The sequence below is a fragment of the Gossypium arboreum genome, chromosome 11 (assembly GCF_025698485.1).
Source record: "Gossypium arboreum isolate Shixiya-1 chromosome 11, ASM2569848v2, whole genome shotgun sequence".
Lineage (NCBI taxonomy): Eukaryota > Viridiplantae > Streptophyta > Magnoliopsida > Malvales > Malvaceae > Gossypium > Gossypium arboreum.
The window spans coordinates 13,514,919-13,587,007 of record NC_069080.1 but is presented as its reverse complement, the minus strand read 5'-3'; the positions used below and the strand labels follow the sequence as shown (position 1 = coordinate 13,587,007).

The 72,089-nt window shown below is 32.8% G+C and overlaps 6 protein-coding genes and 2 long non-coding RNA genes across 15 annotated transcripts in view; 3 read left to right on the top strand and 5 right to left on the bottom strand.

The window, feature by feature from the left end:
- Nucleotides 1-199, top strand: part of LOC108470896 (transcription factor LRL2) — a 3,891-nt gene extending 3,692 nt beyond the window's left edge. For both annotated transcript variants that reach the window (XM_017772412.2, XM_017772411.2), the window contains exon 8: nucleotides 1-199. This exon is cut by the window's left edge and continues 333 nt beyond it. The gene's annotated coding sequence lies outside the window, so the exon portion shown is untranslated.
- LOC108470895 (uncharacterized) overlaps nucleotides 1-3,961 on the bottom strand; it is a 4,072-nt gene extending 111 nt beyond the window's left edge. The window contains exons 1-9 of one of the 4 annotated variants that reach the window (XM_017772406.2): nucleotides 3,253-3,961; nucleotides 3,009-3,070; nucleotides 2,753-2,807; nucleotides 2,509-2,610; nucleotides 2,235-2,321; nucleotides 1,485-1,601; nucleotides 1,190-1,282; nucleotides 908-938; nucleotides 1-466 (exon numbers count right to left, since the gene is read on the bottom strand). The exon at nucleotides 1-466 is cut by the window's left edge and continues 111 nt beyond it. In XM_017772406.2, coding sequence (XP_017627895.1) covers nucleotides 246-466; nucleotides 908-938; nucleotides 1,190-1,282; nucleotides 1,485-1,601; nucleotides 2,235-2,321; nucleotides 2,509-2,610; nucleotides 2,753-2,807; nucleotides 3,009-3,070; nucleotides 3,253-3,357 — 873 coding nt within the window. In that variant the 5' untranslated portion in view covers nucleotides 3,358-3,961 and the 3' untranslated portion in view covers nucleotides 1-245. The remainder of the gene's footprint in view (nucleotides 467-907; nucleotides 939-1,189; nucleotides 1,283-1,484; nucleotides 1,602-2,234; nucleotides 2,322-2,508; nucleotides 2,611-2,752; nucleotides 2,808-3,008; nucleotides 3,071-3,252) is intronic. The other 3 variants (XM_017772407.2, XM_017772408.2, XM_053022383.1) reach the window with 3 other exon arrangements.
- A 3,294-nt stretch (nucleotides 3,962-7,255) lies between these two features.
- Nucleotides 7,256-13,660, top strand: LOC128284233 (uncharacterized). 2 transcript variants are annotated; one of them, XR_008274611.1, is made up of 4 exons: nucleotides 7,256-7,348; nucleotides 8,362-8,435; nucleotides 12,862-12,929; nucleotides 13,619-13,660. It is a non-coding gene; the product is annotated as an uncharacterized LOC128284233 (long non-coding RNA). The 2 variants fall into 2 exon arrangements; XR_008274610.1 differs by lacking the exon at nucleotides 13,619-13,660 and having other exon boundaries at nucleotides 7,270-7,348; nucleotides 12,862-13,151.
- A 14,107-nt stretch (nucleotides 13,661-27,767) lies between these two features.
- LOC108472909 (adenylate isopentenyltransferase 3, chloroplastic-like) lies at nucleotides 27,768-29,769 on the top strand. Its single transcript, XM_017774470.2, has 2 exons — nucleotides 27,768-28,023; nucleotides 28,139-29,769. The coding sequence occupies exon 2, from the start codon at nucleotides 28,148-28,150 to the stop codon at nucleotides 29,111-29,113; it is 966 nt and encodes a 321-aa protein (XP_017629959.1). The 5' UTR covers nucleotides 27,768-28,023; nucleotides 28,139-28,147; the 3' UTR covers nucleotides 29,114-29,769.
- A 16,874-nt stretch (nucleotides 29,770-46,643) lies between these two features.
- LOC128283439 (uncharacterized) lies at nucleotides 46,644-47,542 on the bottom strand. Its single transcript, XM_053020846.1, has one exon. The coding sequence runs from the start codon at nucleotides 47,290-47,292 to the stop codon at nucleotides 46,849-46,851; it is 444 nt and encodes a 147-aa protein (XP_052876806.1). The 5' UTR covers nucleotides 47,293-47,542; the 3' UTR covers nucleotides 46,644-46,848.
- A 182-nt stretch (nucleotides 47,543-47,724) lies between these two features.
- Nucleotides 47,725-48,630, bottom strand: LOC128283440 (uncharacterized). Its single transcript, XR_008273783.1, has 2 exons — nucleotides 48,099-48,630; nucleotides 47,725-47,985 (listed from the first exon to the last, which is right to left on the bottom strand). It is a non-coding gene; the product is annotated as an uncharacterized LOC128283440 (long non-coding RNA).
- A 2,710-nt stretch (nucleotides 48,631-51,340) lies between these two features.
- LOC128283834 (small polypeptide DEVIL 9) lies at nucleotides 51,341-51,955 on the bottom strand. The gene is made up of 2 exons (XM_053021228.1): nucleotides 51,946-51,955; nucleotides 51,341-51,828 (listed from the first exon to the last, which is right to left on the bottom strand). Exons 1-2 carry the CDS (start codon nucleotides 51,953-51,955, stop codon nucleotides 51,473-51,475), a joined length of 366 nt encoding a protein of 121 aa, XP_052877188.1. The 3' UTR covers nucleotides 51,341-51,472.
- Nucleotides 51,956-53,614: 1,659 nt separating this feature from the next.
- Nucleotides 53,615-65,127, bottom strand: LOC108473515 (protein HUA2-LIKE 2-like). Of its 3 annotated transcripts, none has more exons than XM_017775121.2 (12): nucleotides 64,690-65,127; nucleotides 63,780-63,856; nucleotides 57,482-59,431; nucleotides 56,656-57,118; nucleotides 56,285-56,393; nucleotides 56,085-56,197; nucleotides 55,820-56,007; nucleotides 55,254-55,734; nucleotides 54,708-55,140; nucleotides 54,444-54,605; nucleotides 54,178-54,231; nucleotides 53,615-54,100 (listed from the first exon to the last, which is right to left on the bottom strand). In XM_017775121.2, the coding sequence occupies exons 1-11, from the start codon at nucleotides 64,810-64,812 to the stop codon at nucleotides 54,206-54,208; spliced, it is 4,125 nt and encodes a 1,374-aa protein (XP_017630610.2). In that variant the 5' UTR covers nucleotides 64,813-65,127; the 3' UTR covers nucleotides 53,615-54,100; nucleotides 54,178-54,205. The 3 variants fall into 3 exon arrangements, with proteins under 3 accessions (XP_017630610.2, XP_017630611.2, XP_052876805.1); XM_017775122.2 differs by having other exon boundaries at nucleotides 53,615-54,003; XM_053020845.1 differs by lacking the exons at nucleotides 53,615-54,100; nucleotides 54,178-54,231; nucleotides 54,444-54,605 and having other exon boundaries at nucleotides 54,997-55,135.
- Nucleotides 65,128-72,089: the final 6,962 nt, after the last annotated feature.

Genomic DNA, 72,089 nt, shown 5'->3' with positions numbered 1-72,089 from the left:
CTAGTGTTTTAAGCTTTAGGTGAATGCACTTTTGAAATCTCTTAGCTGTGAGCTTGTTACTGTGAACAACCATTTGCTACCTATTTCTTTAAGTTTTAAAGCTACTTTCGGCTTTGGGTGGCCCTGGATCCAAAAAAAGAAAATCCAAAATCCATCACGAAAAGATCTTACTCCTCTTGAAGGCCTTTGCCTTTTTCCTTTTTAAGAGGGGGGGCAGGGGCGGATGATAGATGAAGTAAAAGAAGTTAGGAACGAGTCGACATAGAAGACTCTTGTCTCTGGTTTCTCTCCCTGGATGAGTCAACCGTAATTAAGAGAGGCTTCTCAGCATCCATGGGAGTGTGAGACACTGGCACTATCGGGAGCATTGCTGGGGCAAAGAATCTCTCCGTTTTAGCATTGGTGACAGCCAGTGCTTTCTCCAAAGTAGCCTTGGCACCTTTAGTAATCCAAATTAGCAGAATTGCTGTGAAATAAAGAAGCAACAACAAAGCAAAATTATGTCAAAAACACGATCCATCATCCTGATAAATTTCTTACCTATGCTAAATGCTGTTAGGTTTGTGGAAACTTTGATAAACAGAAAAATTGCTTTCACATGTAAGAATACAACTTTTCAGCCTTTGTCCTTTTTCTGAGTTCAGTATAAATCTAATCCTCGCTCCAATATATCCCTTCTCCAAGCTTTAAGTAAGAACTAGTTTGCATAACCTGACTGAAAATCATGTTATATGGTCCCCTGCTCGTTTCTTAACCTTAAAAACTAGCAAGTAAGTACAATTAGATTGGACCTTGGACCATGAGTTGGACCAAGCTACTACACAGGTTTACAGAAGTTAGCTTCAGATATGTGCTTTATCATCCAACAATAATTCTTGGTTAGCCTAAAAGGGCAATAGGCGCTTACCGGATGCACAAAAGCCGATTGCCATAAGAACCTGTATTTGGAGGCAAAGATCAGTTCAAGAGATAAGGAAATTAAGCAATATCCGAGGAAGAATCAGAAACCTCTAATCCAATAGAAATCATTATTTTACGGGAAAGAAGACTATTCAAATCCTTCACTAACAATAACCAAGATAGAAATACTTCAACATTGTGAAATCCCATATCCTGTAATAGCTGCTAAATGCATGTTAAGGATCAAATATCCTTTAAAAAGTTAACATAAACGGGTCATAATACTTACTTGGTGAATTGTAGAAATCTCATTCCATCCTTGTGTGACATCTGAAAGGTCCTTTATTGTAGTCCCGATATATGCCAGGCCGAATATGGAAGGCTGTAATAAGAAGAAAGCAAGAGACTTAACAACTTCAATAAAAGTTCAACCAAAAAAGAACTAAATGAAGAAATCTCAAAGCAAGGACAAGAAAATAGTAACTTGTTTGCCAAACAAGTACTAAAGGTTATAAAAAGAACAGGATCTTGCATGATCAATCATCTCCGATAAATGAAACAGGAGATAGTTAGGGAGTAACTACCATCATTCCTAACCAAGATGCCAACACGTACACGCTGAGATTAACTGGAGTCACGGAAAGTAAGTAATTCAACAAGCTGAACGGCAATAAAGGAACAAGCCGAAGCAGAAAAACCATCTGTTGGGACCAAAAAGACGAAGAAAATTAACCAAAGCAGAGAGTTCCATGATACAATAGAAAATGTAGACTGATCTACAAAATTTCAAAAATATATGTGTAGTAAATAAAAAATCCAATGTTCAATGCATTTTTGGAAGCTTATAAATAGAATTATCAAGCAAACTTAGTTCCTGGAATTCATTATACGGTATTGGACCGTACGGTACTACAAGTCCCATTTTCTTAAAGAACTATTTAGTGACATGAAGCATATATATATAGAGTTGTCAAGCCAAAGAAGGGGATTCCAACGCATTTCTCAAAATTTCTAACTATAAAACCTACAGCATTCAAGAAATATGAATTGCAGGAAGCGACCATCAACTGGAATACTCCATTTCACATGACGAGGCATAAAGAAACACATCCACACAGTTAAACATAAAGCTCCTGAAATGATTGGATCCTGTGCCATTGAATTTGAAATTCATCATTGTCATTTAAGTAGTTCATATGATAGCCTTATTGTGTATATCCTAAGAAGATGAAAATAAATTAAAACATACAACAAGAAGCGGACGCAACATATTCACCAAGCTGTAATAGTTACAAGCAGGTACAATAGGCTAAGAAAAGACACAAAACTCTTGCCTTAAAACTAGATATCTCGATTGCATTAGCAATAGCCTGGAACTTTGGGTAATTCCTTAGTTTGGAGATCAAATATGATTTTCCTATCTGCCAGAAAAGCAAATGCAAGGCTTAAAAAACTTATTCTTGCCCGAGAGAGAGAAAAAAACTAAGAAATATTCAATCAATGAGTAGCACTACTTGATCAAAATCTGACTTTAGTTTTATCAAGAACATATTGTGCATGCTTATATTAAGAAATGATCCACATCACACAGTAGCTCAATAGACTCACTGTTCGGCCAAGGACGAATGCAGCGGTAGCCCCTAGGGTAGCACCAATTGAATCAGCCATAAACCCCACTGACAGCCCAAACAGATAACCTCCCCCTAGCTGCTAACCAACAAAAGAACGAATTTGTCTCTTTCATAGAAAGCATACGAGTGCTAGTATTACTTATATCGAAACAGCTGAATGAGGTTTCAAAACCAATAATATAATTATTTTAATCTAAATGCAAAATGCAATGAGAACCCACGGTAAGAATCGAAGCAGGAACGACAAGGATCGTGAGAGGAATATACGATAAGGCCCTGCAATACCAAGAAAGATATGTTTGATGCACACAGGTTGAAGTTGAATAAACATAAAAAAAAAAGGGACATTTCAACTTATGTTCAACATAGCTTGAACATTAGAATAAATCAGAAGAAAAATCAACAATGTACACATCAATGCAGCAAAACTGAATGATTTAAGATTCAGCCAATCATTAATAAACAGTGCTAACTTACAGCACAAATGGACCCCATTGCCCAAGATCTTCCTTAACCCAGAACAGGAAACCCTTCACCATCTGCATCATCAATCCTTTCAATTAACGAAGTTGCAGAGATGCAATCATGCAAATATGAAATAAAACACAATAAAAGGAAGTTTTAAATATCGAATTGTTTAATTGAGTAAAATATGTATAAAACAAAATTTAAAGAAGGCGGATTATGGAAAAAAATAAAAATAAAAAAAATAAGGAAATGCCTTTTCGATGGGAAGGGAAAGGAGGACGGAAGAGGTGGCGACGAGGAAAAGGAGAGAAAATACGATTCTAAAAGCCGAAACCCAGGTAAAGAAAACATCCGCCATGTCGGGAAACGAGAACAGCCTTTGCCTCCAGGGGCTCCAGCGGTTCTCGTTTCAATGATGGTGGTCTTTGGCAAAGCGACGACGACCGTGCCCTCAATTCCACGATCTTTTTACCAGAATAACTAACCCAATTTTTTTTTTTTTTTATTTCTCAAGGTATCAACCCAAAATTTCTTTTTAACAGAAAGGTACCCATATTTATTTAAATTTAGATAATTGTTGCTACAATCAAGTAAAGCTCTTGCATATATATAGCATACATATTTAATGTGCTTTTGTCTTTCTGCTTCTCTTTTATTGAGTTCGATCATCCAAGGTCCAGGAACGAGACAATCTGTTTGTCGTTGTTCACATTCATGTTTGGTTGTAAGTTTAGCTTATATCTTTTGGGACATACTAACTTTTGGAATTTAGAAAAAAGAAGCATCCAAGATTTAGCTTAAATCGATTTTGACTGTTATCGCTGTGTATTTTGCATGAACTTCAAAGGTTGAATGGATGCATGGCATCTGATTCTAAAATGGGCTTTCAGTGGTTTTCTGGGTTTCTTCTCTTAATTTTGAATTGGATATGAGCCCTGAGGAGGTTCTCGGATTGTGCTATTTGGATCAAAACCTATTGGAACCCACCCATTTGTTTGAAAAGTCAAAATGGGTGGGCACCGAAAGTAGAAAGTAATATTGGTTGGCAAGTTGGGTTAAAAGTTGGCATGGGATAATTGCAATTTTGGTCCCTAATTGTATAGGGACATTGCAAGTTGATCCTTGAACCTCAACTATAAATAGGCCTAACCATTTCTTACTTTCTTCATCCCATAATTGCCATTCTCTATTTAAGGGCATTATTCTCTCTCTCTATTTGTAAATTTCACTTGTAATTTTTGAAGTGAAATATATTTGGTAGTCTTGAGGACGTAGGCAAAATTCTTGAACCTCGTTAAAATTCGGTGTTCTTTATTATTTGTTTTGCATATTTTGTGAATGTGATTGTAGTGATTTATTGTGCTATTAAATTACGATAGAGGATATTCTGGCTAGGAAAGACTTGGTATTTAAGTGATCTTCGTGATCTACCTCTCTTTCCTGGGAATTGAACTTAGTGTGATTTTTCAGTACAATAATTTTACTCTTTCACAGCAACTTCCGCACAACAATTGGTACCAGAGCCAGATTCGTACTTGGGGAATACGACCGTTTATGGTACTATTCACGTATGCGGCACTATTCACGTATATGGTATTATTCACGTATACGACACTATTCACGATATCTGGTATTGTTCACGATATCTGATGGTTGGGATTGAGGAGAAAATGGCGCAAAGATCGTCATCGCAAGGACTCTTGTGACAAATGCAAAATTTGAAGTAGAGAAATTTGACGGTACTAATAATTTTGATGCGTGGCAATGTGAGATCTGGATGTCTTATGTCGCAAGAGCTAGATATAGCCCTTGAAGAAAAACGACAAGATGGATGACAAGGAGTGGGCCAAGATCAATAGACAGTGTGTGGTACAATCCGCCTATGTTTGGCCAAAAGCGAATACTCTGTCATGAGGGAGACATCAAGAAGAAGTTATGGGACACACTGGAAGAAAAGTTTCTAACGAAAAGTCTTGAAAATAGGCTTTATATGAAAAAGAAACTTTATCGATTCACGTATGCACCGGTATGTCGATGAATGACCATGTGAACTCATTCAATAAAATTTTAGCAGACTTGCTAAATTTGGATGAGAAATTTGAAGATGAAGACAAGGCATTATTGTTGTTGAATTCCTTCCGATGAATATGATCATCTTACCACCACATTGCTTCATGGGAAGGACACGATCACATTTGATGCGATCAGTAGTCGTTGTATAGATCGAGACTCGAAAGATAGATAAAAGAGATCACGAGATACAACCGCGAAGTCTTAACGATGAAGAGGTCGTTCACACAGCAGCAAATCTGGTAGAAGGGGAAAGTCCAAAGAGAGACCCGCCAAAGATGAATGTGCCTTTTGCCATGAAAAAGGGCATTGGAAAAAGAATGTCCTAAGCTACAAAAGGGCAAGGCTATTTCTAATGCATGTGTAGCGGAGCATGATGAGGAGTCAGACTTTAGCTTGGTTGGCATGGCAATGGCATGTCAAATGGATGAGTGGATTTTGGATTCAGGATGTACTTACCATATGTGTCCTAATAAGAACTGGTTTTCTAGTCTTAAAGAGCTAGAAGGTGGAATTGTTCTCATGGGCAATGATAGTGCTTGTAAGACAATGGGAGTGGGTACAGTCCAATTGAAGAATCACGACGGCTCAATCCAAGTCTTGACAGATGTTCGCTACGCACCTAGCTCGAAGAAAATCTCATCTCATTAGGGGCCCTAGAATCTAAAGGGCTCACAATCACTTTGAGAGATGGATTACTAAAAGTAGTAGCTGGGCAACTGACGGTGATGAAAGGCACAAGAAGAAATAACTTGTACTTTTTAAATGGAAGTACAGTTATTGGATCAACATCAACAGTTTCTACAAAATATGTAGATTCAAAGGCTACCAGATTATGGCATATGCGATTGGGACATGCTGGTGAAAAAGCTTTGCGACATTGGCGAAGCAAGGCTTGTTGAAAGGTGCAAATTCTTGCAAAATGGAATTACGTGAACATTGTGTTCGGGCAAGCGAAGAGGGTAAAATTTGGTCCAGAATTCACAATCTGAAAGGAATTCGGACTACGTTCACGATGATGTGTGGGGACCTACCAAAGTAGCTTCTTTGGGAGGTATGCACTATTTTGTTACTTTTGTTGATGATTATTCAAGAAAAGTATGAGTGTATCTAATGAAAAGAAAAGTGAAGTTTTGGATGCATTTCGAAATGGAAGAAGATGGTGGAGACTCGGACCGGTCGAAAGGTCAAACGACTTCGATCGGATAATGGTCTTGAGTACAAAACGATCCATTTCTACAAGTATGCCAAGATGAGGGCATTGTGCGACACTTCACTGTTCGGGATACACCAGCAGAATGGGGTGGCGAACGCATGAATCGAACTATCTTGGAGAAATTTCGATGTATGTTGTCCAATCTTGGATTGGGCAAAGAATTTTGGGTGAGGCGATTACATATGCGTGCCATCTAATTAACCGTTTGCCATCACCGCAATAAATGGAAAAACTCCTATGGAGATGTGGACTGTAAATCACTCTCGATTATGATTCTTTACATGTATTTGGTTCCACTGCATATTATCATGTAAAGAATCTAAGTTAGACCAAAGAGCAAAGAAAGCATTATTCTTGGGTATAACGATGGAGTAAAAGGATACCGTCTCGGTGTCTGATACAAGGAAAATTGTTTTCATAGAGATGTGACTTTTGATGAATCAACCATGTTGAAGTACAAGGATTCACAAAGGATGACAAAACCAGAGTACTTTGCAGCGGTGGAGCTTGAAAAGGTCAACGATGATCCAGCTAATATTGAAGGGACAAATGATGAAGAGGTTCTGTAACGACCCAAAATCCGTGGGCACCAGAAAAGTGTGTTATCGGGCCTCCGTCTTAGTGAAATAAGTTCGAAAATAATTATTAAAAAAATATTTATGAGTCTAGTAGTGTGTTTAATTAGGTTTTAATTAAGTAAATTTAGCTTAATTTAGAGTAATTAGTAAAAAGGATTAAATTGAATAAATGATGAAAGTTAAATTGTAGATTAAAAGAAAATGAAGAGGACCAAAATGGAAAATAGACCATTTAGTATAGTTGAGGCGGCAAACAAAGAAAAAAATCTAAAGATTTCTCTAGATTATTATTGAATTATAAATTATAAATTATTATTAACTATTATTATTAAATAATATTATATATATATGTATATAAAACAAATGAAGAAAAGAATAAAAAGAAACAAAGAAGAATAAGAAACAGAGAGCATTCAAAAACAGGGAAGAAAAGGGAAAGAAAAGAAAAAGGGAAAATTGAGATTTTGAAGCTTCAAACTTATTTGGTAAGCTAAATTTAGTCCTTTTCTCTTAATTTTGATGTTTTAAAAGCTTTAGAACAAAGTTTTGATGAAATTAAGTTGATATTTTGAAAGTTATTAGATTTCTAAATATTGTTCATGTTGAATAAAAAGATGAATTAGGGTTAAATTGATAGGAATTCAAGTTAGAAATGAAATAAGGATTGAATTGCAAAGTAAACTATAAGTTTTGTGTTTTAGGGACTAAATTGAGGAAAATTCGGAATTAAGAAAATATGTTGAAAATTTAATAGTTAAATTTGAGTTTAAATGAAATTTGAATAGGAATAAGGTGTGAATTGGTGTTATAAATTTGGTTATTAACATTTTACATCAAAACAGTTTTGGGAAGTAGCAATGGTCTGACTTTGAAAATTCACTAAAAATTGTATAAATTGAACTAGAGGATGAAAAAAATATGTAATTAAAACTTATTGAGTCTAGTTTCTTATAGTATAAATAGTGTAAGCAATGAATTGATGAATCAAGAGATATTTGAAATTTTGTAAGACTGGTTCGGGGTGATTTCGAGATGCCCTGTTTTAAATTTGGAAAATCATTAAAATTGTAAAAAATTATTATGGAGTGTAATTTATATATGTGAACTCCTTAGTGAATCTAGTTTCAAAATAAATAAACAAGAACCTTGTTCGAGTTCTGTACAATGAGATAATTTATTTTTAGTAGAGAGAGGTCAGAACTGTCAAATGAAATAACAGGGGAGTATTTAACGAATAAACTGTACTAAATGACTAGACCAAAAATTCTGGAAATTTTATGGTTAGAAGATATATGAGTCTAGTTTTAAGGAAAATTTACGGATATTAATTTGGAGTTTCGTAGCTCAAGATATAAATAATTTAGTAATAATGATTCAAGTAGACAGATTAATGGTGAAATTATATATATACATTAAAAATGGTTAAATTTGCATGTTTAGGCCCATGAATTAAATTGAATCATGTTGTATTGATGATTATAAATTATTATTTTCGTAGCCAACAAAGAACCTGAAGCATCAGCATCGAAAGGAAAGGAGAAAGTCATCGAGGACTAAAACGGGAGAATTACGGTGTGTATTACTATAATTTGAATTTTAATTATTATTGATTGTTGAATTTTTTATTGTTATGTATGGTAAGTAAGACTTGAGGTAAGTATGTGAAATTGATATGAATATTGAGTGAAAATGAAAGTGATGTAAATTGAATCAAATTGAATTGAATAAGTGAATTATGGAATATGTAATTATTTGAAAAGTGTATTGATTGAAAAATGATTGGTGATTTGAATTGTGAATTGAAAGTGATATAGGATTGAGAAAGTGAATTGAATACCCTATTAACTAGTCGGGCTGAGTCGGATATAGTTGGCATGCCATAGGATTGGAAGTGTTCAGGGATACTTCGACCTCGAGTCGATGAGACACTGGGTGTCACTATATTTCTTCGGATAGATTCGATGAGGTACTGGGTACCAACTTTACTTCGGCTAGGCCGATAAGACACTGGGTGTCCATTATTACTTCGAACTATCCGATGAGGCACTGGGTGCCATATTGGTGTTGTAACACCCCTAACCCGTATCCGCTGCCAGAACAGGGTTTCGGAGCATTACTACCATTTACAGATCACTAAAAAAAATTTAAATACTTACCGATTCAATGCATCATATAAATAAATATATTACCATTCAATCAACAGTTTGACAGTTGTATAAGCATCAAACAGCAACATTGTTAGTATACTTGCACATATCTCATATAAATTCAACACCGATATATCTATTTTCTCGACATATCGCACTTGAGTTTAATAATAGTCTCAATTACATAATTTTCCTTGTATCAACATATCAAAGATAATCATATATGTACATGTCATGAAACATATCATGCTCTTACCATTTCTTCATAAGCATATATCATTCATTTCATTATATCAATATTTCATGCTCCATCATTTCCATATATTTTATGTATATTTATTCCGGTAATAGCTTATATCAAACTTAACATAAATTATATTTCATGTACTTATACTTATTTCGTTTATCTATCTTCATAATTATTTCATATAACCATTCGTCATCTAATACATATTACCCGAATATCAATTGTTCAATGGATGTTAGGCGTCTCCCATCCACGGTCTTATTTATCTTTGACATGATGCCATAGTGTCTTTCAACTATGGTCTTACTCATTTTCGTCATGTTGCCATGGTATCTTTCAACCATGGTCTTGTTCATTTCATATCACGTTGCCATGGTATCTTTCAACCATGGTCTTACACATTCATATCGAGGTTGCCATGGTATCTTTCAACCATGGTATTACACATTTATATCAGGTTGCCATGGTATCTTTCAACCATGGTCTTACACATTTTATATCGTTGCCATGGTATCTTTCAACCATGGTCTTACACATTTTATATCGAGTTGCCATGGTATCTTTCAACCATGATCTTACACTCAGGTTGCCATGGTATCTTTCAACCATGGTCTTACACATTTCATATCAGAGAGCACACTCCCGCGAACCTCATCCTTATAGTGGGATTACCAGTCCAGGCTAAATCCCCTGTAATATAAACTCATAGAGTATTGTCGGGATTACCGGTCAGGCTAAATCCCACAACGACAATTACTCTAATGAGCTTGGATCCAATTACCAGTCGAGCTAAATTCAGACCCTAATTCGGATTACCCGTCCGGCTAAATCCATTTTACACATATTCTTCGGGAGGGCTATATCAGGATAGGATCACCCGTCCGGGCTAGATCCTTTTTACCGTCAATTCCTTTTCAGAGATCCATCGAATTTTTCTTTCATTTAACCGGGATTTCTTCTCCTTTTATCAAATTTATCAATGTTTCATAAATTTTCATACAATGAACATTCAAATCATATTCACATCAATAACATACAATCTCAAGCATTTAAGAATATAATTCAAGTTACACGAACTTACCTCATTGATTGCTCGTGTTTATTATTTCATTATTCTGATATATTTTCTTTTCCATGATCAAGTCTCGTATTTGTGTCGTCCGGATCTTTATAAATAAGTTTGATCATCATTTTCATTCATTTCATATTCTAATACATTTAATTAATGCTCTAGGCAAAATTACCATTTTGCCCTAAACTTTAATTAATGACGATTCCATCCTTAGGGACGGAAAGTAAAATTCTTGCAATTTAATCCTTATTTCCAACTATTATTCTCATATATATTGATAACAGTCCATGAATTCTATAAAATATCAAAATTTTCCATAATTTCAACACTTTTCAATTTAATCCCTAAAACATGTTTTCCCTCGATCTTGAACCAAATTGATAATTTCGTTAAATTTTTTGTAATTTAAATAATAAAATAATCTATTTCATGCAATTTAGTCATTTCTGACATTTTTACAAAATTGCCCATAAAATTTTACTTTTATTCAATTTAGTCCCTGAGCCTAAAACATGCAAATTAGCCATGCTAGATGAATATTCATACATATTTTCCTCCTCCTCCTCTCCATTCCACATCCTTAATTTATATAACATACAACAAGTAACATTATCAATAATTTCACTATTTACTTATATGTACATTCAAAACTGTCCATTTGCGTCATAGTCACTAAATTATTTATATATTAAGCTACAGAACTTGAAATTAAGATCCGTTAATTTTTCCTGAAACTAGACTCACATGTATTCTTATCATAAAATTTTCATAATTTTTGGTTTATCCAATTAGTACAGTTTATTCATTAAAGTCACCCCTGTTCTGCTGTCTGACAGTTCTGACCCTTCTTCACTAAAAATTAGTTATCTCCTTTTACAGAATTCAAATGATGTTCTAGTTTGTTTCTAATAAAACTAGACTCATTCAGGATTCTATAAATATAAATTTAAGCCTCTAATTATTTTTCTTCATTTTTTTATTATTTTTCAAAGTCTAAATAGGGGAACCCGAATTCATTCTGACCTTGTCTCACAAAATTCATTATATATCAAAATTTACAAATTCATTGCTTACACTGTTTCTTCTATGAGAAACTAGACTCATTAAGATTTAATTCCATATTTTTTTCATCTTCTAATTCAATTTATACAATTTATGGTGATTTTTCAAAGTTAGACTACTGCTGCTGTCCATAACTGTTTTAGTGCAAGATATTAATTACCATGTTATAACACCCTTATTTTCTTTTTCTACACCATTTCTCATCACTTTATCTTATTTTCTCTTCACTAACATATCAAGAACATAGGACCTTATGTAATAAAACTCTACTATAACATTATTTCCATGATTTATCAACAATAACAAACTTAAAAACATATTGAAATCTTGATGTACTTACCTTATTCTCTTGATACCAATCTTTAACTTGATTTTCTCTCTCCTCCAGCTTCTATTTCTTGAATCCAACTTGATATTCTAACTCCCCATGTTCTCCTTAACATTTTTCTCTCTTGGTAGCTATGGAAATTCATTTGATTTTTGGGTGAAAATAGTAAATTTTTGGTAAAAGTACCAAATTGTAAAGAAAGTAAAACTTTCTTTCTTCCTCTCTTTCTCTCACGTTAGTTTGCATGGAAAGGAAAGATGATGAAAATTCTTCATCTTTCTTTCCTTATATACTAAATAAATAATAATAAAATAATATTAAATATCTCATAAAATATTAATAAAATAATATTTATCTAATTAATTAATTTAAAATATCATTAACATAATCATTACATTCTAGAATTCTCTCTCTTACTAATTGACCATTTTGCCCTTCATGATCTTTTAGAATTCCATCCTTGAGTCATCATTTAATTTGGTAAAATTGCAATTTAATCCTCATAGTTCTTCACTTATTCAATTTGGTCCTAATTCATCCATTTTCCTTAGTTTCTAGATCATTCTACCCTTAAAATATTTACACTATTGGTCCTTCAACTTTTCATATTTACACTTTAACCCTTTAAGTCTTGAGTATTTACTCTTAGGTAACAAAACTTTTCTAACTTTTACAATTTAGTCCTTTCCTAAATCAAGATATCATAATTTACTTCCCAATGTTGCCATAACTCAAAACTTCCCTTTTTATCACTGTATTTCCTTATTTTATTATATCAAGGATAATGTATTACTGTAAAGATTTTCAGGGTATTACAGGTGTGTTTGGTTGGATCCGTGTATCCGCCAAAGTCCGAGTTACATTAATAGGGTGAAAAATTGAAATGTGAATTTGAGGCATTGAAATGAGAAGAATTATGAATTGAAATTGGAATTGTGATAATAAGAGAAAAGTATGAAATGTATATTCATAAGTGATATAAATTTAAGTTTGAGAAAATACATTGATTTATGAATTAGTACATATGACATTAATTGTTAGGTATTTTAATATTTATGTTTTTACTGTTGTTGATATGACTCGATTTATAGTAATACCACTGAGTATATCCATACTCAGCGTACGGTTGTTTCCGTGCGCAGGTTAGTAGAAGTCAAGTGTCTCGGCTCAGCATCCAAAACAATCCCGACTCCAACACAAATTTGGTGATGTATATTTTTCTTTTGGATAAAAGTGGCATGTACATAGGTGTTGTGTAGTCACTTGAATATGTATATTACTTTGGGTAGTGAAGGATGATTTATAAAATTTAGATGGTTAAATGAAATAGTAAGGAAAGTACATGATATTTTGATACATGAACATTAAGTTGTTAAATGAATGAAGTTTTTAATCAATTTTGAATGATGCTATGATAGTTATTAAGTTAAAATTTTGTTAATGATATAAATAATAGTTATATGAATGTGAAATATTGGTGTTGGTTGTTTTGGTTTGAATTTGCAGGAGGTTTAGGTAAAAATAAGTAGAAATGCTGCCGAAATTTTTATAAAAAAATAATTTTGGAATACTCGAACAAGTCCCGTTCTACTTTTAATACGTGTTTGAACTTCGAGAGTTCAAGATAGGGACTTAATTATTATATTATACCATAAAAGTTATATTAATTGTAAATTATTCGCAAGTTGTCTGATATGTCCGATAATGCCTCATAACCTCGTTCCGGTAACGGTATGAGGTTAAGAGGTGTTACAATTATTGGTATCAGAGCTATCAGGTTTAGCCGATTCTCGGGCTAAATTGGGCTCAGAAGTGAGTTTAGAAGTACATGCCACTGCCGAGTCGAAATTGAGTCGGGATTTTTGGATGCTAATGTATTTATTTGATTTTGTTTTATAGATAAAATGTCAGATGAAAGAATGGATAATGTTGAACAGGAAATGTATACTGGAAGTCGAGAATTAGAAGAAATCTGAATCGCTACACCTAGTGTGAATCCGTTAAATAATCAATCTCCTAATGTAGGAGAGAAATAAATACCTCACAAGTGTTAAGAGATATAGCTGATGCATTACAGCATATAGTGAGAGCTATACCTGCTACTACATCTATACCTCTTGTCGAGACAGGCCCGATTAAAGAGGTACGAAAATATGGTGCCACGGAATTTCGAGGATTAAAAGGAGCTGATCCATCCGTTCTTGAAAATTGGATAGAAACAACAAAAGAGTTTTGCAACAATTAGATTGCACCCCAGAGAGTCGATATGTGCAATATCAACATTACAAGGAGAAGCGTATCTCTGTGGGAATCGTGGTTAGACATTTGCGGATGATCGGTAACTTGGGACTTGTTTCAAAAGAATTTCGAAAGAAGTATATTGGGGAACTGTACATCGAAGAGAAAAGCAAGAGTTTTAGTGTTGAAATAGGGAATATGTCAAGATTGGATTATGAGCGAGAGTTCTCTAGATTGAGCGGTATGCTTTAGAATATGTTCCAACCGAGGCTGATAGTTGTAAACGATTTCTCACGGGGACTACGAGATGAAATCAAGATTCAATTGGTAAGTCTCGAATTCTTGAACTTGTTGATCCGGTCGAGCGAGCAAAAATGATAGAACAAGTACTGGGCCTAGATAAAAAATCAGAAATTGGTAAATCAGCTGGGAAACGTATGGGAACTACTAGTTCTAATCCATTACCGAAGAGATTCAAAGAATCAAGAAGTGACTGGAAATCTAGTTTTAATTGCATGGAGGTGGTAGAAGCGGAGGTAAACAGATGAAAGTAACTACTAGCGATGTGAGAGGTCCATCTCGAGGTGTAGAAATTCGGATCGTGAGCACTGCGGAAAGAAACACAGAGGAGAATGTTGGAAAGTAACTAGAGGTTGCTTGGATGTGGTTCTCTGAGACCATTTTATCGAGACCGTCCGAATACCGATAGTCTTTGCACCAGTATCGTCACAAAGATCGGATCTCTTGCTAGAGGCGAGGGTCGGTAGAGGTAATTCGGCTTCGGAGGAGGTCTTGGTAGAAGGAGCGTTGATATTGCTACTCGGCGATCTGAAGCAGTACCAACTAGAGCTTATGTGGTCGAAAACGAGAAGAAGGCGATGCACATGATGTTGTTACAGGTATATTTCTATTGTATTCTGAGCCTATTTATGCTTTAATTGATCTAGGTTCGTCACACTCTTATATAAATTCAAAACTAGTCGAATCGGGGAAATTAGAATATGAAATGTCTAAAGTTTCTATAGAAGTGTCTAGCCCTTTGGGACAAACGGTGTTAGTAGATAGAGTATGTCGGAGGTGCCGTTAATAATACATGATAAAATGTTTCTTGTGGACTTGTTGATCATGCCTTTTGGTGATTTTGATATCATTTTGGGTATGGACTGGCTATATGAACATGGGGTAGTTTTGAATTGCTATAAAAAGAGGTTCAACATTCAGACAGAAAATGGGGATAGAATTGAAGTGAATGGCATCTGTGCGATGGTTCGACACGCATTATTTCAAATGATGAAGGCTAATAAATTACTACTGAGGTTGTCCAAAGATACTTGGCATATGTTATTAATTCGATTCGGTTAGAGTCGGTCAGATCAAATTAGGATCATCGTGAGTTTCGAGATGTATTCCCGGAAGAATTACCGCTTACCACGATAGAGAGGTTGAATTTGCTATTGAGGTGTATCCGGTACAACACCAATTTCTATACCTCCGTATCGAATGTCGCCCATGAGTTGAAAGAGTTGAAGGTGCGATTACAAGATTTACTAAATCGTGGATTTATTAGACCAAGCATTTCACCACAGGGAGCTCCGGTGTTGTTTGTTAAAAGAAAGATGGTTCTATGCGGTTATGCATTGATTATCGACAGTTGAATAAAGTGACGATCAAGAACCGGTATCCGTTGCCTCGTATAGATGATTTGTTTGATCAGCTTAAAGGAGCTTCAGTATTTTCAAAAATTGATTTAAGATCCGGGTATTATCAGCTGAAGGTAAAGGAAAGTGATGTGTCTAAAACTGCTTTCCGTACTCGTTATGGCCATTATGAATTTTTGGTAATGCCATTTGGATTGACCAATGCCCCAGCTGCTTTCATGGATCTGATGAACCGCATTTTCCAGCCGTACTTAGATCAGTTTGTAGTGGTTTTCATTGATGATATATTGGTATATTCGAAGACAGAGACAGAACATGATCAGCATCTTCGAATAGTTCTACAAATTTTACGAGAAAAACAGCTATATGGAAAGCTCAGTAAATGCGAGTTCTGGTTATCAGAAGTGGTATTTCTGGGACATGTAGTATCTGCAGATGGAATCCGAGTTGATCCTAAAAGATCGAAGCAATTATTCATGGAAGACGCCAAAGAATGTATCGAGGTACGCAGTTTTCTTGGTTTAGTTGGGTATTACAGGAGGTTTGTAAATGGATTCTCGAAGATAGCACTACCAATGACTAAACTATTGCAGAAGAATGTTCCTTTTTTGGGATGATCGATTATCGGAAAAGTTTTGAAACATTGAAGCGAATGTTAACCGAGGCACCAATTTTGACATTGCCAGAATCGGGTAAAGATTTTGTAGTGTATAGTGATGCTTCTTTGAGTGGTTTGGGTTGTGTATTGATGCAGGATGGGAAGGTAATAGCCTATGCATCTCATCAATTGAAACCACATGAAAGGAATTATCCCACTCATGATCTTGAGTTAGCAGCTGTGATTTTTGCATTGAAGATTTGGAGACATTATCTTTATGGTGAAAAATGCTACATCTATACTGATCATAAGAGTTTGAAGTATCTTCTTTCTCAGAAGGAATTAAATTTGAGACAAAGGCGTTGGATCGAGCTTCGGAAAGATTATGATTGTGTTATAGACTATCATCCAGGAAAAGCTAATGTTGTAGCTGATGCATTAAGCAGAAAAGCTGTAATTGAATTAAGAGCAATGTTTGCACGGCTTAGTATCAGTGAGGATGGGAGTCTTTTGGCCGAATTGAGAGTAAAACCGGTAATATTTGATCAGATTAGATCAGCTCAGTTGGAAGATGACAAATTATTGAAGAAAAGAGAGATGGTACAGAATGGCACAATGAAAATTTTAGTATTGATGATTGTGGATGCTTGAGGTTTCAAATCGGTTTGTATTCCAAATACTTCGAGCTTAAAGAGTTGATTCTACGGAAGCTCATGATAGTTCATTTGCTATGCACCGGAGGCACGAAAATGTATCGAGATTTAAGAGAATTATACTGGTGGCCAGGGATGAAAAGAGACATAGTAGAATTTGTAAGTAAATGTTTGACTTGCCAACGAGTAAAGGCAGAACATCAGGTTCCTACTGGATTGCTTCAGCCTATTAATATTCCTGAATGGAAATGGGATCGCATTACAATGGATTTTATTACGGGATTACCGTTGTCGCAAAGCAAAAGAATGCTATTTGGGTGATAGTTGATAGACTTACCAAGTCAAGACATTTTATAGCGATCGGGGTGATTGGTCGTTCTGAAACTTGCGACGTGTATGTTCGAGAAATTGTTAGACTCCATGGCATTCCGATATCAATAATTTCAGATCGAGATCCTAGGTTCACATCGAGATTTTGGAGACAGTTACATGAGTCGTTGGGTACTAAACTTAGTTTCAGTACAGCTTTTCATCCCCAAACTGATGGACAGTCCGAACGGGTAATTCAGGTACTAGAAGATATGCTTCGAGCTTGTATTATCGATTTTGAAGCAGGTTGGGAGCGATATTTGCCACTAGCTGAGTTTGTCTATAATAATAGTTTCCAATCTAGTATTCAGATGGCTCCGTATGAAGCGTTATATGGTCGAAGATGTAGATCACCAGTATGTTGGACGGAGTTGAATGAAAGAAAAATAATTGGGCGGAATTGATTCGTGAAACGGAAGAAAGCAATGAGAAGATTCAACAGAGATTAAAAGCAGCTTTTGACAGACAAAAATCTTATGCTGATCTGAAACGTCGGGACATTGAATATTCAGTTGGAGATAAAGTGTTTCTCAAAGTTTCTCCTTGGAAAAAAGTATTAAGATTTGGCCGAAAAGGAAAGTTAAGTCCTCGGTTTATCGGACCATATGAAGTTATAGAGAGTTGGACCGATTGCTTACCGATTAGCTTTACCTCCTAATTACAACAAATTCATGATGTTTTCATGTTTCCATGTTACGAAGGTATCGATCGGATCCATCTCATATTATCTCTCTGAAAACATTGATATTAGACTAGATCATCATATGAAGAGGAACCGGTTCAAATACTAGCTCGAGAAGTGAAAGAATTAAGAAACAAACGAGTCCCTCCGGTAAAAGTACTGTGGAGAAGCCATAGTGTAGAAGAAGCAACGTGGGAGCCAGAGGAAACTATGAGATCGCAGATCCTCACTTATTTTGAGTAAAATTTCGAGGACGAAATTTTTTAAGGGGAGGAAATGTAACGACCCAAAATCCGTGGGCACCGAAAAGTTTGTTATCAGCCTCCGTCTTAGTGAAATAAGTTCGAAAATAATTATTAAAAAATATTTATGAGTCTAGTAGTGTGTTTAATTAGGTTTTAATTAAGTAAATTTAGCTTAATTTAGAGTAATTAGTAAAAAGATTAAATTGAATAAAGGATGAAAGTTAAATTGTAGATTAAAAGAAAATGAAGAGGACCAAAATGGAAAATAGACCATTTAGTATAGTTGAGGCGACAAACAAAGAAAAAAATCTAAAGATTTCTCTAGATTATTATTGAATTATAAATTATAAATTATTATTAACTATTATTATTAAATAATATTATATATATATGTATATAAAACAAATGAAGAAAAGAATAAAAAGAAACAAAGAAGAATAAGAAACAGAGAGCATTCAAAAACAGGGAAGAAAAGGAAAGAAAAGAAAAAGGAAAATTGAGATTTTGAAGCTTCAAACTTATTTGGTAAGCTAAATTTAGTCCTTTTCTCTTAATTTTGATGTTTTAAAAGCTTTAGAACAAAGTTTTGATGAAATTAAGTTGATATTTTGAAAGTTATTAGATTTTTAAATATTGTTCATGTTGAATAAAAAGATGAATTAGGGGTTAAATTGATAGGAATTCAAGTTAGAAATGAAATAAGGATTGAATTGCAAAGTAAACTATAAGTTTTGTGTTTTAGGGACTAAATTGAGGAAAATTCGGAATTAAGAAAATATGTTGAAAATTTAATAGTTAAATTTGAGTTTAAATGAAATTTGAATAGGAATAAGGTGTGAATTGGTGTTATAAATTTGGTTATTAACATTTTACATCAAAACAGTTTTGGGAAGTAGCAATGGTCTGACTTTGAAAATTCACTAAAAATTGTATAAATTGAACTAGAGGATGAAAAAAATATGTAATTAAAACTTATTGAGTCTAGTTTCTTATAGTATAAATAGTGTAAGCAATGAATTGATGAATCAAGAGATATTTGAAATTTTGTAAGACTGGTTCGAGGTGATTTCGAGATGCCCTGTTTTAAATTTGGAAAATCATTAAAAATTGTAAAAAAATTATTATGGAGTGTAATTTATATATGTGAACTCCTTAATGAATCTAGTTTCAAAATAAATAAACAAGAACCTTGTTCGAGTTCTGTACAATGAGATAATTTATTTTTAGTAGAGAGAGGTCAGAACTGTCAAATGAAATAACAGGGGAGTATTTAACGAATAAACTGTACTAAATGACTAGACCAAAAATTCTGAAAATTTTATGGTTATAAGATATATGAGTCTAGTTTTAAGGAAAATTTACGGATATTAATTTGGAGTTTCGTAGCTCAAGATATAAATAATTTAGTAATAATGACTCAAGTAGACAGCTTAACGGTGAAATTATATATATACATTAAAATGGTTAAATTTGCATGTTTAGGCCCATGAATTAAATTGAATCATGTTTTATTGATGATTATAAATTATTATTTTCGTAGCCAACAAAGAACTTGAAGCATCAGCATCGAAAGGAAAGGAGAAAGTCATCGAGGACTAAAACGGGAGAATTACGGTGTGTATTACTATAATTTGAATTTTAATTATTATTGATTGCTGAATTTTTTATTGTTATGTATGGTAAGTAAGACTTGAGGTAAGTATGTGAAATTGATATGAATATTGAGTGAAAATGAAAGTGATGCAAATTGAATCAAATTGAATTGAATAAGTGAATTATGGAATATGTAATTATTTGAAAAGTGTATTGATTGAAAAATGATTGGTGATTTGAATTGTGAATTGAAAGTGATATAGGATTGAGAAAGTGAATTGAATACCCTATTAACTAGTCGGGCTGAGTCGGATATAGTTGGCATGCCATAGGATTGGAAGTGTTCAGGGATACTTCGACCTCGAGTCGATGAGACACTGGGTGTCACTATATTTCTTCGGATAGATTCGATGAGGTACTGGGTACCAACTTTACTTCGGCTAGGCCGATAAGACACTGGGTGTCAATTATTACTTCGAACTATCCGATGAGGCACTGGGTGCCATATTGGTGTGTTTGGTTGGATCCGTGTATCCGCCAAAGTCCGAGTTACGTTAATAGGGTGAAAAATTGAAATGTGAATTTGAGGCATTGAAATGAGAAGAATTACAATTGAAATTGGAATTGTGATAATAAGAGAAAAGTATGAAATGTATATTCATAAGTGATATAAATTTAAGTTTGAGAAAATACATTGATTTATGAATTAGTACATATGACATTAATTGTTAGGTATTTTAATATTTATGTTTTTACCGTTGTTGATATGACTCGATTTATAGTAATACCACCGAGTATATCCATACTCAACGTCACGGTTGTTTCCGCATGCAGTTAGTAGAAGTCAAGTGTCTCGCTCAACATCCAAAACAATCCCGACTCCAACACAAATTTGGTGATGTATATTTTCTTTTGGATAAAAATGGCATGTACATAGGTGTTGTTTAGTCACTTGAATATGTATATTACTTTGGGTAGTGAAGGATGATTTATAAAATTTAGATGGTTAAATGAAATAGTAAGGAAAGTACATGATATTTTGATACATGAACATTAAGTTGTTAAATGAATGAAGTTTTTAATCAATTTTGAATGATGCTATGATAGTTATTAAGTTAAAATTTTGTTAATGATATAAATAATAGTTATATGAATGTGAAATATTGGTGTTGGTTGTTTTGGTTTGAATTTGCGGGAGGTTTAGGTAAAATAAGCGAAATCTTGCCAAATTTTTATAAAAAAAATTTTGGAATACTCGAACAAGTCCCGTTCTACTTTTAATACGTGTTTGAATTTGAGAGTTCAAGATAGGGACTTAATTATTATATTATACCATAAAAGTTATATTAATTGTAAATTATTCGCAAGTTGTCTGATATGTCCGGTAATGCCTCATAACCTCGTTCCGGTAACGGTATGGGGTTAAGAGGTGTTACAGGTTCCTACCCAAGAACCTCTACAGCAACAAGATTCAATTGCATATAGGTGGCCAAGAAGAGAGATTCGTAAGCCTGCTCGCTTTGATGATATAGTGGCCTATGCACTTCCAATTGCAGATGATGATGTTCCTTCTACTTACACAGAAGCAATAAGTAACCCTGATGGTGTAAAGTGGAAGCAAGCAATGAATGAAGAAATGCAGTCTCTTCATAAAAATAAGACCTGGGAGTTGGTGACACTGCCCAAGGGAAAGAAGGCAATTGGATGCAAATGGGTATATGCAAAGAAGGAAGGATTTCCTGGTAAAAATGAAATTCGATACAAGGCTAGATTGGTAGCAAAGGGTTACGCTCAGAAAGAAGGAATAGACTACAATGAAGTGTTTTCTCCAATTGTGAAGCATTCATCTATTCAGATTTTGCTAGCCTTGGTTGCGCAATATGATCTTGAACTAGTTCAGCTTGATGTGAAAACCGCGTTTTTACACGGTGATTTGGAAGAGAAATCTATATGACTCACCGGATGGATTCAAGGTTCTTTGGAAAAGAAAATTGGGTTTGCAAACCGACAAAGTCGCTTTATGGATTGAAGCAATCTCCGAGGCAGTGGTACAAGCGATTTGATCAGTTCATGAAAGGGCAAAGGTACACAATAAGTAAATTTGATCATTGCGTATATTTTCAGAAGTTACAAGGAGGAACTTTCATATACTTGCTCTTATATGTTGATGATATGCTAATAGCATCTAAGAGCAAAGTTGAGATTGAAAGATTGAAGACTCAACTCAATCTCGAGTTTGATATGAAAGATCTAGGAGAAGCTAAAAGGATTCTCGACATGGAAATATGGAGAGATAGAGCTCATGATAGAGTTAGCTTGTCTCAGAAGCAGTATTTGAAAAAGGTACTACAGCAGTTTGGCATGAACGAGCAGACAAAACCTGTAAGTACCCCATTGGCTCCTCATTTCAAGCTTTCTGCACAACTATCTCCTTCAACGAATACGGAAAGAGAATACATGTTGCAAGTTCCGTATTCTAATGCAGTGGGTAGCTTGATGTATGCAATGGTGTGTACAAGACCCGACATTTCACAGGCAGTTAGTATAGTGAGCGGTATATGCATAATCTTCGAAAAGGACATTGGCAAGTCGTGAAATGGATTCTACGGTATATTCGAAGACCGTGGATGTTGGATTACTGTTCAAGCGGGATAATACACTTGGTAAAGGTGTTATTAGATGCGTTGATTACGACTATGCGGTGATTTGGACAAGCGAAGATCAACCACTTGGTTATGTGTTTACACTTGCTGGAGGACCAATAAGTTGGAAGTCTACACTACAGGTCTCAGATTGCGTTGTCAACCACGAGGCCGAGTACATGGCATAACAGAGGTCAGAAAAGGAGGCTATTTGGTTACAAGGTATGGCTAAAACCTTGGGGTTGGTTCAGGAGCATATTAACGTGTATTGTGATAGTCAAAGTGCTATTCATTTAGCAAAGAATCAAGTCTATCATGCACGTACAAAGCATATCGACGTCGATTCCATTTTGTGCGGAAATTATTGAAGAGGGAAAATTTGTCTTGAAGATCAAGACTGCAGATAATCCCGCAGATATGATGACTAAGGTGGTAATAACAACCAAGTTCGAACATTGTTTGAACTTGATTAATATCTGCAAGTTTAACAGTTGAAGAAGGCACTATCAAGTATTGTTGTCAAAGCGAGAAGAATTGTGTGAAGATAAGATTATCCTAATCAAATCTTCAAGGTGGAGATTATTGGAACCCACCCATTCGTTTGAAAAGTCAAAATGGGTGGGCACCGAAAGTAGAAAGTAATATTGGTTGGCAAGTTGGGTTAAAAGTTGGCATGGGATAATTGCAATTTTGGTCCCTAATTGTATAGGGACATTGCAAGTTGATCCTTGAACCTCAACTATAAATAGGCCTAACCATTTCTTACTTTCTTCATCCCATAATTGTCATTCTCTATTTAAGGCATTATTCTCTCTCTATTTGTAAATTTCACTTATAATTTTGAAGTGAAATATATTTGGTAGTGTCCGGGGCGTAGGCAAAATTCTTTGAACCTCGTTAAAATTCGGTGTTCTTTATTATTTGTTTTGCATATTTTGTGAATGTGATTGTAGTGATTTATTGTGCTATTAAATTACGATAGAGGGATATTCTGGCTAGGAAAGACTTGGTATTTAAGTGATCTTCGTGATCTACCTCTTTCTTGGGAATTAAACTTAGTGTGATTTTTCAGTACACTAATTTTACTCTTTCACAGCAGCTTCCGCGCAACAAAACCATTTCCCATAATTCTCTTGCATTTGTTTTCGTTTGCACTTGCTTTTTTTTTTTTTTTTGTTCATAATGAAAACAAATTTAAATTCTCTTGTTATTTCATGCCCTCGAGAGCAACAATCAAACCATTAAACTGCGATTCTTCAAATATTTACAGATGATCAAATATTAGTTTTAAGAGAAATAGTAATAAAACTAATTAAAAAAATCAGTAATAAATTAGAAGTTCATAGTTTGATAACTTATTAATGATTAGGATTCCATGGGAACTAAATCTCCCAAGTGAGTAAAGAATATTGATCCTTTAAATATGATTTCTTTTCATATAAACGTAAAAAATATCCAACTCAAAACTAGTGTAAAACCGAAGAATTAAACTTGGTGAATTAATGTGACTCCTTTGAATAGGACTACTTAGGCAGCATCTAAAGTAGCCCAAGTTTAAGTCAATTCAATATGATTGGAAATGATTAGCACATCCACTTTCCCAAGATCAGACTGAATGCGGCCATCAACCAAAAAGGGCTGCCCAGGTGCAATCCATAGTGCCCCAAAGGGTCATCCTTGAGTTAACTAGGTCCTACCTCCTAAGAAACATGCCATGTGTCCTAACATATATAGGATATCTATATATACTTGAAGCCATTCTTCGTTCCATGCATCAATTAAGTCATTTTCTCAACACGCAGTTTTCATACAAGAAAACGAAAACTAGCCTATTTTGTACCAGCCAACCACTTCATTGCATATATATGTATAAAATGACGACAAACTATAACTCTATAATAAGCATGCTAGGTAGATTGGCTTTATATGGAAAAAGAAAATCTCCCCGTTCCAATGATTGAACCGTTACCTTTTTGATTGATGCATGCTTCTAGAGTTGCGATATATTATAGGTCGGCATGCTCTTAAATTCTTATCACTTTGGATAGAACCAAAGAAGAAGACGTAGGTGAATGAAAGTAGCTTTTTAAGTTTTTCAACTTATGTCTATTCGATAATGCTAGGCAACACAGGTAAACAAGAAGCAGCAACTTCTCGGTAAATTTGACAAGATATATAGCACTTGCATCACAACTACATGTACATGGTTTGATTGTGACTCAAAAGCTACTCCTCTTACGTCTCCAACTTCAGCTTTTTGGACAAATATCCGACTTTCAATTATTTTCATAGATACCATCGACGTTTTTAGAAATAAATCATTTGTATATAAAATTTTAAATTACATAGTTATTTTATTTAGTTACTCATAAAATTTTGGTATCACGGAATTAACCAAAAAATAACTCAATTAAAAATTAATTATTTTTATAAATTCACTAGAATTTAAAAATTAAACTAATTAACTACTTACATTTCTCGTCGGATACAATAATAAGACACATTATACTTTAAATGAGAAAATGTAAATTCAGACATTTGAAACGGTATTATTGGAAGGAGCAACCGCAAACTCTGATCATGAATAGTAAAATAAACATGGAAAATACCAAAACTATATAATAATGGTTAGTATTTGAAACACTAGCAATTGTATTTCTTCAACTCCACAAGTAAATTTAAAAAGTTGTCATGTATTCTATTTTTAATATTTTACTATGGGTTATTATTTGGTATGTTAACCGTGGAAATTTTAACTCTATAAGTGAAATTAAGATTTTACTACATATTTTTTTTTAAAATACAACATAAAAACGTGTATCAAAATCTAAACTCTGCTTTTGTAGTTAACAAATCCTAATTTCTTGTATTTTTCTTAATTATAATATTTAAATACTTTCATAAACTGAATTTGATTTCAGTTAGAGGAAATAGATTTTATTTTATAATCAAATTCCAAGTCAATGGATAAATAGAGGGTGAGAGCAAAATTACTGTAACTTTGAGCTAATATAAGACGTGACAATTACCAGAAAAAAGAAAAAGGGAAATCATGACACAACCCTAGATTGGTTCGCTATCTCTAAATAGCAGAAAGAAATTGCTTATCCAGCTTGACATTATTTGAATTATATTAAAATATTATTTTCTATAATTATATTTTTAAATAAAATAATTCTATAAATTGAATAGTAAACCGAAATTGGATATTGCATTTATATGATTCAATTCGAATCAAAATAATAATCCAATAAATACATAAATTTAAAAAGCACTTATAAATAAATAAAATTATTTTCAAATTAAAGCTAACAAAAAACATGCATGTACCCGTGTGAAGAATAAACAATTCAATAAGATTGGAATCTTGTAGTTATTAAATCAATATCAATTGAAGTCGATTTTATTAATATTTTATTAATAAATTATAAATCAGTCAAGTTTTAACAATAATGTGATTAGTATAACTCAAATTTGAGTTATATCTGAAACGATAAACATTATAATCATTTATTTATTTTAAATAATAATTTTAATATATTTTATAATATATAAAATAAACAATCAATGATCAGATCCGCCCATTAAACTTTTAAGTAGTTGAATTAATGTTAGAGATTGTTGGTTAAACTGATGGAAAAAAACCCGAATGTTCAGTCCTCGACGAAATGTTGGGCGAAGTTGGAAGTGTTGTGAGCAGCGAGACATAGTGGTTATCGGACTTTGCCCAAAAAAATTGTACAAAGTACATAAACAGATGTTCATCTTGGGTGTCGACTGTCGACCACCTACAACCTAAAACCGATGAAATCAAATCTTAAAATTAGGTTAGAGCGATCCATCACTTGATTTTGCCCAACTAGTACGGGGGGGAAGACTTTCTTGCACAATCTGAATTATTGATATGCAATACATCAAAATTAAATAGTCCCATCCTTTCACATCCAACCCTATTCTAATTGGATTTTTCTTATTTACTTTAGAATCTAAGCATGTATGTGTCAGATATCAATCATTCACAACTGCTTTCTTCTGTTCATTTCTTTTCTTTTTTTAAACTTGTTCTATAAAAGATGGGGGGGGGGGGAATAGAAGATTCTTGGTAAAATCATCAGTTTTATTAATTAACAGTCAAATGACATAGTTAAAGCATATCGACTAAGAACAGCACATGATTCTTACTTATTTTTTCTCATTCATTTCCATGATCAAAAAGGGGCAAATCATTGTTAAATATATATAAATGTCACACCTCATTGACTTATTAAGGCAACCATGTTGTTGTTGGGGAATCCGATCATGGAGATTCTTTATGATAAACCTTACACTTTCCATTTCTGAATCCCAACCCTCCATTCTCAAAAAAAAAAAAAAAATAGAAAAGAAAAAACTTTGATACCCTTCTGTTGGCTCAAAAATAAGGGAAGGAATGCAATCGTGGACAGATACGTTAATAATTATCAGATGATTGATTACTTGCGTAATTTGTCATGAGATTGACGTCTTTCTCTCACCATTCCACCACTGACAGCTATCTCTTTACAAATGGTTTACAAACTCAATGCCACCTTCTTCTTCTTCCTTTTTTTTAATAAGGATTCGATTTTGACAGCATTTAGACCCCCCCGGGGGGTATTTCGCATCAGCCGTGCAGAAAAGTCACCTCACTTCTTAACCATTACCACTTGGATGAGGGAATCATGTGTTAGCCAAGGGAAAGCGCCATTTGCAATAGAGTACAGCTACAGTCCACCCTTTAACATTCCCTTGTCACTGTAAGAATCTATTAAAGTTCCTTTTTTTTTTTTAAATTTTGTTTTTTTCTGCAGGAAATCCCGGTCAACTTCGAGGTTGTAAGTACACATCCCCCATTTGACTTATGTAAATTGCAATACAGCTAACGGTTTTCTTTGGAGCCTAGGTTAAGGTTGAAAATTTCATACATTTTCGTTTTCTTGGAAATTAAATCTCAAGTATTTTAACTTTTATTAACAAACTTGATAAAAGTGCAAAGGACGATAAGGATTAAGGCTTAAGGAAAGTAATCTGCAAATATTTTAATTTTCGGTGAGATTTTTCCCCTTTTAATATCTATCTTCTGCAATCTGCAGTAGCAGGCGTGGAAAGGCAGCTAATATGGTCACCATAGGACAAAAAAGCCTACTTAAAAATCATATTTTTTTCTGCAATTTGCTAGTACTATAACCATATATAGAAATATCTAATCACCAAAAGAAACCCATTTCACCATTGTTTTTTTTTATAAACACTACTGTGCCTTTCCATGTTATTGGAGGGTCCAATCCAACACTTCTAATATAAATACAAAGACATCTTAATATATATATATATATATATATAAAGCAATTGAAGTTTAGAAGGCATATCATAAAACTACTTTTTCTTTGACTACTAGAGTGATGGATCAGAAAAGTAGACTGCAAGTTGACCCCTTTGGCACTTTGCCCATTGCCTATAAATTAACTTCGCTCCACCTTTGTTGTCACTCGTGTAGTTGTCTCAACTTACTACTTTCTTCACATATAAAATTCTCTGATTTTTATTTAGTATATCACTCTTTGGACCGTCTTATTGGATCTCAGTTTGCTGCTGCATAGACCATAAGGTAAGGTTTCCCAAAAAGAACAATTATTTGCTTGTTTCATTTATTGTCATTCAAATCGAATGAAAAGATTAGTTTTCAACTATTTTTTACTTAAAATGTTGCTGTTTCTTAACAGGTACCAATCATGATAGTTTCCTTGTCTTTGTGCAAGCAAACAATGTCTTTACTAGACATACCTTCTGGGGTGCTCAAATCCAATTTCTTTAGGCCAAGGCTAGAAAAAGAGAAGGTTGTGATCCTAATGGGAGCGACTGGAACCGGCAAGTCCCGGCTTTCCATCGACCTTGCTACCCGGCTCCCTGCCGAAATAATAAATTCGGATAAAATACAAGTACATGCCGGACTCGACATAGCGACCAACAAGATCCCTGAGGAGGAACGGTGTGGGATTCCACACCATATGTTAGGTGTAATAAGTCCCTACACAGATTTCACGGCAACGGATTTTGTTGACATGGCTTCACATGCCATGGATTCGATTTTGTCCCGCAGCCAGGTTCCGATCATAGCCGGGGGCTCGAATTCATACATCGAGGCCTTAGTTGACGATGAGGACTTTCGGTTCCGATCTAGGTACGAATGTTGTTTCCTATGTGTAGATGTAGCAATGCCGGTGCTCCACCAGTACGTATCGGAGCGAGTAGATAAGATGGTGGAAATGGGGATGGTCGATGAGGTAAGGAGTTTCTTCGACGCCAATGCCAATTACGCAGTGGGGATTAGGAAAGCCATTGGAGTCCCTGAATTTGACCGCTACTTCAGAGCCGAACCATATTTGGACAAACAACAACGTGGTAAACTGCTGCAAGAAGCAATACAAGAAATCAAAAGGAATACCTGCAAATTAGCTTGTCGGCAATTGGAGAAGATTCACCGGCTGAGGAACAAGAAGAACTGGAAGATACACATGGTGGATGCCACGGAGGTTTTCCGCAGGCGTGGTAAGGATGCAGATGAGGCATGGGAAAAGCTTGTATCAGGTCCTAGTACGGAGATAGTGGCGGAATTTCTATATAATTTCAGCCCTCAGACCCTGGTCACTAAACCCAACCTTAGAGTGCCTTCACTGCCTTGTGGTATCATGCTGTAAAATCATATCTGACAGACAATAACTAGCAAATTGATACATTCCGATGTTTTAAAATATTTGAGATATGCTACTTAATGGAACTCACTTTTTTGGGAAGAAAAAAAAAAAGATGCTCAAATTTCATGGCCCTTGCCATTAAATGATATGAAAGCATTTTTTTTCTTCTCCTTTTTGGTGTCTTATCAGTTGACATACCATTACAAGTGATGCAACTGTTTTAACTGGTTTCCGGGACTGTAAGGTAATGCAATTTTTGGGGGTAGGGACCCAGTTCATTTGTTTGTTTTATTTCCCTATTTCCTTCTAAACACATGTTAATGACTTTTAATTATTAGTATTATTTTTATTATTATGGAAAGCAAATAATTGAAAATAACTTGTTCAGAAACACTGCCCAGCAGCAGCCCAAAAAACCTGCCAAGTCTAATGCCCTACACTTTATTATTAGTGGCCGTACAGTCCGAAAACAACTTAAAAGCCGGTGCTTGGAAGTTGGACTGTTTGTGTCACAACCCAATTCAGCCTGTTGGGCCGTTTCCTGCATCGCTATAAAATCTACTCTTTTGTATATACTTTTTTTGGAAGTTTTACTCTTTTGTATATACGAATGTGAGTTTAAGGGAATGTTTGTTTGGTATAAAATTTGTATTTGGATATTTTTCTGGTTATATTACAAATTTTTCTGAAAGCAGAAATTTGCCATATTCTTCATTATACTTTTGAGCTAAAAATAAATTCATCATTATATTTTAACTTTATTCTGAATTTTGCCCTTTATTATTGTTTGATTAAATTTTGTCTTTTACTATTCAATTTTAATTTAAAATAAATTGAAGAAAAATTTAATAAAATATTTAAATATTAATTTATTGCTTAAAATAATAAATTAATATTATATTAATAATTAATAATTAATTAATATAATATACTATTAATTAACTAATAGTTAACTGTTAAAACAAAATATTTCAAATAACATTTTTCTTGTCAAAAGTTATTTTAAATCATCAAAATCAATTTTGAGGCTATGTTCGGTGTATTGGAAAAAATACTGAAAAATTAAATGTTGAGTTTAAGTTATAAATTTTGTTTTGTGTATTACTTAAAATTATATATTGAGTCTAATTAAATTATTTTATAAAAGATAATATAGTCTTAAATGAAATAAAATAAAATAAAAACAATTGAATCTTTTATGGAAAAAATCTTATCTTATAGTTTTCATTATGAGTTATCAAACGTGTTTAAAAAATTAAGTTGTTAAAAATATTAATCCAATTGAAAATTTTCAACATTTAATCAAACAAGACGTAAATGATAAATTTAATTAAAAAATAAACTTAGGTAAAATACAAAGTTTAGTGATAAAATTCAATAAAATAAAAGCTGTATAGCGAATTGAACCATACTTTCAAAGTATACTGATAAATATTATTCAAAATAAATTATAGTGTCAAATTTCAATATTTACTGATAATATGGTGACAAATTTACATTTTAACCCTTATACATATTACTTAAATTTTATTTTTTATATTGCTAAAAAATCATTTCAAACCAATGTTGTTTATTAATTAAATTAATAAACAAACTTCATTCTCTAGATCAATTATGAATAAAAATTCATTAGTATTGTATTTGTTTCACTAAAATAAATTTTGAAAAATAATTTTAAATAAATTTATCAAAGATAAGATATTTTATACAAAATCATTTATCATTTTAAAAAAAATACATTTATTAAAAATCATTTTCCATATGCTTTTTTATACCAAGCAAACAAACCCTAAACTTACGAAACGCATTTGAGAGTAGTAAGTTAACGACATGATTAAAAAACTTGTTTTTATAACACGATCCGACCTGACTCAGCTGATTAAACCGTGTCGTGAAAATTCAGAAACCCATGAGTAGCTTCCAGCAGCTCAAGATTCTGATGGCCACTTGCCAAAAGAAAAACACAGAAAATATGTTCTTAAAAAGAAAGATGCATGAGAGGCGATCGAGGAAGACGAGAGATTATAAATTGTGTTTAGTATAATGGCTGGATACTGATATTCGCCACTAACAATCAATGCTTGGTCCAGTTTATATATAAATATACCTCAATCACATAAATGGTCATTGGTCAGTTTTCAAAAGATTTATTTTTTAAATCATTCTTCAAAAAGTCACTAACTTTTAGCTTTGATTATTTTACTTAAAAAGCCTCCTTTTTTAAAAAAATTAAGGAATTATTTTATTTTTTACTTTATCCATGAAACAAAAGTATCATTTGAAAGTTATTTGACTCTTGAATTTATTTTATTGTATTTTATAGCATTCAAATATTAATATGTGTAATTTCTTTTATTTTATATATTTAAAGAATCATACTATATCGTTTAAATTCATATATAAGGGAATACAAATATGTTTTTTTTTTTTTAAATCCAATTAAGTTAGATGCTCAATATATGATTGTTTTCTTCTACTTATATTATAAAAATGGTAAGGAGAACCAAGTATGTACAAACAACAAGTTGTTGGTCCCATTAGTCAAATATATACTTTTTTTTTGAAAAGAATTAGTCACATATATACTAGATTCCAGCAAATTTATATAGATTTATATCACAAAGGCATAAACAGGCTCATCTTTTTTTTTTAGAAAAAGTGCTCATGACCTACAAAGATAGCCAAAAAAAAAAAAAATGAACACTTCCTTTTAGCATAAAATTTTAAAAGGATGATACCAACTTTTTTCTTTACTTTTTTTTTTCTTCAATATTCTTACTTGTTACATAAATTTCTTGAGGGATTGTAATATAATATTGACAGGCTGGTGTTTAAATCATTAGGTTTAGGGTGATGGTTACTCATTTTGCCTCTTAATTATGTTGTTGAGGGTTTCTATCTTTACTTAAAAAAATAGATTTTTTTAAAAAAAAAAATGTATTTATGAATTTCGATGATCCAAAAATTGTTTTGGACTTCAAAATCTCAGTACATCCAATATTTTGAAAGGTGAAAGTTATTTACCAAGAAATTAATAAATTACTTTTAAAAGGGACCACAAATAAATAATTAATTAAAAAATTGAATTGAATTATTAATATTTGAAAAGAACTAAAAATAAAATTTGGGCCAAGAGGATGGCTGCCCCTCCTCTCCTGATTGTTGACCCCAGTAAGAAGAAACTTGAAAATTACATTAAACGACACATGTATTGATATACAATATATTGTGCAGACAGATGCTTTAGAGGGTACATGCAAAGTTGGCAAGTGGTCCAAAAATTTGGTCTGGAAGTGGATTATTAAAAAGCAGACAAAAAGGTTGAGGGACATGGAATTGAATTATGGAGCAACATGAAACCGACTAGCTAACAAATAAACGCGTTTAAACCAAACTGTAAGCCACTTATTCTGGTTTTCCGGAAACTGGAATCAAAAGCCAAGCCAGGAATAATAATAATATTATTATTACTTTTTATTCAATCCATCCATCACCACTCTCCGTAAATTTCATTCGGAGACGGGTTGTTGTCGTCGTCGATAAGATGTCAAAAATATTCTCTTCTTGGATATGATGGTAACCTTTGGGTATCGAATCCCATAATCAATAACCTCTAATGAATGCTTTTTCCTGCAGGCATGCATGTTGTTTTGCCCTTTGGAATGATTTCTGAATCACTCTTTCTGTGTAACCTTCTGATTCTCAAGTGCATACACACACCAAAAAAAAAAAAAAGTTGACTCAATAATCATAAACTTCCATTTTCATGGAGAATTATAATTATAGGAATGTTTTAGATTTCTTCATGAAAATGTTTCATCCAGTTCAACAAGACTTTATTTAGGATTGCTGTTTCAACAGTTTTCCAGATTTAAAAAAAAAAAAGAAAAGAAATGTTTTTCACAGTAAATGTCATGGTAAAACATTTTAATTTCTGCAATTAAAATCATAACTTAGCGGAAAAAACAGGGGAGAGTTTTGGTAATTGAATGAAATGATTGTATTATGGGTTCTCATCCTAAAACTGGCAAATTTGTGGCTTACTCAATTTAAAATTTGTAAAGTTATAACTGATAAATTTTCGCTTTTACTTTTCAATAATTTACAATTTAATGAGTAAATTACACTCCAAGATCACGTAATTATTGATAAATTTACATTTTGATTACTCAATTTCAAAAAATTATAAGTTGATCAATGGCCTATTAGCTTGGCAATGAATGTAATAAAATTTAGAATTTGATCAATTTAAAAAAAAATTACAAGTTGGTCATTAAACTATTAGCAAGTTTACATGTTTACCCTTTAGTCACTCAATCTTTGCACCATTACTCCTTAACTCGATAAACCAAAAACTATCAACAACCCAAGCCCCGAACCTTAGCCAAGCCACTATCAATTCAATGTCTCACCTCTAACTCAACCTACTCAGCAACTTTTCTTTCTAACCCACTCACCATTTCCCCTTCGATCAAAATCATAATCCAAGAAAATCTACAATCAAGCTATTCACATGTCTTTACTTTGAATGAACAACCAAATATCACCACAACCACAATCAAAGCAAACAAAAATACCAAAAAAATAAATAAAAAGGAAGAAAATCTCTTGTTTCACCATGCCCCATACATGACTTACAGAAGCAAAAGGAACAAAATAAAATCAAAGAAAATAATAAATATATAAAAAATGGAGACTCAAACATACTTGATTCAGTCAAGAGTTAGTTAGAGAGTTTCAAGCAATGAAGGCTCAATCCAAAAGATCAAGGAGAAAGTCTTGCTGAGAAGAGGAACATATCAAAGTTAGGCGGCCATTTGATAAAGATGGACAAGTATCATAAAGCTTTTTCATTAAGGCTTCAAGTTTTAATTAATGAAGTTTGATGAAACCATTTCAAAGAAAATTAAACCATAAAGTTTTTTTAAGGTAAATTAAACCATAAACTTGAAATAGGAAAAAAGCTTTTATGTGTGTCTTTGCAAGAAGAGGAGGCTGGACAATGGTGAAATGATTGGAATGCAACTGTGAAGGAGGTTTTTATAACACTAAAAATTTTCGAATATTTTAGTGATCAACTTGTAATTATTTTGAAATTGAGTGACCAAAGTGTTAATTTACTAATAGTCGAGTGACCTTAAGAGTTCATAGTATGATGAATAGAGAGTTAACAACCACATCGTGTTGGATCTAGTGCCCTAAGTGTAGTTTTTTCGTCTAAGTACACTTGTATTTTTCGAACAGATTGGTTAATAAAAATATTCATGAATTACATTAATACTTTGTATATTGTTTTCGTATGGTTTTTGCATGCAAAGTAAAATGGAAGCAAATGTTGCTCACTAATTGTCTAATGTTTAACTAATATTAAGTGGTATTACATGATTGGATCGTAATACAAAATGACAACTTGTATTAGAAAGTGAACCTAAACATGTCCTTAGTCTAATCGGAAATGAGCAAACCTATTAAAAGACTAATATGTCGCCTATCAAGTCTAATTGGGAAGATGCTTTATCTTGAGCATTAGAGCGAATGACTCCCAAAAGATAGATGTTGGGAAATTTGCCTATATTGTAGTAAACACGTACTTGTTTTCTATGTATTTAAATGATGAATAAATAAATAAATAAATAAAGTTAATTTCACATTTCACTATTATTTCTTTTGCGTTTTTGTCTTTTATGTTTTGTATGTATACCAAAATTGTGACAAGCAAATATTAGTTCATTAATTGTCTAAGTTCAAACTGATGATAAGTGGCACTGTAAGAACGTTTACATTGCGAAAAAGACAACTTACTTCAGTAGATAATCTAAATAAGTCTGTAATCCCATAAAAGAATCAAAGTAAGCATCAGATTCAAATACTTAGAAGGATTATTATGTCATCTACAATTTCAATTGGGGAGATAACTAATTTTGACTATCGGAGTAGTTGACTCCACGAGTAGAGACATAGATATATTCATTGGAAGAATGATACATTAGACTAGACCCAAGATGAATTAATTCTGTGTAACATCCTCAAAACCCCCTTGGTCGTAAATAATATGAGATAAAATCTTAGCGAAATAAGGTATAAGATCAAAGAAAATGAAAGTTGCAATACATCAAAAGAGAGTTAAATCAAGAAGCATGACATGATGTATTAGGAATGGACTAAATCGTAAATATGTGAAAAGTTTTTGGCTTAAGTGTAAATATTTAAAATTTAAGGGATCAAAGTGTAAAAATGAGAAATTTGAAGGACCAAAAGTGAAAATAATCTAATTTAATAGGATATGGAATTGGCATGCAGGGACCAAATTGAATAGGTGAAGAATTGTGAGGGACTAAATCGTAATTTTACCAAATTGAGTAATGATTCAAGGATGGAATTTTGAAAGATCATAAAGGGTAAAATGGTCAATTAGCAAGAGGTAGAATTCTAGAATGTAATGATGATGTTGATGATATTTTGGTTATTTTTTTAATTAATTACTTAAATATTATTTTATTAATATTTTACTTAGATATTTATGATTATTTTATTTAGAAAATGGTAGTATAAAAAGAAATGAAGGATGAAGGAAATTTATCATCCTTCCAACGTGAGTGAAAGGGTGAGAAAGGAAGTTTTATTTTTTTTACAATTTAGTCCTTTGTTAGGAATACCTACATTTTTACCCAAAATTTTTGAAATTTTCCTTAGATATTAAAGAGAGAAGATGAAGTAGATATTTTAGAGAATATGTTTATCAATTTAGAAGCAAGAAAATAGTAGATGAAAGTGGAGAAAATGAGATGAAAAAGGAAGAAAAGTGGTGAAGATGAGAAATGCATGGAAATGAAGAAATGAAGAAATTCTTAACAAAGGAGGTAACTTTCATACTAAACCTACTTGTATTTCAATAGACTGAGTTAAAGATATTTTTAGTGAGATGTATGAAACATGTATTTAATCTAAATACTAGAAATAGAAAGTATTTGATGAAGAATAGATACTTAAAACACTAAATTGGTAAGAGAGAATGTGATTTGTATGGTGGAAGTACTAAAATTAAGAAATGAATATGTAATCTACACATAAACATAAGTGTCTAAATTGTATAGTAATCAAAAGTATGGAAATTATGTGTGATTGAATGAAAGATAGTACAAAGAACCTTAGAAAAGAAAATATTTTCATTAAAACAGTTTGGATAGCAGTAGTGACTTAACTCTAAAAATTTACCTAAAAGTATAGAAATTTATTTATAGATTTTATTAAATATTGAATTAAATCTTATTAAGTCTGGTTTCATATGGAAGAAACAGTGAAAGAAACAGTGAAAGAAACAGTGAAAGAAACGTGATTTTATAGTTTGAGATATATTAATTTTTGTGAAACAAGGTTGGACTGGATTTGGGTTCCCCTGCTCTGAATTTGGAAAATCATAAAAAAATTTAGAAAAATAATTATGGGTTTAAATTTATATGTTTAAATTATTAATGAGCCTATTTTTAATAGAAACAAATGAAAACATCATCCAAAGCCTGTACTAAGAGATAATTAATTTTTGTAAATAAAGGTCGAAGCTGTGAAACAACAAAATAGGGACAAATTTGAAGAATTTACTGTACTAATTGGCTAAATTATAAATTCTGAAATTTTTATGGTAAAAATATATCTTAGTCTAGTTCCAAAAACATCAAGTGGATCTTAATTTCAATTCTATAGCTCAAGATATAAATAATTTAGTGACTATGAATCAAGTGGATAGCTTTGATATGAACACATAAGTAAATAGTGGAATTATAGATAATATTGCATATAAGCATGTTATATACTAAAAGCTAAAGATTCTAATAAATATATACACAACGGATGCGGAATGGGGAGGAGGAGGAGAAAAATATATATGAATATATATATATATAATAGATGAATTTGAAATGTTTGAAACGGTTGTAAGTGATGGAACGATTAATACATGTAAATATGTTTAAATGAATTGATAAAATAATAAGTGAATAATTGTTAATTGATGTGATATTGAATTCTTGTTAAAATTTTATGAAGAATTAAATTGATTGGCACAATTTAGAAATAAATATGAAATATACATAAAGTGGGTAAACTACTTTGAAAGTGCAAGTCCTCCAATGGTCTTATTAGAAAAACTTTAATATTTATGTTAATTTTATAAAATTTGTTATCTTTGATTAAATATCATGTTTTTATGATGACTTGAGATTAGAAATAGATGTAAGTGGATGATATGTAAAATGATGTAGTGGTTATGACATTTGAATACGATTTAGGTAATGATATAAAATAAATAAATAAAAATAAAGCGTAAAACTTGTAGGAAAATAGAGACAGCGTCACGATGACAAGTTTGCCACGTCACGACGTTGAAACCCCAATGTCGCGACAACAGTTGAAAATTTTTTATGAACTTTACAATTTGGACTTTGATCAATTGTGGATGTCTTAATGAGCTCCTTTTACTTATAATTAGTTTTATCGTAAATTCAATTATTACCAAAATTAGTTAATGATTTACAATTCAGTAGTTGCTTCGATAACAAATGTGACATCTTGATGCCTTGACTCGGCGATCGGGTCGAGTATGGGGGTGTTACATTTTGAATCCGTTTGTGGATTAATTCACTTGTGAAGTTCATGGTGTGATTTACCTAAATCTTGAGTTAGTCACTAACCATGCGTATGTAACTCATGTGCTTTGATATAAGTAGAGGCTTATGCTCTAAAGATGATCGAGCCCATAGCCGATATGTTTGGTGCATGACTTGTGTATGACATGACTTTACTACCAACAATGGAATTCATAGCTCAATTAAGAGTTAACGATATCATCTTATTGGTATTGTGTGGATTGATAAATATGGAACTTGATCACAGGTTACTTGTTTTCGAACTACCAATTTATCACAGTCATTTGTTGATAGTGATCATATTAATTATTAGGAAGACACAATAGTGAAAATGAGATAAAATAATATTATATTGGCTATTGAGTGAACGTATTTAACTCAAAAGAATCAAAGATATCATATGAGGGTAACACACACATGACGAGGTCATTGGACAAAGCAGTTGGATGAATTGTTTTTGTAAAAAGTATAAAATAAGGAGTTTTCACTCATGGTACTTTTTGTGGACTGACTCCATTATTAAGTAAATTGCGAACTATCAGAACGGTACTTCTAGACATAATTGCAATTACTCGAGCCTAATTGTATATGTCTGATTGGTCACTCTGCTAGCTCCAAAAAAGTTCGATTGGACTGCATTTGAATAAAAAAAAACTATGACTTTAGAAATAATTTAATTGAGTCGAACGATGTGGAATTAAATTGGGCGGTCATAAGAATTGTTCAACTAGAGAATTTGATTAAAGAATTGCCTTGAAAAATTAACTTTGGAAAATCTTAGTGATTTTTGGAAAAATTAATTTTGATCAAGTAAAATTAAATTAATCAAATTAATTAAAATAAATATGATATTCTTGAAAATTAATTTTCAATTCAGGCAATTGGCCCAATGGGTAATTGAACTTGAAAATTGGATCTAAGATAAAAAAATTGGGCCAAAGAACCCAAAATCAAGATTAAGACTAAGACCCACAAACTGCTCGAATTGGGCAAATGGTCTAATCAATGGTTGGATCGGGCTGGTCGAGCCTTCATTGACCTGGACCAAACCGACAACAGCCGAACCAGATCGGGATGTCGTGACGGTGTCGCACCTACGATGGCACCATCAGACACGATGGTGCCAACGGTAGCAACAACGACATTTCAGTGACCGTTGGATGATCGACGACAACGATTCTTTGGTGGTTGAGTAGTGGTTGAATTACACTCCTACTAGGACTCTACTAGATAACTTTATTTCAGATTAACTATTAAAAAATAATATTATTTTAATAAGACTTAATATTAAATTAAAAAATACTTAAATTTAATTTAATACTTATCTTGATTGTATTTTATTAATTTAATATTAAAATCAATTTAATATTTATCTTATAGATAAATATTCTATTAATTTAATAGATTTAATCTTAAATTTAATCTAATATTTATCTTGATATGTATTATATTAATTTAATATTAAAGTAATTAAGTTTAATTATAGTTGAACTCACTAAACTCTCCCTATGTAAGGGAAGTTATGTGTCATTATTTTTACACACTTTAATTTAAGATAAAGTTACATAGAGAAAATTCTCTAAAGAAATTATTTCAGAAAATTTCTTGAGATATTATTCTTATTTACAACTTAGCCTAGAAGTATAAAGAAATTATGAAATTGCCATACTAGTAATTTTATGAAAAATTTTCTGATTCGAAGCGAGCCCACACTTGGCAGACGTAAGCTTGCTGATAGCAGAGAAAACTACTCGATCGAAGCGTTCATCCTAGACGAATAGAAAATTTACAATTTTGATTAAGTGTTTATTACTTTAGATATCACAATCAAGTTCTTATTTTTAGACAAAAAATTAAAAGCCTGAATTTTCCTCAAATCTATTTTCCGTTGCATTTTCCAAACTTGATTTTCCAACAATAAAGACATAGATGTGACTAACTGGATTGGCAATACATAGAACTAGACCCAAGAAATATAGATCCTGAATCCATGTATAGATTCATTCACTTGTGACGTTTATATTGTGACATACCTAAATCCTAAATGGATTATGGACTATGTATGCGTGACTCATAGACTTTAATGTAAGTAAAAGCCTAAGTTCAAATAGACAAGGAACTAAAAGTTGGTGCGTTGGGTGTTCGAGTTTTGCAGTATGTAGCATCATTCACAATAGTGAAATTCATAGTCTGAGACATGGGTAAATGATATCCTCTCATTGGCATTATATGATTGATGGAAAGTAAACATGGCCACATGGTGTTCGTCTTTGTGATGAATGACTTGATTACTATTTAATAGTAATTAACTTTTCATAAAGAAAGATGTAATGATTACCATGAGATAAAATAAGATATTGGGAGAGTGAATATTATCTTAAATAGATTAAGGATATCCTATGAGGGTAACACACTTATGAAAAAAATCATTGGACGAGAATTGAGCAGATGCTTTTGTAATGGTATGTCGTTAGGGTACCTTATAGAGAATGGTATTCTATCCCAGTTTACCTTGTCGAACACTCCACAATTGAATGGTGTGGTAGAGAGAATGAATCAAATTTTGCTAGGTTTTGGGACCACAAAATCGAGTCACAAAAGTAATTAAATGCTATATTCTATGCTTATTGTATGTGAAAGTGCATGTGTAAAAATTCCATGCTTTGATTTTGTCATTTGTATGTGAATTTATTAAATAGGACTTATGTGAGAAATTTTGAAAATGTGATAGGTTAATTTGTAGTGGCCAAATATTTTATGGTTTAAAATAGGCGGACTTGCATGTCAAATTTCTCACTTTAATTTGTAGTGGCCGGCCATAATGATGATGATAAACAATATATGCATTTTAAATTAGCATTATAAAATTTAATGGCTTTATTATTATAAAATAAAGATAAATAAAATAACAAATTGAGAAAAAGGAAAAAGCTTGTTCATCTTTGTTCTTCATAGCCGAAATTAGGAGAGGAAAAAGCTCAAGCAACATTCGGTCATTTACTACATGATTCAAAGGTATTTTCCATGTATTTTCTTGATATTCTTGCGAAATTAGCATGGTTAAAGCATTGCTTAGTTAACCCATGTTTAAATTTTGAAAATTTTTGTATTGTGAGCATTCGGTCATGAATTGAATTGAAGGAAATGGTTGTTGTTTCATGTTCTTTTTATGAGTAATGGTAGATAGGTGAAGTTTGAGCTAGTTAAATGTTCATATAAGTGGTTTAGATGATAGGGAAAATCGGCTTGTGTGTATGTGTAGTTGCCGAATGTGAATTTAGATAACATTTGAGTAATGTTTGTGTTTTAAAATGATGGAATGGAGATTTAAGCTTGATAAAATTTTGTTGAGAATGAATGAAAGAAATATGTGTATTCGGCTATGGATGATTAGATAATAAATTGGTGTGGATGCTTTGATGAGATATGCACAATTATAAGTTGAATTTAAAGCTTGTTAAATTTGTCCTTATCATTGCCGAATGAGTTTCATAGTTAAAGAAAATTGTTAAAGTACTTAGATAATTGATACTAGGTTAATGGTGTGTGTATAAATTATTTAAAATATAAACTTTGTATAAGTATTAAAGGTTGTAGATGAATTCGGCCTTGAGAGAAATTCTGGTATAAAATGCTTGAATGTTAAATAGGTTATTACTTTAATGACCGAATGTGCCAAAGGCTAATGCATGGACTAGTTGATCAATATGTGTTAAAAGGGAAACGTAAATAAATACCTATTTGATGAGCTATATATATATTCGGCTATATGGTAAAGATATGTATATGAAAATATGATAAGCCATATGAGTTTTGTGTTTGTATATGTGAACTAAGTATACAATGAATATTCGGCTATGAAGGTTATAGGTTAAGTCATAGGAATTTTGGTAATGTACATATTCGGTCATTAGGGTTATATGTACTTTGGCTATGTGAGTTATATGTTAAGGCAAGTTACTTATTTGATATATGCATTCGGTCATAAAGGTGTACCTGAGGAAATGTTAAATTAATTGTATTAAATTGCTTAATGTGATTAAAAATGTGTATGACCATTTTGTATTTGAGCTAGAAGTAGCTATATGACCTATTAAATTTCTTGTCATATTCGGCCATAAGCTAGCATGATGGGACTTTAATAAGTTAAATTTTGTTTGAATTAGCTCAAGAGCATAGAGAACCAAGGTTGGACAAGGGAAAAGAGAAAGTAGTTGAATAGCCGATTGGAGACTGTTCGAAAATATTCGAGGTAAGTTTTAAGTAGTTAAATATAAATAATATTAGATAATGACATGACAGATTATGAGAATTAAGTATTACTTGTCATATATGTATATGGCCGAATGGAAATTGTAATGGAAGTAAAATGTGATATGCTTTTATGATCAAATGATAGTGTTAGATGAATATGAGTAAGATATTATGTGTAATCTATCAAATGATAAATGTGAGTGATGAAATGAAATAAAAGTGAATAAAAATGTAGGATGATATATTCGAATGATGCTTGTACCTAATTTGGTGTGATTGTGTTATATGAAACTTGTTGATTTGAATATCGTACAGTACTATTCGGGCCTTTGAGCCTAGCAGGCTATAACGTCGGTGAGATACTATTCGGGCCTTTGAGCCTAGCAGGCTATAATGCCGGTGAGATACTATTCGGGCTTTCGAGCCTAGCAGGCTATAATGCCGGTGAAATGATATCGGGCTTCGAGCCTAGCAGGCGAAATGCTGGTGAATGAATTTAGGTTTAAAACCTAGCAGGCTGAATGCCGGTGATTTGATAAAAGTCTAAGACTAAGATACCTCCTGTTAGAACGACAAATGAATACATTCAATACGTTAAGTTGGCCAGGTACGTATTATGTACTTATATGTGAGTATGATTTGAATTGAATCATAAGTGTATAATATGATACATATGTGAATAAATGTTATATTTATATCTACGATCATGATGCATTCAGTCAAGGTGTGAAAGTATGCGAAAGTATTTGATTTATTTATGCTATATGAATTCAGACTAAGTGAAATAAGAATGCTAAATGTGCATTATGTGCTTGTGTATATTCGGCCAAATGACAATATATTTAGAAAATGGCCTCTTGAGAAATTGAATAATTGATGTATAATTGAGTTTATTTGTTTGCATTGCTTAAAACTTACTAAGCTTATGAAAGCTTACTCCGTTTGTTACGTTTCTCTGTTTTATAGATTGTTGACTTCAGTCATCTGCTCGGGGAGGGATCGTCAACAACTCGTCACATTATCTATCATTTTGGTACTACTATGTTTTGGAGCTAGTATGGCATGTATAGAATAGACTTAAGTGAATGATATTTTGAGATGTTGTTGTATATAAGCCATGCGAATATGGCAACTTTTGAATGTCGGTATAAGTCTGAATTTCGATCTTTGATTGTGTTTGACTATGCATATAATTGCTAAGAAATTATGTATATGTGAATGTACAAATGTAGTGTTTTGGATTGGTAACTCTTCATAACCCTCTCTGGCGACGGATACGGGTTATAGGGGTGTTACAGGTATATTGCCAGTTTTAGTCCCTATACGTTTTCGCGCATTGAATATTGATCCTTTTTATTATTATTGTTTTATTTTCAATTTATCCCTGTTGTTTTAGTTTAATTCCAATTAAGTTTTTATTTTATAGCCTTTTATTTTAAATTACTTATTCGCACATTTTAAACTACCTAGGAAATTGTTTCTTTCTTATTGTAAATTTGTTTTTGTAATGTCATCGTCACATTTTGTATATTTCATGTAAATGTTTTTTATATACACTATTATATATATATATATATATATATATACTTTGTATTAAAGTTGATTTTATGTCATATATATATTATTATCAACCTTATATTATTTTTATACATACGATTTTTTAAATTTATTCTTGTATTTTATTATATAGTCCTCGTAATATATCTTTTAAATTATTATTATATATGTATATATTTATTGATACCTATATTTGATCTATATATATTATTAAATCTATGTATTTTATACATATAGTTTTCTTTATATATATAAGCATGTTCTTCAATCTATTATATATATAGTTTATAATAAAATTAATTTAATCTTGTATGTATTACTATGTTTTTACAAGTAATTATTTTTAAAGTCATTTATGTATATATGATTTGTAAATCTATCATGCTTCTAAGATTATACTTCACCATACATTTTATAATCTTTTCATATTTTGTACATAATTTAAATTTTTATATTATATATAAATTGTCAATTTTAAGCCAATATTCTTTAATGTTTTGGTATGATATTTGATTAAAATATTCATTTTATAACATATATTTTAATAATTAAGTATATATCTCTAGTTTTTCCACAAATAGATTTAAAATTTATCAATTCATTAATTAGTATGTCGTATAATTATTGGTTCGTTAGATCGTCATTGTTTTGAAATCATCTTATACCACGTTGACTTCCAAATTCCCCTTTGTTTTGTATATGATTTATTGATTGATTTATATTGTGCCATATTTATTATTGTTGTATATCATCCATTCATTGTTTTATTAATTGTTTGTCATCCATGCTTACAAGTTTGATTATCTTTTCTAGATCAGTTATGCTTATTTATTAGTTTGTTAATTGGTATTGTATTTTATGTGTACATTATCCCATATCATTGTTTTCCATTTGTTTTACGAAATATTGTTCTATGAGGTCCAAATCTTTAAGATTAATCCCGTTTTATTTTGAGTCGAAGTAATGCGTTTTAAGCTATTTTTATAATTATTCATTTAAAAATTCTCTAAAACGAAGGCAATACTCGATGTTTGGCAATTCAGGAATCGTGCCCTATCGTGCTGGGTTGCGATTTCCCGTTTGTTTAAAACAATCGAATATTCCTTTGGAATTTCACTCATGCTTTTAAAAATTCTCCAAAACAAAGGCAATACTCGGTGTTTGGCAATTCGGGAATCGTGCCCTATCGTGCTAGGTTGCGATTTCTCGTTTGTTCAAAACAATCGAATATTCCTTTGGGATTTCACTCATGCTTTAAAAAAAAACTCTCCAAAACAAAGGTAATGTTCGATGTTTGGCAATTCGGGGAATCGTGCCCTATCGTGCTGGGTTACGATTTTGTTTGTTCAAAATAATCGAATATTCCTTTAGAATTTCACTCATGTTCTCCAAATTCTAAAATAATGCAAGGTCCAATGTCTAGAAATTCGAGGAGTCGTGTCTTACTGTGTTGGGTTTCGATTTTCTCGTTGGACTAAATAATTGGGCACCCTTTTGCGGTTTTCAACATATAAACTTTTGGAAGTCAAAATTTATCATGTCTTCGGGGGTACAAAAGATCGTGTCCTATTGTGCTGGATGTGATGCTATATTCCTCTGAAACAAGAGAATTTTGATGACCAACTCGGGTTATTTAAATGTTATTAAAAAGGAACCACATTTCAAAAACATTTTTAAATTTTAGACATAAGGACAATATCTAATCGATTTGGTACCAATTTTGGGCGTAATGAGGGTGCTAACCCTTCCTCATACGTAACCGACTCCCGAACCCGTTTTCTCATATTTACGTAGGCCAAAATCGTTGTTTTAGGAAAAAGAAATATTTTATTAAAATATCAAAATTCTTAGGTGATCCGATCACACCTAAACAAAAAGGATTGGTGGCGACTCTGAATTTTCGTTTTCTTTTCAAAATATAAATTCGATTCCCCGATTTTCTTGTAAAATATGAAAGATGGTTTCGACAATTATTTTATTGTTATGAATGATAAAATAATTTTCTTAAAGTTGTGATTCCTAAAAATTTATTTGTAATTTAATTTGTTTTCGGGATGTATATTTTAAACCGAAGACTATTATCTCTATGTAGGATTTTAATTTTATTAGAGCTGAAAGTGAATATAAAAATTTTTGTAAAATTATTTTTCTACGAACCCCGAGAATCAAAACAACAAAACACGAACCTGAACTAGGGGTAGCCGATAGTTAACTATCATTTAGGTGCAATTTATCCAAAGTTTTCTAACTTGTCCTAGTATTATTCTTACAATTTTACACATATTTATTTTAACATTCCAATCTCTTGTAACTCTGTTTTAAACGCATTTTTTCCATGGAATCTTTTGACATTAATACTGAATTGGATAAACTATACTTGTAATTACTTAATTATTGGTAAGTTTCTTTTTAGTCATCTAACTATAAAAATTATAAAATAATCACTCAATTATTTAATTTTTTGGTCACTAGCTGTTAAATGGATGATGAAAAGATGATATGGAAGTTTTAAAATTGACACAATAATAATTTTAACCTTTAATGTTTACACATTCGACAATTAAGTCTTGATTCTAAAAAAATTAACCCTCAATGTTTATATATTGTGTAATTTGAACTTTTTTGTAATTTTATTTTTCTTTGCGACTCTTTTACTTAAAATGCTAAAAAGAAATCTATCAACCAAATTTTATTAGAAATATACCAAAAATAAAAATACATAAAATTTAGGATAATAATTTTCATATTTTCTCATTCTTTTTAATTTAATACTCAATGTTACAAATAAAGTGAAATTATAAAAAAATACACAATGTGAAATTATTGAAAGTTATTTTTTAAAATTAAGACTAAATTAACATAATGTACAAATGTCAATTTTCAAAGTTAACAAGTTATCCTCTCATTAATAATTTATCTAAATAAAAAGATAAATTCAAATAATTAAATGACGAAAAGAGAGAACAATTAAATCGTCATTTTATAACTTTTTAGGATGAAAAAATTAGACTAGCAGTTACCCTACTAAGTTGCCCAAAATGCTAATAAGGCCCTGGCAATAAGCAGAAAGACTGAATCAATGAACAAAAACTTTAGCTTTAATTTATCTTGTCACTACAGGGACAGAATTCTAAAACTAAAATTTCTTATTAACATCTGCTGTTTGGGCGTCAAATTTGATATTGCAAAAAGCAAATAGACAAGATTTTTTTTTCAATAATAAAGATGGACATGATTTCAATTACATAGATTCAAGCAAAATCAGAAGAAAAGGAGGTTGTGGAATCATGGTTCTATTCGCCCCCCACATGAATAATTGACGGTGCAGGTATCATCAACGACAACGGTGTACTGATGTTTAGGCCTAGAAAGGAAGGTGGGCAAGTGAACCAGAACGTCGCATACACACTCAGTGTCCACCTGCTTCAGCCATTGACAACAGTAACTTTGCATTTCCGTCTCACGGTGCCCGTGCCTGCGCCTATGCTTGCGACTGCGACGGCGGCTGTTACTGCGGCTGCGGCTGCGGCTATGGTTGCGATTGCGAGGAGGTGGTGGTGAGAAGGGGGTTAATGGCAGCGCCGCACACGCATAGTTGACCAGGGAAAATTGTGAAGCACAAAGTGGACGGGGTGGGGCCATCAGCTGTGGCCTTTGTGGCAGTTTAACAGGCATGGCTACGAAAAACAATGAAAAGAGACATATTATTGCAACCTCCACCTTTCTCATTCTATATCTCAATCTTTATTTTATTAATTATTAAATTTAGGTAATATGAAGTAAAATAGATGGGATTTTGGTATATGAACATGTTTTGTATAGGTTCAATTTATACTGGGGTTCATTCATAAACTTTCTGCTTTCTTTGTTGGATTGAAAATTCAGCGGAGGCAAAAAGAATATGAAATCATGCATGGCCAAGAGAATGAGCGAATGGGGGCTCTTGAGGTTTTCTCAATTGGGTTTATTTATTCTTTTTGCTTCCATTCATTTAGTGTGGTAAGACTTTGTTATTATGCTAAACTAGATCATTCCTCCAGGAAAATTACAAACAGCATGCAATTTGGCTGGTTGTGGCCTTCCATGACAATAGGACAAACTTTTTTGTTTTTGATATTTCAAGGGCAATTACAACTTTGCTATGCTAACTGTAAACGTGAGTACTTGGGGACCCGACAACGTTGTTAAAGACAGTAGTACATTGGTGATAATGAAATGCTTTGGCATTTTGATTCCATGCTGAAACGAGTAAGGCCTATGATCCAAGCTAGGTTAACTTGCACACAAAGGCTCAAATTGTAACTAAAATTTTCAAATTCCTACCAACCCACATGCGATGTGATGTAAAGACCCAAAAGAAGGAACCCCCAGTAAAGCTGAGTTCTGGGCTTCTGCCCGTTGAACAGCGACAGCAATAAAAAGCTGAGGTGGCAGATGAATTTACCTTGAATTAAAATTTAAAACTTCCTTGTTTTTTTATCAAATTAAAACCAAAAAATAACTGAAATAGAACAACCCTCCTTAGATCCACTCACCCTTTCATTTCGCAGAACACCACCTGCGGAGGCCATGCCAGTCGTTGGTCGTCGCTCACCATCAGAGGTTTCTTCCATCCAACGATTCTAGGACCCCTTGCAATACTAGCCACTGCTGTATTCACAGCTTTGCAAATATCCAGAGGAAATCTTTTTGCATGAGCCAGAGCATGTGTCGTCGACATCAATTGGCCCTGAAAAACACATTTTTTGCGACATTTCCAAGGAAGAAAAAATAACCTCCCCCCATGGAATTTGAAAATTCAAGATAATAGTTTACTTCAAGTTTTCCATAAGCCATGTTTCAAAATATGAATTGAAAAAGTCAGGCGGTACTTGAGATTAAATTTGTAGCGAAGTCCAAATTTCGTTTTTCGTGGAACACCCTCGAAGAAAATGATTGATAGATTCAAGGTGAAAATCCCAACAATAACAAGAGGCGTTAACTACATTTGTACTTGATTCATATTTAGACGATTTAGCCAAGCAAGCCATATGAAGAAAGAATGCGCTCCAGAAAACTTAGCCACCCTATCCAATCGGACTTAATGTCACTATTGCTATAGAAACTCATTTGCCCGCATATAATAGGCTGATCCCACTAAGAATCTACCAAAACCCTCCGACCCCCAACAACTAATATCCATAACAGCCTCTCTATTCACACAAGGGATTGGCACCGTCACTATTTCGCTCTTTATATATGTCGATAGCTCACTCAACATATCCTCCATCAACCACAAGCCCTCAATAAAAGATATAATCTCATATCTGATCATTAACACAATGTACCAATTTGAGATAATTTTAAAAAATTAAATATTTATAAATAATACAAAATTAATAAAATAATAACTTTTAAAATTATATAAAAAGTATTATTCGTTATAAAAAATCAACAAAAATACTTATAAAAGTGTTTATGATATTTGAATATTATTAAAACTAATATTATCTAATTTTGAAGACTCGATGCTTGGTCATTCAAAACTTGATCAGTCACATGTTTAAACACGTGATCAATCAAGATTTTAGGACAATTTGATGTATTTATTTGTTGGCTTATATGATTTGGGCCTTAAAAACTATTTTCTCCACAAGCAAATGAGTTTCAAAATGTATTTTATTTTGCCCAAAAAATAGTGGTAAGTTTTGGATAATTGGAAGAACTATGAAATCAACATGTCTTATCTTATCTTTATCTATTAAGCTATTTATTTAGTGATTTTAGCTGCTAATTTTACTTTATGAAGACTGCTTAAACAATACATATTTGGGTGTGTGTTTAGAGTGCTTTTGGCTTTTGCACTTTCACTCTTTTGTTAGGGAGTTTATATTTGATGTATATGAGATTTTTTAGGTGAGTGATTTATAATAATTAGAGTAAGGTTAATTGAGTTTTAACTAATAGATGATTTGAAAATTTGTTAAATAAGAATCATTCATTGAACGAGGCTCTAAATCCAAATTACATTAATAAATTTCTTGTGTTTTTTTCTTTCATTTTCTTATTTTCCTTATTGCTTGTGTTCTGTTCGAATACATGTGCAAACATTTGTTTGAATAGTCATTGTCTGAACATTTAACTAAACATCTGTTTAAACATCAAATTGGACATAGAGCAAACTGAGTTTCTTAAATGTGTTTACAAAAAAAAAAAAATTGAAGTTACAAGAATTTGTCAAAGTCGAGGTAAATATATGCATTTGCAGTAGAAATAAAATTTCATATAAGCAAAGTCTTTATAAATTTGATTTTTTTCTCTTTATCTAACAAATTGAGCATTAGTTTTACTGAGGAATGTTGGAACTTTTTAGGGAGAAGTCTACAAAGTGTTGTTCATTTGGAGTTGACGGACCCGAACATATTCGATATCGTCTCCATGAAAGTTTTGTCTCCCAACTTTGCTAAGAGCTTAGATTTTTGAAAACGTGACAATATCGACATGAAAGCAATATCACCTCACCTATCAAGGAAATCTCATATTTGTATTTAGTTGGATTTGAACCCATACATACTATACTACTACTTGGGCTAACCCGAGTGGTAGCATTCTCACCCAATTGTGCCCTATAAACTAGAAGGCAATGGGTACGAGAATAGCCACGTGTAACACACATTTTTTGTCTTATTAGGCACCCAACGAGTGCTCTTGCTATGCGAGCCGGTCACTAAGGAGACAAAACCTCCAACAAGAACAATATCGAACGTTGAGGGATTCATTGGCTCCTGATGGACTACACTTCACAAAATTCTCTCAACAAAGTTGGCCTCTCCTTAATTAAAGAAAAAAAAAGTTTATTTTTTGTTGAGAGATTTTCAAATACTCCTTATAGATAAGTTATCGGATCTTCAATGTATTTAATATTGTCTACTATGGGAATTTCATCTTCTTACTTTGTCAAGAACCGAAATCCTGAAATAATGATGGCAAGTCACAAAGTAAGAGCAACTTACCTAAGTGGCAGCATATTCTCCTAATAATAGGGCGTGGTTTCAAATCTCACCAGATGCTTGCTGGGTGAGAAATTCCCACCTACCGCTTTCCAATCATGTAGCCTCTTAATAGTGTGGAGTCAAAATTTCCTGAACAATATTAATTCAATGAAAGGTCCATTAATGTTGATCAAACAACACTTAAATTTCTTTTAACGAAATCGGCCTTACCCTCAAACAATTTTCTTCTGGTTTATGTAATTCTACGATCATACCAATATTTTACTAATTGTATGTTGAAGAATATTGAACTCAACAGCTAAACGAAAAGTTACAAGTGTATTTATATACAGTATGCTACTGCTATCAGCTAACTAACTAATCTTTCTAACCTCTTAACTATTGTCAACAACTAACTGTATTTAGCAACAGATTAACTAACATTACTCCATTGTGTTTTGATCTTTAGGTTTAAGACAAATTGTGAAATGATGGTCGTCTTGCATGTAAATAATTCTTTTTCTCATTTTGCTAAAATTAAATTTGAATATTATACCTGTAGTCACAAAATTAACGATACCGAAACATCTTAGCTTCCATCACTTGTGGCTGCAGAGATAAACCAGTAGAATCTAATTTTCTATTATGCTTTTGAGTGATACAAGAAAGAGAAGTTTTTTGGAACAAAAATTAATTAAAAATCTATTTACAAAATTCAAGCAACAAGTCAACTTTTAACTTTTTCTTTTCGAACTCATGTTAACCACCCTACCAGACAATCCCTTCTTTATCTAAGGGAAAAAAAATACCCTCTCTCCTAATTGAAAATGTGATTGCATGATCTGAGTTTCTAAACTACACAATACCCACAGCACAAGGAGCATCTAAATCTTGCAGTGTAATTGAGAAGTGGATACAAGATTGAACTGCAATGGAAGTCAGTCATGCCAACAAAGAAGTAACACAGTACATCTCCATATAATATAAAGCCGTCCCCTCTGTTCTCTAATTTGCTTTGAACACCTTTGCCATGATCGACCTTTCATACTCCTCACTGGGAAGAAGCACCTCACTGATACTACTTCTTGAGTGTTATGTGCAAGTAATGTGAGATTTTCTTTTGAGTTTGAAAAGCTGTGAAAGAATTTGAAGCCCCTTTTATAAGAAGGAAAGCAGTTAAAGATATGAACATGTGGTGGCTGAGAAACGACTGCCCCCCCAAAGCTTGGGTCATCTCGTGCATTATGTCCTACTGTTTTTAAGGGAGCAGATAAGGTGGAGTTATTTAGCTTGTCTGCTTTCCAAACTCAAAATGATTTGTCATCAATTTCATGGAGGGTCATCTATGTCTCCCATGCATGCTTGTATACACCATCAATCCTATTCATGCTTTACCTTAACTTATCTTTACCTTTAGTCATGCACTTAACTCTTACCAATCATAGCACTGCGCACCAAACATAAAAGTTTGTAGTAGTTTTTGGTCTTCTTTTTTTTTTTTTTCAAAATGAAATAAGTCTCATTCCGCATTTAGGTTTTTTTTTTCTTTTAAATTATACCAAGACCACCAAGACAGACTAAATAAATAAACACAAGGATAATCAGGTGACTAAGTCCAAATAAATACCATATAAAAGCCATTGTTTAAAACATGGAATTTATTTCAACTTATATTTAAATCTCGATGAAGTAGGACCTAAAAAATTGATGAATGGTCCAACTATAAACCTGCTATTCTCCGGTGTCACGTGTGCAATGTCATCGCTAGGGCCAAGCTATAAATAGTGGTCATTGTCAATCAGACATGTGGGCCAACTGTGATTGCCGGCTTTAACGAACCAGTTGAAAGTAGGTTTTACATGCGCCTCATGTTTATTAAATTTAGTGTTCTGCTTTGTCCTGGTGGCCATAGCCAGTCGTTTTCGCTCCTCTCTGAGTCACTCTTTAACCTCAGCAGCAGCCTCACACACTCTCCTCCCATGTCACCCACAGAGTGAACTTGTAGGTCAGAGTAAGCCACAGTGTTAAAAGCAAGTGGATAGAACCATGCCACGTTTGTTCTTGGGAATGGAGATGACCGATGAGACCATATGCGGGTCCAGCTGCCCACGTGAGAGAGTGTCCCTTCTGTAGTAATTGTTTGGGGTAACAGATTTGAAAGAAAAAGGGGTACTGTTTAAACTTAAGGAAAATCAGAAGACACTGACAAATATGCAAATTCTTGCTGAATTCCATTGAGATGCAATGCAAACTATGCCCAAGGTGGACTAGTGGATGACGACGACATGCACACATGAGAAAGCCAAAAAAGAAGTCAAAAATGGTTGGAAGTATGAGAACGTTGGCAAACTAAATACAACTCACTGAAAAAAATCCAAACTGTCGGGCAGATTTTGTTGCATTGTTTATTGTTAGTGTGGGGATTCAGATGTAAGCAAAAACAAATTATAAAGGATTCATACATAGTCAATAAAAAATTATAAACACTTGCCAAGTAGTCAAAAGAAATGACTATACAAAACATTTGAACTAAATTCATATCTTAAAATAATCAAAACTTTATCTAAATATTAACCGGTTGCTCTTATTTTTTATTTTTTTTTTGTCTAAAACAGTTCTCAATTGGTGCTATTACCCATAGCGCAGTAAACAGATGTAAAGCAAAATGCATGGGGTACACGGTCAAACTTGGCTTGGAAAAGATATAAAAAATTCTAATAACCGAGACAACATGACAGCTGGGACAACCGAAAAGGGTGCCCTAAGAGAAAAATGTCGCCATGCAGTAACACTCTAGCGCCTTTTACAAAAGGGGATGTAGTCATGCGCGGCCAAGTACATAATGAGTATACCCATTAATTCTTCAGAAATGACCACATTGCCACCCTACTGAATTAGCCACTGCTCTATAATCTCAAATTATCAAACCAATAAATCATAACTAATCCTCGAAAAGAATAATATTATTTCCTATCAAGCGCACCACCACAAACTATATCATAAAATCAATGTTAAAAGCATAACTCAAACAAGTTATTATGATCCTATTTTATTTATAGTTAAAATATAAAAAATCCTAATTTTTAGGTTAGAACTTAAAAACTCTTTCCTACATATATATAAAAACAGTGTTCAGTTCAAAAACAAGAAGCATACAACTAGATTCATCCACTGACACTCTGCCTGCCTCCCACTGTACTAATAAAATAGCACTGTTTACAGCCAAAGTATAGGGAAAAAAAGTTTTACAGGGAATGGCCCGATTAAAAAATTGCTAAAGGTCTTTAATTGGGGCGTTGATGGGAATAAATTATGCAAAAAGAAACAAAAATAAAATAAAATTTTGATACATGATGATAGCCTAACTCTCCCAATCTTACTGTCCTGCCCGGTGGTAGATTTTACATATTTACAAAACCAGTATCAGCAATGCCGACACGCTCATCTTCGGCTCAACTCATCCTATTATCTGTTCATTGCATGCAAAAACTCTCAACTGTTTTCAACATGCCGCAGAACCCATGCCAAAAGAAAGGAAAGGAGAAGGGGGGGGGGGGGAGGTATACCTATTCATAACAAGAAAACCAGTGAAAAAGAGAACTTTTGGATGACAAAATAAAACTATCACTAAAATATAACATACCAATTAAAGCAGCTGATTAAGTATCTGGTCATCGTGGCTGCCAAATGCAAGGAGCTGAAACACATAAAAGAGAATTCAAGTATCAGGCCCCATGTAAAACTAACTGAACACAGGGTATCTAGCAACAGCAAGTATGCAAATGCAAAATGATACACGCACCAACATACATATATATATTTACATATAATATATAAGCTCTGTCTCTAGCTTTTAAACCACAATCTCACAGGAGAAATGCAAAGCTCTTGATCCACTGGGAACCATACCTTCTGCAGGTGGTCTGCCAGGAAAAAAGTTCCGGTGATCCATTGGAGGGGGTCGGAAGCCCCATCCTTCATTTGGAAACCTTGTTGGCTCACAATGGGGCCCACCATAAGAACCATGGCCATGGCCATATGATGAATTAGCGTTATCAGCATACCAAGGTCCTGTTAGGAGAAAAAGAAAAAAACATACATAATCAGGTGTCATTAGACAGAACAAGGCATGATATCAGTAAACCAGAACAAAACATGATTCAAGAAACTTACCAGAGAATGGCGGCGGAGGATACCTCCAGCTCTCTCTAAGATCATTTGGTGCCAGTTTCATTCTCTCATGGCTGTTATAATAATTTGCACCATCAAAGTTCAGTGAAGAGTATCTGTCAGTGTATGGAGGAGGTGCATCCCTCATCAAATTCACATGTGGGCCTGAATTAACATATGCAAACTGATTTGTTGGTGCAGGATGAAGAGGTTGCGGAGGGTAGGGATTGTGAAAGCTAGGGCCATCAGGTTGTTGGATATTATTAACTGGAGGCACTGGGCAACTGTTGAAAGCAGTATTACAATCCGAAACCTGCATAACAGGAGGATTTCTAGGATCATGCCCATTATATGGGACTGCATTGGTGCACACTGTTGAATTGATTCTGGGTGCAACTGATGGTGGAACCAAAGATCTCAAATCATCTTGCCTGTTCTGCAAATATAATAAGAACACAACCACATGAATAATCTAATTCATTATTACCTTATCATCATTGTCATAACCATAATAAGAAACCAGTGCAAGGAACACAAACAAGGACCTACTTGTATACTTGTATGAACAGTTGAATCCACATTGTTTGTGTAGGGACCAGAAATAGGACGAGGGATGGGTGGAGGAAGAGGAGGCGGTGGAGGGGGTGGTGGAGGTGGAGGTGGAGGTGGTGATGATGGTAGTGGTGGTGATGACGGACGCACATCGTGAGGTAAAGGTGGGGCAAATGGCAGTGGAAAATGCTGATCACAATGCTCTTGCAAAGTTTGTGCAGTATTGATTGCAGCAGTGCCACCAGTTGAACTCATTTCAATCTCAGGAGCAACATCCTCCATTTCAAGTTCACCATCAACATCCTCCAAAATATGTCTGCGCTTTTCACTTGCAGGGTTTGCCTCTTGTTCGTCAGGAACTCCAGAATAGTGCTCTGGAGTGACAGCTTCAAAACTTTCTCCATCGGAATCACTACCCTCATCCTCCTCATTGAGCATTCGAGGCATACAAAATCCAGGGAGCTGAAAACTTGAGTTACTGAGGCAAGAAAAAACAAATCTCAGGAACAAAAATCTTTTAAACAAAAAGTAACCATAAGTTAAAGTGATCCTGAAATATAGACCTGCCATACTCATCAACAAGCATACCCTCCATGTCTCTAATAGGATCATCCAATGCTCTCTCTGTTCTAGCTGAACGACGAGAAAAGACAACACCAGAAGATGAAACACTAAGTGAATCAAGTTCTCGTATATGGTGCCGAACAACAGATTCTGGAAGGATTCTTCTTTCCAACCAAAGTCTCAAAACCTATATCAAAGAAAAAGGGTGAGAAACCAACAATCCAAATAAAATATAAAGAAAAAGAATACATCAAAGCCACCTACCTTTAAGCACTGCCGACGATTTTCCTGTGCATTAGGTCCAGGGGGTGCTGCAGCATTGAGTAGACGAGGGAGTGCTGCTTGAATAGCTGAAGGGTAGATATCACCAACATCACCTGGATACCAAATTTGGTAAGCACATAGCCATGACTTACAGACCAAACACCTAACATGCTGCTAAATTATAAAAATACAAATAATACCTTTTAAACCCCGGGAGCATTGAGTAATGGAATCCACAAGAAAGAACAAATCCACCCTTCTGTGTAAGCTTGACTCTCTCTCCAAATTTCGAGCAATAATTTCCACAACCTAGGTTAAAAGGAAGAACCAATGCATTCCAAATAAAAAATAAGAACTTTTTTTATAACAGTATATCATCTGTACATACTTTTAGCAAACATGCTCTCTTAGTATTCAGCATATACACTATTAGTCTAAAAAGAAATCCTAAAAGGGGAATGAATAAATAATGTTCATGCCAAAGTTTATCTATGACGAATTTGAATTTAAAGTGCTAATAAGTAAAAATGCCTTTGATAACTTAAACAGTCTACAAAAAGCCTTTATCTACCTTAGCAGAAACACCAAATTTGGCACAATCAATTGCTATACGCGTTGCACGAGCAATGCTCTCCTTTGTCCTCGTTAAGATCACAAGCATATTTTCAAAAGACAACAGAACAGCTTGTGCTTCAGTGTAATTACTGCATTTATTGACAGATTTTGGTCTTTCAAAGGTCACAGAATCAGCTTTACCTTCATCATCAGCATTTGGAACACATAAAGCTTTGTTGAGACACAAGTGAACATTTGGACTACAATACCCATTGCTTGGAGCAATACTAGCACTCTCCGAGGTAGAAACATGACAAAGAGAAGCATTTGGAGAGACCCTAGCCGGAGAATCTACTCCATCAGCTGAACATGGACTTAACTGGACAACTGCAACATCCTTGTCTGAGTTGTCATCATGATTAAAACTAGAAGAAGTCTTCTGCCTCAATTCTGGTTGAAACTCTTCCTCAACCTCACACCTACATAAATAAGAGAAAATTCAGCAAATCAATAGCAGATAAGCGCTAAAGACACACACAAAGACACACAGAAAAAACAAAAAGAAAACTGAGAAAATAAAGCTAAACACCTTGGTGAACTAAATTCTTACAAGATTTACATTAATATTAGCATCAGGATTATTTATTTTGCTTAGAATAAGCTGTTGTCAAACTCCAAATTCTGCAAATTAACAGCAGAACACTCTCATGATTGTAGGATCAAATTAGGCTGCTAATGTGAAATTTTATGGCATACTTTTAGAACAAAAAATTCTCTATTATTTTACTTTCTCAATATAGTTCACATAATAACTGTGATAAAAGCAAGGTAAATATGCTTACATGATGTTGACTAAGCTGCTATCATTAATTTGGGACTTCAGTGGCTCACTTTTGGAGTCATCCTGAGGTGAAACTTTACAAGTTTTCCCAGTCACTGTAACAGGATCAAAACTCATCTCAGCATGTTCTGAAGTATTAAACCGTTCATCAAGATTTTCAGCCCTGGAATTGCTCAAGCCAGCAGGTTCAGCATCCAAATCATCATTTGAAGGGAACTTTTCATATAAAGAACCACAGTTAGATCTGAAACTAGCTTGGCATTCCTCAGGATTAGGGGATGAATGTTCTAAACATTCGCCCTTATGAGTATTACAGCTAACAGGGTTCATAGGCTCCACAAAGACATCCTCGTGTAATTCATGCTTTTGATTCTTAGGACTCTTCACAGGTTGACAGCAAACAAGTGGTTCCACAGAAGATTTGACAAACTTATCTGAAGGCATTGAATTTGATATGAAAAAGATGCCAGAATCACTATGAGCAATCAAATCCCTGCTGTGTTGCTCCAACCCACTAGCTTCTTTGTCCTCAACAGTTACATGAGAACTCATTAGAGAATCATGACTTTCACCATCTAATATTTTCATGGTTGTAGAAAGTTCAGCAATTGCCTGATTTTCATCAGCAGCATTAGCTGACATAGCTTCCAAAGCACGATGGAGGCGTTTGGATGGAGGCAAGGCAGCTTCACCACCTGCCAAACACCCCAACTGATTTCTCAAAACTTTCGAAGATTCCGGCCCAGTCCCTCGAACTTCAGTGTCACCCTTTGAAGGTGATACATTAACCAAAGCATCCTTCAACAACAAAGAGTCTCTCTCAGTAGCAGAATCATTGTGACTGCTTGATGGACTCATCTGCTGCAATAAATTGACAGTGCCTTCATTAATACGCTTTTCTTCTATTGGTGAAGAATTAACGATCTCATCAGCAGCTAACAGTTTACCCAAGCGAACCCTTGCTCTTTTTGACAAGGGTAGGTGCTCATCTCCATCATCTTTGGAATATGTGTCATTTATATTTTCACAAGTATTCTGCAAATTTTGTCTAGTATTACTGATTCCTAAATCCAGATCTGCTTCTGCAAGAGGCTCAGCAGAATCAATGTTCACCCTCTTTCTAAATGGTTTCCTTTTTCTCTTAATGACAACAGCCTTTATTTGGAAATCAAGCCCTTTGCTCAACTCAGCATCTCCCTCCAAACACTCAACAACAGTCTCAGAGTCTTCAGGTTTACAACTACAATCCATAGAGCTACCCTCATTGAAACTACCAGCATCAGAATCAACAGTAGCAATGTCAGAGCCATTGTCATCAATTCTACCATTCAGCATTAACACAGATAAGTCCACATCATCACTCTCAGATGCATCTGTAGACTTCTTGACTTGTTTATTCTTCCTTTGGGACCCATTCTGGATCACATTTGTTGCTACATCAGAGACACTCCTAACATCATTAGACGACATCATAAAGTTCTGGAATCTAGAGGATTCCACCTTTGTTGAGCTTCTACCTCTTCGAACTGGTGATGTCTTCTGCTGTCCAATAGATTTTTGAGATCGTACACTTTCAGATCTTTTTCTTGATGAGTATGTGGTCAAAACAGGTTCTTCTTTAACCGGAAATGCATCTGAAGGTTGTTCTGAGACAGATTCTTTTTCATGCAGAGCATCTATTCTTGCATCAGCTTGAGCAATCTCAGTTGCCTCGCAAGTGTCAGTCAGATCCTTTGACACAGATGAGTCCCCTGAGTTCCCACAATTTGCCTGAGTAACTCCATCAGCAGAATTATAGTTATCAACTTGATCCAGCTTCTTTGAGTTCTCATAACTGTCAATAATTTCCTTGACTGCGCGAACAAAATCTGCACCTCCCTGACGTTTGGTCAAAAGAGATTGTTTCTTCTCTTCTGTAAATGCTTCAACGTCAGCAGGATTACAGAATGCTCTGCATGAAAGATACCCATAAGTGAACTAACAGAATGCAAAATAAGCTAAGTTAAATTATATTTGGAGAGGAAAAGAATAGACATAGTTACAACCACCAACAGACAATCATCCACATAAAAAAAAAAATGTAAAAGATGTTTACAGTAATTTTATATAGTAACTATCAGAACTTCCTATTAAAATTATAGGTTCTACAATAATTCCATGAATCTAATCCCAAGGGCAGCCCACACACAGTTATTTAGATAAGAAATTAGGACAACATTCTCATCATACATACAGGTGCTGCTACACATTAAAAGGAAGCATTTGTCTCCTTTCCCTGACCATTTTCATTTATTTAACAGGTTATACAGAACATCCACATCCAGAATTACACTGATGAAATATCATTAGTTCTAATAAAGTTACAGCACAGCTGATTGATATACCAATGAACTTCAAAACCCAAGTTATCAAATAACTCCTTAAATCTTTGCTGGTCTTTAGAGATTCTGAATTTGAAGACTAAATCTTCCTATATATCAGCATCACCAAATAACTATTGAGATTTTCCAAAATCTAAAAAAAATACCAGGAATGTTTCCAGCTTTCCTAACATGTCTCTATTATGTACAAAAAAATACCAGAAATGTCACAACCACATACAGGAAAGATAAATTAGAATGATAGCATCCAACTAAGCATACATCATGCCTTTACTTGTGAGTCTCCAAAAAGCCCATTTCAGAACATAACTCTCTACACCTTGAAAACCATCTATCAGTTCTCTGAATGAGAACTGTAAACCTATTATCAGGTTAACTGCTATAAGATAAAGTGGAAGGACAAAAGACAATCCAAATAAAGTATAGAGCAGGCATTAGATAACAACAAAGAAAATATCTAATCTACAATCTGAAAAAGACAGCTCATGTCACTGCAAGGATACCAAGGCCTTAATAAGACTCAATTTTAATATCATCCAATGAATGTACAACAGCTTTCAACAACCCAATCCATGAATCAATAATTGAACATTACAATAAGGAGTTTCAACTTTATGTCTAGACGAAGCAATGCTCCAGTGAACAGTATTTGACATTACTTTTAAGAATACCAACAAATGAAAGGTTTACCAACCAACATAACACAACATAATATAAAACAGAAATTTGAAATTGCATCCATTGCATGAATAAAAGAAGCCACCTACGGAATGAGGTAACTGATTAATGCAAGAGAAAGCAAAGGAAACAGTTGAAGCAACAGTGAACAGTGAGGAAGTAGCTTTTCCATTCTTGGAATGATTTAAAGAGATTTGTTCGATAGCTGTTCAGGAGCACCTCTTGATAATGAAGTTTTCAGTAAGCAACAACACTTATTATGGAAAAAGCTCACTAGTCATACAGTTGATTAATAAAAAATTAAGGTAATTTAATCGATAAAATGTAATATAATAAACAAATGTTAAGTTTCCTCAACTAATAATAATAGACAAACTCACTTATAATAAATTAATTAATTAATATTGTTAAATGCTAATTGAGGGAATATATGGAAAAAAACTGGAGAGTTTAATTCATTAGTACTTATTATTTATTTGTCTTAGTTTTAATAAAAATGGATCAAAGTCATTAAGAATGAGGGTAAATTTGTCACAAATCTTTCGTCATCAAAGTAATATAAGATTGGTATTAAGATTACCCCTTATATTATTGAATCTTGGCACTGTTGGTAATAATATTACCAGCTCAAGGTAATGTTGTTGAACCAAACAAGGTTATATGATTGCAAAATACAAGATGGCCACTGGTAATCATACATTTCATGATCCAAACGACCCCCAAGAGAGATGACCTTTTTTCTTTACCTCATCAAGATTCAACACTTGACAAATTCAAGTTTCCAGTTTGATTAGTTTCTTACACAAATTTATCTTTGGAATAATACAAACAAATCACCACTTAGTAGACCAAATTCCACCATACAATCATCCTACCACTGAGCTTTGTTTTCTTTATGTTATATCAATGCCATGCTTCCAAGCTAATGATCTGTCCAGAAATGTTTCTAAGTTTCTTATATCACAATTAGCTGCCATATCCTCGCCATGCTTTCATGTACTTTGACGTCTACTTAGTACAGTGAAAAAAATGGAAGGGTCAATAGAGGTGGGTAGAAGAATGGAAGGAAATAAATTTTGAATATACTTGGTAGGAGAGAGAAGTGAAAGGAAATAAAATAGGAATTCAGCTTGATGCATAAAAACAAATCATTCCGAATCCGAAAAATGAGAGAAAAATCATAGAAATGCTAGTCAGCCAGTCAGGTGTGCACATGTACAAGATTACTCATTATTATTTCAATATATCTTTTTAAATTATAAAAAGGGGTGAACAACATCTCTCATTTTTTTAACTCTACCTAACAATGGCTAGGAAGAAATTAAATTTTTCTTTTCACTTTTCCATCTTTGCTAGCATGCTATGGAAAATATCTTGTTTCTCTTCACATTTCGCTCCCATTTTTCTATCCACTCAACAAAAAAAGCCTTAATTTGTAATGCCATGGACTGCCTTAAATTATCAGTACTAATGAATAAATTGTTTTGCAAGAAAAGAAATGGTGAAAAACTGCAATGCCGAATTCCACACCTTCTAGACACTATAATATCTGCTTAGATCACAACCTTAACATAATATTTTATATGAGAACTAAATATGCAGAAACAATAAAATATTAAAATAGCCAACAACATAAGAGGAGAGGATAGTTCAAATCCTCAAAATATGTAGAGCAAACCCTAAACCCAAAAACCCTAAAACCATAAACCCTAAACCCAGTCAAAACCCCAAGACAAATTAATCCCTACCAGGTTTATAGAATTAGTGATTTAACAAATATCATTAAACAAATTCTGCTTTTTGGGGTAATGAAGAGCTTCTGGTAAGGACTTCTTTATGATGAAAAGAAAACAAAGCATGAGATGTGAAGAATATATAAGCTTCCATAATTGCAAATCTTTTAAAGTGCGCCATCAACAAGTCTAGACATCTTCCTGTCCTAAACTACAAATTAATGCACAAAAAGAGTCCCATTTAAAATGTTCTAATTTTGCATTCAAGAACCCATATCTGGCGGCATAAATAAGCACACATTACTAGATCATAAACATTCAATTTAAAGATGCATATGATTCAAAATATACCTCATAGCTTTACATATGGGCAACGAAGAGAGGAAACTAATTCATTCATCTCCAAATGGGTAGCCTTTCCTTGGTGACAATAAAACATCGCCACCGGTGATATGGGTTAGGTGGTTAGCTTTCTGGGGAAAAAATATTACTAAACAATGGATTCTTCATCATATAAATATACTGACGAAAAGGAAATTAAAATAATAATGGTGATAATACACTATAGTTGAAAAGATAATCTAAAAAATAATAGCTAAATAGTGGGAGTGCGGAACTGTTTCACCAACAATCGTAATTATGACAATTGGAGTGTTGTCCAGGACGCAAGGAGCACTCTAGACTCTAGAACCGTTATATTGCCTCAGGCACAAAGCGCAGAAAAAGTGCTAGCCTCAGTGAAGTGAAGTGCAATACGTATAAGTGTGAGATTTTACAAGTCTGTGTATAAATTATAAAGCTTAAGATATACAGTAAATTCTAAAATGTGGTTCAGTTTTTCTAAAAAACATGCAATTTCTGTGACTGGTCAATATGAATGATTTCCTTGCAGTCATTGTTTGTAGTTGAATGCCCAAATATTGAGAAGTATAGAGTTTAAGATTATCTTTCTTACTAGTAACGGTATTTCAAATGAAAACAGTGAAAAATAGAAAAAAAATTAAAGAGAAATTTAATCAGACTGGCTTTTTATATTTTTTATTATTCCTATACAATAAAATGGGTCAGGCCGGACCAGCCCAAGGTTGAAAAATATAAACTCAATCCTGGCACATGAACACCTCTAGTTGTCAATATAGTTCAATAAATCATCTAGAAATAGAATGCCAAATGCTTCTACACTTCAAGAACATCCTAAACCCAAATTATCTCACCATTGTGATGATAAAAACATATAGATCAATAAATCTAGACAATATGCAACAAGGACAGATCCAATCTAAATCATATTTGCTGGGGAGTACTCAAACAACACAAGCCCATAAAACAATTTTACAAGATTACATTCATGTCAACAAGAAAAACCAAAAACTGAGAACGCAAAGTTTCAACTTGTCATGACTTAAAAACAAGTTTCATAGAATAACAAAATGGGGCAAAATAGAGGTAGGAAAAACAAATCAAAAGGATAAATTGCAAAAAATAAAAAATTCAAATGCACACTTACATTTGCTGTGTTCCAAAAAAGTAAACCATAACTTTCTTCCAATTAGATGAATAGCCCCACTTCTCAGGCTCACTTACCTGCCACAAGCAATCAAAAACATAAGCCTAAAGGTGCATTCGGTTCCCCAAATGCTACATTACACCCTGAAATAATAAGATTACACTGTTTTGATTTTCAATATTCCAGCCACCCCATAATCTCACATTCACAAATAATATCAAGATGCCCAAATTCAGGGTGTAATCTCCACTCATTCCTGAAGTTACAAGCATAAGCTTAATTTTGGACCAATTTCCCTTGGTTTTTTTTTGTTTTAATCAATTTTGTCCCTTTTTTTCCAAATAAAAGCTAGATATGAATCAAAAATAATTTCTAACATTTCTAATTTAGATATGAAAAAAATAGTACTGAGAAATCAAAAGTAAAGAAGTTAGATATGAAGAAGAATAATAATAAATAATAAATCTTACAGGACAAAAGATTAGTCTGTCGCCTCTCTAAGCAATTTCCAGCAGAACTGAGAAACCAAGGATTCATTTTCCCTAAAATCTATTTTAAAAATAAAACTAGCGAAAAGATTTCTAATTTAATTTTCTAAGATATGCATTCAAGTTTGTAACTAACAAACACTTCAATCCCCTTTGGATTCGCGAAAAGCAACTTCAGAACATAGTTAAATATTAATCAGTAAAACAAAAAAGAAACCCGCCAAAGAATTCCTCCTGACTAATGCACTATTAACACATAAACATACACTAAATAGAAGAATTGATCATGCCACTTAATCATCAAAAGAAAAGAACATTAAAACTCACATGCAACCACAAACCTAAGGCAATAACATATTTCCAGCATAACAGAGATTTAAAACAGGAGAAAATAGAAGATAGTGATACAAGTCTTGGCATACCGTAGCAGGCCAAGCAGGGAAACCTTTGACTTTAGCGAGGACAAGATCGCCGACTTTCCATTGGCGGCGAGCGGCAGCCGCAGCAGCCGCCTTACTGGCGCCTTTCCTTCGGCTGGGCGCCATCAGAGTATATATTAAACAATTATCCCAAACTCAAAAGCACGGAAAAATCGTCCTAAAGGCATAATACTTTGGCACTCTCTAAGGTTCCGGAGCAGCAATTTTGCACAAATTATGAAGGCGCTTGAAACGCCCACCTCGATTCAAAAGTGAGTGAGCAACTCAAGTCTCTTACTCTGTTAAAAGAAGAAAAACCCTAATTTTTGGGGGTTTGAGAGAGTTTTTTACTTTTTTTCTTTTTTTTGGTTTCGAAATAGAAAGATTATCACTGAAGAGAATATGCGCAAGGCAAAAAGATAATTGAAAATGGAGCGGTGGGGGACTGCTAAAGTACACGGGCGGGGTGTAGGATAAGTACAGTAAGAAAGAATAAGGTCAAATTTTGTTATTAGTCCCTGTACTCTGCATAAGTTGTGGACTTAGTCACTATAATTTGCTCAATTTTAGTCTTTGTACTTTTCAAATTGGTTAATTTTGGTCCCTTCAGTTTTTCAATTTTAAAATTTTAGTCCTAACCAAATGATAGTAGTTAAACTTGTTTGATTAAATTTTGCTATTAGTCTTGCAATAGGCGTAAAATTGTAGGTTAAATTTATATTCTCCAATTGAATCATTGAGTAGTTATATTTTTGAATTTTGAAATTTTAGTTTTAATGCAAGCTATAGTTGTTAAATCCATTAACTAATTTTTTTAGTTATATGTTGAAATAATAAGTTAACATGGCATTATAAATGTGATAACAAGTTTGATGTATCAAATTTTAAAAATAGTAAAATTTAATGAATTTAATAAGTATTACTTAATTAGGACTAAGATTTTAAATTTTGAAAAGTACATAAATTAAAAATAATCGAATTAAAATACAATAATTAAATCCATAACTTGCATAATAAGAAAATACTAAACATTGACATAATGAAAAGTGATTCCCATAATAATTAGAGGAAAGTTACTTTGTCATGTAGATGAAAAGCAAAAATAATTGCTAAGACAAAACTAGTCTTTCGTGTTTAGAGTATTAACTTATTAACCATAATAAATAATTAATAATAAAAGAACACAATTGCATGTTCTCGTCCTTTTGGTCTTTATGGCTTCAATTCATTGTTTCAAAGCAAGTAAATATCTATATTTTTTGTTATAAATCTTTTAAATTGTATTTTTTCATTATTATCGAATTTTAGTATTAAAATAATGGAAGGATTCACTTACATGTAGAATTAAAGTAGTTTTACACCTTTTGTATATTTTGATTATTAATATTTTAATATAATTGTTTTTGTTATACATTAAAATTTTTAAATCAATTTGATATTTTTATCATATCGATCTAAAATATTTTATTTATTAATATTTATTGAACGATTGAAAGTTTTTACATAAAAGAAATAGTTGATTTACATCAAATTTAACATATATAATTTATATGAATAAAATATAAAACTTGACAGTTAGAATTTAGATCATTAAAATATTAGTCATATAAAATATAAGAAAAAATGTTAAACTATTTTAATTTTACACAAATGTAAGTGGATCATTCCCTTAATATGACTTCAAAGTATATATGCAATATATGAATACACTGAAGTAATGAGGAAAATTTAAAATATTATAGACATTCATAATAATATTTTTATTTAATAATGGTAATTTTGTAAAATAACATTGTATTCTCATAAAAGTGTTAAGTGCATTAAGCGTGTTAATTTAGTTTTCTCGAGATTTTAATTACTTTTAATGTGTACCAAATATTGTAAAATAATATTCTCATCAATTACATTACATTAGAATCATTAGATAGGAAAACACCAAACAGTCCCTTAAGGTAGTGTAGTGATTACTTTCCCCGGAATTTAATCAATTGGAAAGTGATTCCACATTTATATATCAAATTTTATTTATGGTGTGTTTGGACACCACATAGTAATTGGATGAAAATTATTAGGGTAATAGTTAGGAGTGTAAACGAGACATTGGTGCTAACAAGCTACTTGAGTTTGACTCAAAAAAATTCAAACTTAATTCTATAATTATCGAGTTGAGCTCAAGCCCGAGCTATGGATCAAGCTAAATTCAAGTTTAGTAATACTTGACTCGAATGGTTCAGGAGCCTTGTCAAACTTTTCATTTTTTATATTATTAAATTACATTATTGCCATTAATATGTCTTAATAACCATAAGCTTAATTATAGAGTAGCTCGAGCTTGAATACAAAAATTGGTGAATGGGCTTAATTGAGCTCGAGTAGCTTGGTTGTAAAAGCTCGGTTTTAGCTAAATCGGAGCAATGGTTTTTGGAACCACAAATTTGAGGTCAAAAAATTATTTTAATATTATTTTTTGTGTTTATAGCATGTAACTATATATGTGTGAAAGTTTCGTGAAATAATTTTAGCGTTTGAATGCTTAATTTGATAAAAGGACTAAATCGCGTAAAATGAAAAAGTTGCATTCTATTTGTTAAAAGTGTTTAATTGCTATGATTCGTTAAACCAAAGGTCCTTATGATGATTTTAGACCACTGATAGTGGAATTTCACATAAAAGGGCATTAAATGGATGTTTTAAATGGTTTTTGTTTAAGGTTAAACATGTAATTTAGTAATTAAGTTAAATTAAATAAAACAAAAGCTAAAATCATCTTTAATTTCCTTCATCCATAACCGAATATCAAAATAAAATAAAGCTTTGGAGAGCATTTTAGGGTTCAGCACTTGCAAGCTTGATTGGTAAGTGTGTTGAGCTCAATTTTTGATGATTTTTACGTTTTTAAGATCGTTGCTTTGTATTTTAGCTAGCCCATGCCTTAATTTTTGAATTTTTTCACAATTTTTTGAAGTGCCATTTATGATTATTTGAGCTTTTGGATGTTTGATGATGAAATATGAAAACTTGATGATAGATTTTAATGTTTTGTAAAGTGATTTTTGACAAAAATGTCAAATACGGATTTATTTGTGAAAATGTGAAAATATGTGGTTAAATGTGTGAATAAATGATAAATATGGGCTGATATGTGCACTAGGAAAATTCAGCTAGCTTAGGAAGGTATTAAATTGGCTAAATTTTGTGTATTTGTGAAATAGGGACTAAATTGTAAAAATATGAAACTTTAGGGGCTAATGTAACATTCCCTACCCGTATCCATTGCTGGAATAGGTACGAGGCATTATCAGAGTTTACTGAACATTTTTAGATAATTCTGAGTCATTTATTCATATTTTGAAGATAATCATAACGTCTCTCTGTTGGGCCCTCGAAGCCCCAAACATACATTGAAAACCAACCGGAATTAAATCGGGATCATAAAAAATTTCACAAAATCTTAAATTTTATTTTCATCTAAGTACTTACCATTTCAATGCTTCTTATAATTAAACATATTACCATTCAATCAAGAGCTTGACACTTGTCTAAGCGTCAAACAATATTATTGTTAGTATACTTGCACATATTTCATATAAATTCAATATTGATATACTTATTTTCTCGACATGTCACACTTGAGTTTAATAATTGTCTTTATTTACATAATTTCCCTGTATCAACATATCAAAGATAATCATATATGTACATATCATGAAACATATCATTCTCTTACCGCTTTCTTCATAAGTATATATCAATCATTTCATTATATCAATATTTCATGCTCCATCATTTCCATATATTTTATGTATATTTATTCCAAGAAAGTTTATATCAAACTTAACATAAATTATATTCCATGTACTTATTCTTATTTCATTTATCTATTCTTATTTCATTTATCTATCTTCATAATTATTTCATACAACTATTTTGTACATATATTTCCATATGACCAGTTCTTGTAAACATTTCACACAACCATTTCATATAACCATTCGTCATCTGATACATATTACCTGAATATCAATTGTTCAATAGATGTCATCGCGTCTCCCATCCACGGTCTTATTTATCTTTGACATGATGCCATAGTGTCTTTCAACCATGGTCTTACTCATTTTCTGTCATGTTGCCATGGTATCTTTCAACCATGGTCTTATTCACTTTATGTCACGCTGCCATGGTATCTTTCAACCATGGTCTTATTCATTTCCCGTCATGTTGCCATGGTATCTTTCAACCATGGTCTTATTCATTTCATATCACGTTGCCATGGTATCTTTCAACCATTGTCTTACACATTTCATATCAGGTTGCTATGGTATCTTTCAACCATGATCTTACACATTTCATATAAGGTTGCCATGGTATCTTTCAACCATGGTCTTATACATTTCATATCAGGTTGCCATGGTATCTTTCAACCATGGTCTTACACATTTCATATAAGGTTGCCATGGTATCTTTCAACCATGGTCTTACACATTTCATATCAGAGAGCACACTCCCGCGAACCTCATCTTTATAGTGGGATTACCAGTCCAGGCTAAATCCCCTGTAATATAAACTCATAGAGTATTGTTGGGATTACCAATCCAGGCTAAATCCCCTACAACGACAATTACTCTAATGAGCTTGGATCTGAATTACCAGTCTAGGCTAAATTCAAACCCTAATTCGGATTACCCGTCCGGGCTAAATCCATTTACACGTATTCTTCGGAAGGGCTATATCAGGATAGGATCACCCATCCGGGCTAGATCCTTTTTACCGTCAATTCTTTTTTAAAGATCCATCGAATTTTCCTTTCATTCAACCGGGATTTCTTCCCCTTTTTATCAAATATGTTAATGTTTCATCAATTTTCATACAATGAACATTCAAATCATATTCATATCAAAAACATACATTTCAAGAATTTAAGAAAATAATTCAAGTTATACGAACTTACCTAGCGAAATTGCAGAAATATCAAGATTCAGGGACATTTTGGTAATTTACCATTTTTCCAATTTTCACCCGATCTTAAATTGAAAATTTTATTCAATTTATTAATTTAGATAATAAAACAATTCATTCCCTTCAATTTGGTCATTTTGACACTTTTACAAAATTGCCCTCTGAAGTTTTTCTTTTATTCAATTTAGTCCTTAAGCCTAAAACATGCAAATTAGCCATGCTAGCTGAATGTTCATATATATTTTCCTCCTCCTCCTCTCCATTCCACATCCTTACACACTTGTAAGTAACATTATCTATAATCTTTATTATTTACTTTTATGAATATTCAAGTTGTCTATCTGTGTCATAGTCACTAAATTATTTATATCTGGAGCTATAGAACTCAAAATTAAGATCAAATAATTTTCCCTGAAACTAAACTCATATATCTTCTTACCATAAAATTTTCAAAATTTTTAGTTTATCCAATAAGTACAATTTATTCTTTAAAGTTACCCCTATTCTGCTGTCTAAAAGTTCTGACCCTTCTTTACTAAAAATTAATTATCTCCTCGTACAGAATTCAAATGATATTCCTGTTTATTTCTCTTGAAACTATACTCATTCAGGATTATAAAAATATAAATTTAAGCCCCTAATTATTTTTATCCAATTTTATTATTTTCCAAAGTCGAATAGGGGAACCCGAAATCATTCTGAGCTTGTCTCATAAAATTTATTATATCTCATGATTTATAATTCCATTGCTTACATAATTTCTTCTATAAAAACTAGACTCAATAAGATTTAATTTTATATTTTATTCATCCTATAATTCGATTTCTAAAATTTTGGTGATTTTTCAAAGTTAAACTACTCTTTGTTGTCCGAATCGCTTTTTAGTGCAAGATATTAATTACCATGTTTATAACACCCTTATTTTCTTTTTCTACACTATTTCTCATCACTTTCTCTTATTTTCTCTTCACTAACATGACAAGAACATAAGACCATATATAAGAAAACTCTAAATCAACATCAATTCCATGCTTTTTCAACAATATTAAACTTAAAAATATATTGAAATCTTGATGTTCTTACCTTTTCTTATTGACTTTAATCTTTAACTTGATTTTTCTCTCTCCTCCAGCTTCTATTTCTTGAATCCAACTTGATATTCTTGCTCCCCATCATTTCCTTGCTATCTTTCTCTCTTGATGGCTATGGAAATTCTTTCAATTTTTAGGTGAAAATAATGAATTTTTGGTGGAAGGGCTAAATTGTAAAGAAAGAAAACTTCTTTTCTTCTTCTTCTCTTTCGTGGGTTTGCATGGGAAAGGAAAGGTGATGATAATTCTTCATCTTTCCTTCCTTTTATACTAAATAAATAATAATATAATAATAAATATCTCATAAAAATATTAATAAAATAATATTTATCTAATTAATTAATTTAAAATATTATCAACGTAATCATTACATTCTAGAATTCTCTCTCTTAACTAATTGACCATTTTTCCCTTAATGATCTTTTAGAATTCCATCCTTGAGTCATCACTTAATTTGATAAAATTGCGATTTAGTCCCTCATAATTTTTCACCTATTCAATGTGGTCCTAATTCATCAATTTTTCTTGGTTTCTAAATCATTCCACCCTTAAAATATTTTCACCATTAGTCCTTCAACTTTTTTATATTTACACTTCAACCCCTTAAATTTTAAGTATTTACTCTTGTGCAACAAGACTTTTCTCATCTTTGCAATTTAGTCCTTTCTTGAATTAATATATCATAATATGCTTCCCAATATTGACATAACTCAAAATTTCCCTTTTTGTCACTTTATTTCCTTATTTTACTATATTACGGATAATATTTTACTGTAAAAAATTTTGGGGTATTACAGCTAAAGTGTAAAATGCCCAAATATGTGTTTGTGGACTGAATTGAATGATTTGATGAATAAATGAGTTAATTTTTAATGTATATAGATCAAGAACGAAAGAAATCAGATTTAGCTCGGGGAAAATCAAAGGTTAACAAATAGTCGATCTAGTCTGTTTATTCTGAATACGAGGTAAGCTCATATGAAAATAAATGTCGTTAAATTGAATTATATATGTTTAATTGTCATTGGAATTCTATGAATGTTGAATGATCAAATACGAGCAAGAATCGACAGGGTTACAATATCCGAAAGTCCTGTACGAACCTTGGGAATAGTATAGGATACGAATGTCATGTCATTAAGATTAACGAGATGTGATTACGTGTAAGACCATGTCTGGGAAATTGGTATCGTTATTTTATTTCGTGTAAAATCATAGCTGGACTATTGGCATCGATATGTGATACAATGTAAGACCATATCTGAGATATGGCATTGTATGAGATATATGTGATTTTCGAGATCCTTAACGATTCTAAAAGGTTCAACAGGTAAATTCAAGTCGAGAAAGAATGTG

What these genes read in the sequence shown, in the direction of transcription:
- LOC108472909 (XM_017774470.2), top strand. Translation starts at nt 28,148, where the DNA reads ATGATAGTTTCCTTGTCTTTGTGCAAGCAAACAATGTCTTTACTAGAC.
- LOC128283439 (XM_053020846.1), bottom strand. Translation starts at nt 47,292, where the DNA reads ATGAGAAAGGTGGAGGTTGCAATAATATGTCTCTTTTCATTGTTTTTC.
- LOC108473515 (XM_017775121.2), bottom strand. Translation starts at nt 64,812, where the DNA reads ATGGCGCCCAGCCGAAGGAAAGGCGCCAGTAAGGCGGCTGCTGCGGCT. An exon ending in ATGCTCCCGGGGTTTAAAAG is followed by an intron (nt 56,198 to 56,284) that starts GTATTATTTGTA and finishes TTTGGTATCCAG; the next exon opens with GTGATGTTGGTGATATCTAC. An exon ending in TCCTCCGCCGCCATTCTCTG is followed by an intron (nt 54,606 to 54,707) that starts GTAAGTTTCTTG and finishes TTCTCCTAACAG; the next exon opens with GACCTTGGTATGCTGATAAC.